Raw genomic sequence first — 62,505 nt, 5'->3', positions numbered from 1 at the left:
TTCTCCTGTGTTCCTCTCCCTGGTTCAGACATTATCTGCTACAACTCTGGAATTCTGCTGTGCTGGTCAGATCTATGCTGCAGTTTCAAAGGAAAACCCCTACTTATGCATCTTCGGCTTGGATTTTTGCTTTAATATTAGAGCATAAATATTACCTGCTAAGCCTTTTTTGTTTCAACCTGAGCAATTTATATGCACAGATCAACACAAATTCCAAGTATTCTTAATATGTCAGGAGTTGCAGTAGAGTTGCTTGTTTAGGGCTGAACTGAGGTTCCTAAATGCAAAATGTCATTTTGTGGGCAATTTGTGTGTCGAGGACTTCGTGGTGTACCATGATTCACAGGCATACAGCAGGATGGACTTTACATGTGAATTGAAGATTCTCAGCTTTGTTTCGACAGAGACGTTGTGTGATCTCCATACTGGTCACAGAGTTTGAAATGCTGCTGTGGCTTTGCCAATCCTGAATTTGATATTTAGGTCAGTACCACCATCTTTATTCACAACACTACCTAAAAATATCTCCCCATTAGACTCTGACAAAGGCTTACATCCCCCTGTCTGATCTAACTTGTTTTTTCCTCTTTTGGTAAGTACTGTTGACACTGGGCCACTTCCACCTTGCTGAATAGACCTTGTCAGCTCTGGCCTTCCCTTTTACTGGGACCCCACTCTTTAAATACCCCTCTGAAACCACCCCCCCCACTCATGCATCTGATGAAGCGGGTCTTTGCCCACTAAAGCTTATGCTCCAAAATATCTGTTAGTCCATAAGGTGCCACAAGATTTCTTGTTCTCGAATTCATAGGAGCACTTTTGTATTGCCAAACAGCCACACCTTTGCTGTTCCTACACAGACTACAGACAATCTGAGACCATATCACGCTGCAGGTCAGTCCCAGTGTATCTGCCAGGCAATGTCTACATCTCTGTGGCCACATGGCAGTAGCAATCTCTGTTGTGCCCCTTGCATGCCTCCTGATGAGCCCAATGTGGCCTGGTTCAGAGCCATGTTCAGGCCCCATATCTATCCTCTTATCAAAACACTGAGTCTCCCAGCTATAGTCAAAGACTCTCTCAGCTGATGGACACAATCACAGAACATATGCAAGGGGTTCCCTTCCAGAGACCCTCTCCAACTATCATGATTACGATGGATGCTTCCCTACTAGTTTGGGGTGCCCACCTAATGGACCAAGTGGTTCAGGGCAGATGGTCAACAGACGAATGGCTTGAGCACATCAATCTCCTAAAGCTGCGAGCAGTTCAGTATGCGTGCATGCACTTTTCTGTGCAGATCTCCAACAACACAGTCTGAATGATGGACACTGCAACAATACACTACATCAGGAAACAGGGCTTGAGACAACTCTACAGAGAAGCAGTGCAACTTTGGGAGTGGTGTCACATCTACATGGTGGCAGCCTATATACCAGGCAAGAACAATCTACTTGCGGACGACTTCAGCCGCAATTTCCCTCTCAATCACAAGTGGTGAATCAATAGATCCACCATCTGCCATGCCACAAATGGGAGTTCCCAACCATGGATCTATTTGCTACAACTGCCAATGCATTCTGCCCCCACTGTTGCTCCAGATATGGATTAGGCTGCAATTCACTGAGGGGATGCATTGAATTTCACATGGAATGTACCTTTAGCATATGGATTCTCACCAATTCCTCTCATTCAGAGGGTCGTGGTCAAGATAAAGCAGGACAAGGCTCAGGTTATACTACTGCCACCCAGATGGTCCAGAGAAACCTGGTTCTCTGAATGTCTACAGCTGTCCAGACATCACCCATATCATCTTCCTCCCATCTCCTCGCTCTTAACCCAGCAGAACAGGTCCATTCACCACCCAGCCATCAACTACCTTCACCTCCATGCATGATTCCTGTTTGGCTGATAGATTCAGAGCTGCATTTTCCACCTCAGGTCCAAACAGTCCCTGAAAACAGGAGGTGACCTGCAACAAGGAAGATCTTCTCACAAAAATGGCAACACATCATAGCTTGGTGCCTCTCCAGACCATGTGATCCCATGCATATAGAGATCTCACATATACTCACTTGCCTACTTCACCTGCAGCAAACAAATTGATGAACACAGTTAGGGTCCACCTGCCAGGCGTATCAGCTTTCCATCTACCTATCCAAGACCACTTGGCCTTCACCCACCCCATCCATCAAGTGATTCCTTAAGGGCTTCCACAACACCTTTCCACCAATCAAAGAGCTGACACCTGCATGGGACCTCAATTTGGTCCTCAGGGCCCAAACCAGCAAACCCTCTGAGTTGGTAGCCACCTGCTCTTTGCTGCACTTGTCCATGAAAGTAGCTTTCTGCTTTGAGTGGTCCCTGAGGGTGCTCTACAATAGGTGTTGGGCTCACCCCAGCTCTGCAGATCAGAGATTTCCAAGCCGTATCTTGTAGGATCGCGCATGTGCCGAAGAGCACCAGTCCTTTGCGCACTTTTGGTCACGTGCGCAATCTGATCCACACCAGTTCCTCTCAACCGCCAGTGGCTGCAGACGGACTTCACTTCGGCTCCAACACCTAAGAAAGATAAAATGTTATTTGTTACTATTGCTAGTTCCCTTTTGTTTAAAACCGTTCTCTTAGAAACGTCATAAAAATTGTTCCTGTGTATAGTTTACAAAAAAAAAAAAAAGGAGAGTAGTAGAGAGGGGGAAGAGGGGCCAGCTTGTCTCTACAATAGACTGTGGTTGAATCTTATTTGTTGTTTAGTAGCTGTTAAGTACCCTCCTTAAAGTTACATGTTGTTAAGTACTTTTAACAAGAAGATGTCTCCGGCGGGATTCAAAAAAAGGGAGTCCTGCCGTGAAGCTACACATGCCTCCAAGGGCTATGGCAAATGCATTCATTGTCTGGGTGAGACCCATGTCCTGCAGAAATGTCCTCACTGCTGTAAACTGATGGCTAGAGCAAGGAAGGACAGGGAAATGAAATTGAAAATGATTTTATTTGACAAGGCTCTTCCGCCTGAGCCATCTGAGATACCCCAGGTGGAAGGGCCCTCGGGACCACACAAGTGGAAGGCAACCTCTTTGACCTCCTCGGCTCATAAGAGGAAGAAAATATCCCCTACTCAATCCTTGCCGGTACTACCTACAAGCAGGACGAGTGAGGCACAGAACCAGGAAGTGCTTGCTAAGGGCAGTGCGAAAACCGGAGAACACAAGACAGTGCCCAGGGCTCAAACTGTTAAAGAGGCGGCACCAAAGATCCTGCAGGTGCCAAAACAACAGGCAGCAGAGACTGCGGCACCAAGATTCCCTGCACCGACAGCATCGTAACTGGGCACGCCGGCATGGGGCCTGACGGTGCCAGAGACCACTGGGCATGTGGAACTGCAGGCAGAGGCACCAGGCGCGGCACCGCTGGCACCGATACCTGCACTGAGATCTCAGGCACCGGACATAACACCTGCATCAGCACCAACTAAGCAATTTCACGAACCAGGAAAGGCGAGGTGTAAGACTCGACACCGAAGTCCATCGCTGGATCTTCTCATCGCTCCTCTCTCTCCCAGTTCTCCTGAAATGTGTATGCCAGAACAGCCGTTAACACCACCTTCACCCTTTCTGAGACCACCATCTCTACTTCTACGGACTCCTTCTCCCTGGCTTAGGCATCCTTCACCTGTTGCCTCACATCAGCTGCATAGATATCCCTACAGAGCCTCTCCACCTATGTCCACATTATCCAGGAGATCACACTCCTCTCATCATTACAGATACAGACAACACTCACATTCTAGATCCTCATCACCAGCTCCATGTCCTTGCTATTACAGTCATCCATATCATCACAAAGACTATTGGCACCGCGGCTACTCAAGGTTGAGGGATAGATCCCTGCACCAGTGTTCGTCATACAGTTTTCACCCCCTTCTACGAAGGGGGGGCATGTCTCCCCACTGAGGGTGGGTCCAGAGTCGATTATTGGCCTTCCCTGGAATCTTTAGGGGAACGGGCACAGGAAGTGTCTGAGGAACAGACAGAGGTATATCAGACTGATGCCTCTTAGTCCTCTCCAGACAAGGCAGTCGTCCCAGGAGATATATCTCCCCAAGATGATCTTAAACAATTTCAGGAACTCTTCAAAAGGGTGGCACAGTCCCAGGACATACAGGTGGCAGAGGTACAGGAGAAGCAGCATAAGCTCCTCAAGAATCTGAGACCTCCCACATCATCAAAGATTGCCATCCCTCTAGATGAGGCCATCATGGAGGCTGCCACAAACATCTGGCAGACCCCCAGCTTCTATCCCACCTACTGATAAATGGGCGGACAAAAAGTACTTTGTCCCATCAAGGGGAATGGAATTTTTATTTAACCACCCCCAACCGAACTCCCTTGTGGTGGAGTCCTCTCAACAGAGATCGAAGACTCTGCAATACAAATCCACGGGGTCTGACAAGGACGCAAAGAAACTGGACTTATTCGGGAGGAAGGTATATTAACCTCCACTCTACGCATGGCCAACTATGCTGCACATCTATCCAACCATAATTTCGACAACTATACAAGACTTAACTTCACTCATGGACTTTCTTCCAGATGACAAGGAGCCTGTTCTGAAGGCAATAGTTCAAGAAGTGTACGTGGCTTCACGTACAGGCATCCAAATTGCATTAGACATGGTGGACACAGCAGCACACTCTACAGCCACCGCAGTAGTGATGCGGTGAGTGTTGTGGCTCCTGACATCCAGCATCCCTAAAGATCTGCAAACGAAAGTTGAAGACCTTCCCTTTGATAGGGCGAAGCTGTTCGCCGAATCCACAGACTCGGTCCTCCACTCTGGCAGGGACTCGAGAACTACACTGAGAACGTTGGGCATGTACACCCCTTCTTACAGGAGGAAGAGAATCTACTTATACCGGCAATGTTATACCTATCAATTTCAGCGCCCACAATACCAGTGAAGCTATGATCAAGGATGCCACCACCACCACCACCAACAAAGACCACCTAGGTGACATTCCCCGCAAGGCTGTACCTCTGCAGCCAGGCAGCAAGTTTGACTGTTGTGTTGAGGACTGCGACATCACAACCATCATTCAGTGTCTCCTACAACATACATTCCACCATCGCCTCATACCATTCTACCATCAGTGGAAAAGCCTCACTGCGGACAAATGGGTACTGGAAATTATTGCTGTGGGGTACGCCATCCCATTCCACTCCATGCCTCCACCAAAACCCCCTACCCAGTCCCTCCTCAGGGACCCCTCTGACGAGATGCTGTTGAAACAAGAGGTGGACTGCCTCATATCTATAGGAGTGGTTGAGAGAGTCCTGGACGAGTTTCAGGGGAAGGGTTTTTACTCCTGATACTTCCTCCCGGAAAAGAAAACAGGAGGCTGGAGACCAATCCTAGACTTATGGGCTCTCAATTGTTATCTCCGCAAGCAGTGTTTCAAGATGACCACAATTGCTTCCATAGTCACAGCACTGGATGACGGAGACAGGTTCGCAGCCCTCGACTTGCAAGACACACATTTTCACATAACCATCCACCCTGCATGCAGACACTTCCTCCGCTTCACCGTGGGTACAGAACATTTCCAGTACAGAGTCCTGCCCTTCAGCCTATCATCAGTGCCCACGGTTTTTACAAAGACACTCTCCGTAGTGTCAGCTTACCTGCACCGACAGGACGTATTCATCTTCCCGTATCTGGAAGATTGTCTCTTGAAGGGTGCCTCATGGGCAGATGTATTATGCATGATAGACATTACTACGAAGACATTCCTCTCGCTGGGCCTAGTCATCAACTTCCAAAAATCGACGATGGAGCCCACACGGGACATAGAATTCATAGGACCATGCCTAGACTCTATCATGGCGATGATGTATCTGCCCACCACACATTTTTATGCCATCCAGTCTCTGATCCAGATGCTGATGTACAGCCCACAGTATGAGTATTAACTTGCTTGCAGCTCCTGGGACACATGGCTGCCACCACATTTGTGGTGCAGAATGCCAGATTGCATCTTCGCTGCCTTCAGCACTGGTTGGCCACTGTGTATGTGCCAACAATACATGCCACTCACAGAAAGGTATCGCCCCTAGCAGAGGTGCAAAAGTCTCTGACATGGTGGATGGACCCCAAGAATTTGCTGTCAGGGGTGCCCTTTCACCAACTGCAAATCACGGTTTTCCTCACAATAGATGCTTCCCACATAGGCTGCGGGCACACATGGGAAGCAGATCAGTGCAAGGGCATTGGTCCCTTACAGAGATGGCAATGCACATAAACATACTGGAGATACGAGCAGTGTTCAATGCATGCAAGCACTTCTGCTAATACCTGCAACACAAGGTAGTTGGAGTCAATACCGACAATGTTGCTGCAAGGTGTTATATCAACCGTCAGGGTGGGGCCAGATCCCACGCATTATGCGCAGAGGCAGTCCGCCTGGCTAATTGGTGCATTGCAAACAACATAACCTTAAAAGCCTCTTACTTGCAAGGTGTCAGCAATGCAAGGGCAGATCAGCTGAGTAGGCACTTTGCTCTTACATGCAAATGGGAGATCTGCTCCGATCTGCTCCACAGTATATTCAACACATGGGGGTTCCCTCAGATTGACTTGTTTGCCACCTACATCAACAAGAAATGCCCTCAATACTGTTCCAGAGTGGGCATCAGCCTAGGCTCATTAGGGGACACCTTCCTGCTTTCACGGAAGGGCCCCTTGCTGAATGCATTCCCCCCTACGGTACTTATCCACAAGGTCCTGGAGAAGGCAAGGAGGGAGAAGGCACACTTTATACTTATAGCCCCAGCTTGGGACCGCCAGAACTGGTTTCCTCTGCTGCAACGGATGTCTTGCTGCCAACCACTCCCCCTCCCGATCGTACCAGACCTCCTCACACAGAACCGGGGGATCGTGAGACATCCTCAGCCTCAAACACTTCACCTCAAGGCATGGCTAATCCCTGGCTCAGCGCCCTAGAGGGAGTATTGTTCAGAAGGAGTGAAAGAAGTCTTGGAATGCAGTCTCTGGGCCTCTACCAGGAAAGCTTTCCTGTACAAGTGGAAGCACTTTATGTCCTGGTGTTTGTCCAAACAAGTGATCCCCCTGGAGACCCCGGTCCCCACAATTTTGGATTATCTATTGCACCTAAAACAAGGGGACTCTCTTTATCATCACTAAAGGTCCACCTTGCAGCTATATCGGCATTCCGCCACACAGTGGATGGGTCAACTGTCTTTGCCTATCCCATTACAGCACGGTTTCTGAAGGGCCTTGAGAATTTATAACCCACGCGGAAACTGTTATCACCTTCATGGAACTTAGATCTGGCCCTTGACACGCTGTCTAAACCACCCTTCGAAACTCTAGCCACCATCTCCCTCCGTCTGCTTGCCATGAAAACAGCCTTTCTTCTCACGATCACATCTGCTCGTAGGGTGAGCGAGCTGGCAGCAATAATGGCGGTTCCGCCCTATACAACCTTATCCAAAGAAGTGGTGATTCTACACCTACACTTGGCGTTCCTTCCAAAGATCTCTTCAGAGTTCCATACCAACGAGCCGATAATTCTACCATCCTTCTACCCAAGACCGCACACCTCGAGTAGGGTGGTATGGCTGCATTCACTCGATGTGAGAAGGGCACTGGCCCTCTATATAGACAGAAGACTCTTGGTGTCTCTTGCACTCAGATCAAAAGGGGAAGGACTATCATCACAAAGAATTTCAAATAACATTGTATCCTGCATAAAGATGTGCTATGCACTACATAAGACCCCTCCGCCAGTTCCGCCCAGGGCTCACTCCACCAGAAAGATGGCGGACTCGACAGCCTCCTTTAAAGGAGTCTCCCTAAAGGACATCTGCAGAACAGCGACATGGTCATCCTATGACACCTTCGCCAGACACTACGCAATTCACCGGGTGTTGGAAGGAGATACATGCCTATCGATAGCAGTCCTTTCAAGGGCAAGCTGCACATAATCTGGTACCCACCCTCCATTTTTCTGGGGCCACTGCTGGGTAGTCACCTACTGTGGAGCCACCCACAAGGACCACTCAAAGAAGAAAGAGAAGTTACTCACTTGTGTAGTAACGATGGTTCTTCGAGATGTCCCCATGGGTGCTCCACTACCCACCCGTTCCTCCCCGCTTCAGAGTTCTGCTTTATATTTTTCAGGAGCACCTGGGGCAGTTGGTTGAGGAACTGGCGTGGACCAGATTGCGCATGTGACTGAAAGAACATGAAGGACCGGCGTGCTTCGGCGCATGCGTGATCCGACGAGATATGGCTTGGAAATCTCCGATCTGCGGTGCCAGGGCGAGCCCGACACCTACTGTGGAGCACCCATGGGGACACATCTCAAAGAACCATTGTTACTACACAAGTGAGTAACTTTGCTTTCCTTTTGGCTGTCACCTTGGCATGAAAGGTAGGGTAGATCAGTGCACTGATGTTGCAACCACCATGTACAACCTTTCACAAGGACAAAATGGTCCTCCACACTCACCCTAAATTCCTTCCTAAAGTCCTTACCTATTTCCGTTGCAACAAACCAGCGTACTTATTTGTCTTCTTCCCTAAATTGCATACCTATGATAGAGACAGAGCCATGTATACCCTTGCCATCTGCAGGGCCTAGGCCTTCTACCTGCAGAGTATGTAGCCATTCTGGAAGACAACATGACTCTTTGTCTCCTCAGCCAAATAGTCCTGTGACATGCCTATTTCCGAACAGAGGCTGTCTAAATGGATCTTGCGTTGTATAAGACTCACCTACAGTAAGTTTAACAAAGAACCTCTGGTGGGTATTCATGCCCATTCCACACATGCAGTGGCCACCTTTACAGCCTTCTTCCAAGACATGCCCATGTAGCCGCTCTACAGTGGACATCTGCTCACACATTCACTCAACATACCATACAAACCGATGCGGATTCACAGACTGATCTGTTTTGTTATCAGGTGATGTACACTATCCGAAGGACCCACCCCCAAGCAATAACACTCCTTCGTTGTCACCCAAAAGTGGAGCATCCATGGGGACCCTCGAAGAAAGAGAGGTTACTCACCCTGTGCAGTAACTGGAATTCTTCAAGATGTTGTCCCCATGTGGGCTCCACCACTCACTCTCCTCCCCTCTGCTTTGGATTCCTTTGTTGGCTTCTAGATCAGAGAAGAACTGCGGAGCTGGCTGCCCATGCATGTGCAGTAAGTGCCACAGGCTTCTCATGCCTGTGTCCTGAGTGTGCAGGCAGCTGCAGGGGGACCACTGCTACCCACAAATCTTTGCCAATAGGCACAGCAGTGTTGACACACCTAAAGGTGGAGCACCCACAAGGACAACATCTCAAAGTACTCCAGTTACTGCACAGGGTGAGTAAACTCTCCATCCACGGCAGCACTCCCATGCATGCCAGACACACCCCTTCTTGGCCAGTCAGTGCTACTTGTTCACTAGTTCCTGTCCTCCAGCACTACAGCTGGGTAATACATGGAATCGTGGAACTTTTCTGTATTATTTGCTGCCTTAGGACAGTCACACGGGGGCAGCCGTAATCTGGAGTTCAGAACAGGACAATCAGACTTTCCAAGGTGCCTTTAGAAGGAATGGGAAAAGCTCCCCAGCATAATCCTCAGGAGGAATGAAGAGTTCAAACTTTACAGCAAGCATCAAATTAATTCCCCTGCCACACAGCAAACCAATTAACCAGAGTAACCTTGAACAGGGGAATAAGTTAGATGGAAATACTGACCATAATTCTTCCTAAGGCACAGCACAGACACTTCTAAAAATGTTTTATATAGAATACACTGACAGTACTAAACCTGCCCCTTTAGATCAGTTTTCTTTAATTCTGAATTGTTACTAACTGCAGGCTCCTGACAGGTTGCAAAGATGTGCATGGATACTGTTTCCAGTTCCTATTCTGTTGATGACCTGTTGAATCTGCAACATGCTTTGATTCCCACAGCAATCAGACATTGACTAGTGTGGATAGATGTCCAGACTGCACTGCATTTATTATGTGTATTATGACAGCATCTAGGAATACCAACCAAGATGAGGATGCTACTCTGGTAGGCACTGTACAGAGTAAGAGTCCATATCCCAAACAGCTTACCATCTAAAATGACAAGACAGAGAGCTTACCATCTAAAATGACAAGACAGAGAGTTGGGCAAATAGGACAACACCATACAAGCAGAGTGAATGATGTGATGGTTGCAAATGCACCATAATTTTTGTTGGTTTCTCTTTAAAAAATGGGAAAAGGTTTTTGAAAGGAAATTAGTTATAGAGGAATAGGACTCTTTAATGCACAGTGTTATGTCTGGGGTAACACTATCTGGGTCTCAGCTTCCTTCTTTCCTGTGTGGTATGTCATCACATAGTTTCCCCAAGGGTATTCAGTCTTCAAGCATCAAAAAGTGGGAGAGTGCTCCAAGTGAGTGCAACATTCAGTCCTTAATTCTTCCTCACTGTGCTATTTTCAGTCATCAAACAGGCCCTGAAAGTGATGTGAAGTTCTTCAAGATCTTAATCACACTTAAGTGCCCCCTCTTGGAAAACCAGGTGTGGTAATAAAAACTACCCCAGAACTGCAGGGTTTTTAGGCTGCCTTCCACCTGCTCTCTGAATGCCTTCTTTGTATAACTGATATCAATAGCGTAGTTCCTAATGAACTTCATATAGTCTCTTGTGCTTCACTCAAATATTTTTTCCGAGAGAGGAGTTTTTCCTCGTGCCATCTTATCCAGATGAATAAACTGTGGAACAGAGGAGTGAAAATACTTTAAAACTCTTTCTTGTTTTGATGGTGAAAACTACTGAAAAGATGGCACCTCTTAAATCGCCAGCTGGTTGTAATTTACCATACAGCAGAACTTTGCTTCAATTTGCCATATTCTTGCAGACAGGAATTTATCAATACTTTGCAGAGAGATCTATACATTTGTGACAGCACATTTATTCATATTTCACTGGAGGGAGCTAGATGATTGGGATTTAACTGACAAACAGCTACTGTTGCATAGCCTCTGCTCGCCAGCTTCAAGAAGATTGATCTCCCAAACATTTTTTGCAACCAAGACTCCCCTTTTTGAATATGGCTACATTTCTGCTAAAATACTGCACAGCACCACAGCATGCCATATGATACAGTACTGTATTGCACACCGGCCTAGCAGTGGGTGGCATGATATATGTAATATTGCATGGCTGTGTGGTGATATGAAACAATACCATGGTACACCTACACAACATATTACAAAAGAATACATGGCAGCATCTCTATTATCTGGCAGAATGCATGGCTGGGTAAACTGTATCATAACAATGTGGTGTCGCACAATTTGCATCCTGTAACGTTGCATGGCTGAATAATATGCGATACAATACCAAGCAAAGCTGCTCCACAGCAGATACCATGAAATATTCTTCTGTTGCACAGCACACTAGACGTTTGCACCATTTCACGACTATTTCCCAATATAAGGTAACCTACCGCCTGCCGTGCACGGCATATAACACACTACTGCCAAACTTCACAATATACCTTTATGACTCCAGTCTTCATGGTGATGATTTTTGCATCTGCTATTGGTCGGTTGCTGAGGGGGAGGGGAACTGAATAAACTTCCCATCTCCTTATTGGTGTCTTCAGCTGTCAGAAAAAGAAAAAAACAGTCCTACTCTTATTCTTTATGTTTGTCCTCGCAAGGACCCGCCCTTCTGCGATCCCTATTGGAGGAACGGCCTCTCCTTTGTGCATGAACAAACGCCAGGATAGGTTACCCAGGGATATCAGGAAGCTGATGTGTTTCCTCCCCCTTGCTCCAGCTCAACCAGGAAGTAAAGTTTCTATTTTCTCTAGCTCAGAAGTTTAGTACCGGGCAAAGCAGAGGGGAAGAAGCGGTTGACGAGGCCTCCCAGGAGACGAGATCAGAGTCACAGGTAAGGCTGGGAAAATCCCCAACAACCTTAAATTCTTAGGCGCTAACATTACTTGTAGGGGAAATCACTGATGATTTTCACAGTGCGCTCATTTAATGTATAGATTTCAGAGGGGAAGTTTTAATAACGCAATTGCTATTTTTCCTGCTGGTGTTTAAGATTGCCTGGCAGAGCTACTGGGGCTGGGGGCCCTGTGTCTCTTCCCTGCCACCCAACCCACACCATGGGGAGGAGCTATTGGAAACATTTCTGCCTTTGCCTCGTTTCCTTTAAATTCATTCCAAACTGAGCCATGCAGTCCCATCAGCCATGGGAAACAAAAGCTCCTTTCTATAAAAGGGAGTGTGTGGGGGCCTTCTGGCCCTAGAAACTGTAGAGCTGAGAAGCAGGGGTTGGGGTGCTGGCAAGGTTAGACCAGGATGAACAGCCCCAGACTACCTCTCTTTCCCTGTCTCCTGTAGGATATTACTCACTACGTTTATCCCCTCCCAAAAGAAATGGCGGGGGGGGGGGCCTCTGGCAAAAGCCATAATAGCCTAGATCCATGAAGCCAGAAAGGTTGAAAACCCCATGTCTCCATATGGGTAGTGTAGGGCGTCTGCCTGGTATTTCAAGTGCTGTGCAAATACCATGCCATCAGTGGGTGTAGTGAGGCAAGCTCCCAGCCTCTTCCCATTACAGATGGGACAGGTCTTGTCTGTTTGCCAGACTTTCTGTTCCCGATATGCAGATTTTGTTCCTGCATGATCCGGGGTGATCTGGCCTTCTAAACACACACAGTCAGTGCAGTGCAGCCACTCCTGCTTTGTGCTTGCTGCCCCAGCAGCGCTGGACTAAGAATATCAGCTCTGTAAAGGGAGAAGGCTGTCCTGTTCAAGATAGTCAAGACAAAGGCAGACTGTGAAGAACTTCAGAAAGATCTCATCAAACTGAGTGATTGGGCAACAAAGTGGCAAATGAAATTTAATATGGATAGGTGTAAAGTAATGCACATTGGAAAAAATAACCCCAACTATACTAACAATCTGATGGGGGCTAATTTAGCTGTAACTAATCAGGAAAGAGATCTTGGACTTATCGTGGATAGTTCCTTGAAAACATCCACACAGTGTGTAGAGGCAGTCAAAAAGGCAAATAGGATGTTAGGTATTATTAAAAAAGGGATAGAAAATAAGACAAGAATTATCTTACTGCCCCTATATAAATCTATGGTACGCCCACATCTTGAATACTGTGTACAGATGTGGTCTCCTCACCTAAAAAGATATCCTGGCACTGGAAAAGTTTCAGAAAAGGGCAACTAGAATGATTAGGGGCTTGGAACAAGTCCGATAAGAGGAGAGGCTAAAAAGAATCATACAATCATAGAACACTAGGACTGGATGGGACCTCAAGAGGCCATCAAGTCCAGCCCCCTGCCCCAATGGCAGGACCAAGTACTATCTAAACCATCCCTGATAGACATCTATCTAACCTGTTCTTAAATATCTCCAGCAATGGAGATTCCACAACCTCCCTTGGTAATTTATTCCACTGTTTGACCGCCCTGACAGTTAGGAACTTTTTCCTAATGTCCAACCTAAACCTCCCTTGCTGCAGTTTAAGCCCGTTGCTTCTTGTTCTATCCTCAGAGGGCAAGAAGAACAAGTTTTCTCCTTCCTCCTTATGACTCCCTTTTAGATACCTGAAAACCGCTATCATGTCTCCCCTCAATCTTCTCTTTTCCAAACTAAAGATTGGGACTTTTCAGGTTAGAAAAGAGGAGGCTGAGGGGGCACATGATAGAGGTATATAAAATTATGATAGGTGTGGAGAGGGTGAATAAAGAGAAGTTATTTACTTGTGCCCATAATACAAGAACTAGGGGACACCAAATGAAATTAATGGGTAGCAGGTTTAAAACTAAAAAAAGATAGTTCTTCACTCAGCATGTAGTTAACCTGTGGAACTCATTGCCAGAGGAGACTGTGAAAACTAGGACTGTAACAGAATTTAAGAAAGAGCTGGATAAATTCATGGAGGTTAGGTCCATAAAAGTCTATTAGCTTAGGGTAGGAATGGTGTCCCTGGGCTCTGATTGTCAGAGGCTGGAGATGAATGGCAGGAGACAAATAGCTTGATCATTGTCTTTGGTCCACTCCCTCTGGGGCACCTGGCACTGGCCACTGTTGGCAGACAGGCTACTGGGCTGGATGGCCCTTTGATCTGACCCAGTATGGCCATTCTTATGTTTTATGTTCTTATGCCCCTACTGGGATTCCAGCCTTTGGTAAGTTTAGTGCCTTATGCCCTCTCTCTCTAGAGCCGGTGCACCCCATCGACACTGTGTGGTTGCCCTTGCTAGCTCCTGGTCGTGGGAGAGGATGACAACGCTAATTCACAGAGGGCGGCGTGCTGATGGGGGCAAAAATGCCGACAAGAAGCTGGAGGGTGAGGAGAACTCCCTGAAAGACAGAAACCCAGATGAGGAGGACTCCGGGGACTCCAAAGATATCCGCCTAACCCTCATGGAGGAGGTGCTGCTCCTGGGACTGAAGGATAAGGAGGTAACCTGGTCTCTGGCAGCCAGCATTGTTATTGCACTGAGGGCAGTGCTGTGGATGGAATTAACTGCTCTGCTTTTATTTGTGTGGAAGTGCTGCATGAAGCAGTTCCTGCCCCCTTCTCTGGGGAGCCAGAGACCCACCTTCTGCAGCAGAGCCAGTGCAGTTCCTCTGTGTAAAGGGGCACTTCAGCATCTGTGGGACGGCTTCAAGCTCAGCACCAGGGGCGTGATAACAAGGCTGGTGGATCTTTCCCTCCAGCCTGAGATGCTGGCTGGTTTGTTCTCCAAAGGGCAGACTCACCACTGCTGTAGCGCCTTGCAGTGGGCGGCTCTTGTGGGATTTTGACATTGTGATTGGTTCTTTGCCTGCTTCCTGCCTGATCCTCTTGGGTCCAGGTGCAAGAAACTTGTGAGCCCTTTGGAGGGAGCTAAGCTGGGCTGGGCTCCCACTACAAGGTGCAGAGTCATTCTTGTGCACACGCAGAGAGGAGAGGTAATTTACATCTCATCTATTCAGGGGCTAGTTCAGCCTCCAGTGAAGGCTGGGGCTGCCTGAATGGCACATAGATTTGCTAACTATCAGTCCATCTTAGCTGGGCCCCCTCCTGTCTCTGGTCTGCTCATGCCCTGCAGCAGGACAACTCACCCTGGGTTGCTGCAGGGGCACATCTGGCTGTACACCTTCCTGCTCTCTGCACCACAGCTTCCTGCACAGTAGCTTCCTGCACCATAGCTGTTCTCGGTGGTTTATACCAGCTTGCAGACCCTCTGTGCCTACTGCGTTTGTGCAAACAGCCCTTACACAATAGTAAATAGGACCCATGAATTCTCGGCTCCCCCTAATGGCCTCCGAAAAGTGAACTCCTTGACCCAGTGTGCAAGAGTTCTTTCCAGTTGCACTATAATGTCAGGAACACATCCCATATCTATATCGCGCAGTATCACAACAGCTGCTAGACATGCCAAAGTACTTCCAAAGAACAGACGCACTCATCCATTGTGGCAGATGCGAAATCAAATCTATATTGCAGGTGAAATTGTGTAGGGTACAGGATTTTCTTAGGCTTGGGGGAATGCAAAACCTGATCCCAGTGGGAGAAAGGGCTGCAAGTTCTGGCCCTACAGAGGGGTTAAAATATCCATATACCTGCAGGAAATAAATGTTTCCATTATCTGATTGAAAAGCCCTTCTGAGGTGGAACTCAGCAGGTGTTTAGCAGCACACAGCAATAGTGCTCACAGTTTGCTTGTTTTTAGCGCATGAGAGAGTTAAAAATACAGCTATATTGAAACTTCAGGGTGGGGGGAAGTGTGCTGTTTGTTTTGGTGGAATTAGGTAGCTCTGTCTCCCTGAAAGTTTCCTTCCATCATTTTGTCTGTAATCTTAGCAATACTAGAAAGTCAGAAAGGAAATTCTGTCTTGGGTTAAACCACTGGGCTGGGACTTGGCAGCCCATCCAGCAGTGGCTCTGCCACACATTTCTCTCTGTGACCTTGGGGAAATCACTTAGTCTTTGTGCCACATTTTTCCATCTGTAAAACTGATATAATAGCAGTTTCTCCCACCCTTTGCTTGTCTTATCTTTTGGTACACAGAAGATCTGGCCTCTAAATACTATCACAGTTCAAATAATTATTTTTTGTTTATAATCTTTTTCTCAAGAAGGGACTGTCCGTCACTGGACAACTCTACCGTACCGGCACAGCAAGGCTGCTTGATCCTATCATAATATGACCAAGGCCCTACTTAATTTACAGTATTGCAGCTCCTGTAATATTTGGGTTCCACAGTGGTTTTGATTTCAATCTGCTTAGTTTGTACCCACCCACGATTTTGCATACATGTTGAGGTTTGCGATGCACACAACCCCTCGCACACCTCCCACGCCATTAGTACGGTAGAACTCCATGTATCCGAGGTAGTAGTGACTGGGGCTTATTAATAACTGTAATATAGCTACAGCACAATGCCTGGTTGTCAAAAATAATTTGCAGGAATAACATAATGTTTGAAGGTTTATTTTGCTCCAGCAGAAATTTCTTAAACGTATAGGGTTTCTCTGGCTTTTCCAAATCACCTCAATAAATATAGGTCCATTATCACTTTTCACTGATCTTCCATGTCTTGTCCCCAACTCAGCTGCCGATTATTTGACAGTCATCCCATGAGCAAGTAGGGCCTTAAATATAACTAAATCATGATGAGGAGAGCCAGATAGCTGCTCCTCAGCCGAAAGAGCTATTGGTCAAGTTGACCCTTCTTGCACGCCTTAAACTGGATCTGGAGGGATCAGAGCATGAGGCATTCAGTGCTTTACTAATGGCTATTCCAATCTCTCCTGCCTGCAACTGTCCTGCAGTCCGGTGCCATTTAGACCATACCTTTTTGTTGCTATGGAATGGGGCGGTGCTCAGTCATTAGAAGGAATGCTTTAGAACTTCTGCCTGCAAGGCTCCTGAAAACGCCTGCCTGTGTTTGTGGCTGCTAACGTGGTAACCAGCTATCAGAGGCTGTTTGGGCAGGGTCAGTGGTTCAACTGTGGTAGCCCTTAACTTACAAAATTTGCAAAGGGGTTATGGCAGGAAACTGTAGGTCAGGACTCCTGAGTTCTGGTTCCAGCTCTGCCAACCAAAATCAGGTCCCTGTTGTGCTAGGTTCTGTACAAACACCAAATTAGGTACAGTACCTGAACTGTGGGGCTTAGAATCTGGGTCTTAAATGCCTTAAACTTGCATTTGAAATCACCAGGATTATTCATGCATATAAGTTTGAGAGTGTGCATTTTACCACCCTTAAGTGTTCTAACATCATGAGTTGCACCCTCTACAACGGAGATTGTGTTTTAAAAATCTTCTGATGCAGCATTTAGAAGGCATGGTCTCAGGTGTCATTCTGCAGTCCACAGGAGCTGGAACTAGTTCTTTTCTCTATTATATGAAATAAGCCTTTTTATTTTATTTTTAAAGCACCAAATACATGTCACCTCTTGTGATTTTATGAGTCTCAGTCAATGTTCCCTGAAAGCTGAGTGCCAGGTAGCCACCAAGGAGAAATTCAGGTGCTGCCCAGCTGATTAGCAGAGCGCCCACGGCCGGCAGCATGTGTTTCTACTGGTGGTACACATCCACATATGCCGTGGTGCACATAACAAAATTTATTCCACACATAAGTTAACTAATGGCTGAATGTGGAGTGACATGCATATATATCTGCCCTAGATATTCACTAGGGACACAGGACAGGAAGGGAATCCCTAGTAATTCCCTTCCATAGGCACTGACTTTCTAATGTGTGAAAGGGTGGTCCCCATGACCCTGCCCCAGCTCTTTCTACCCCACTCCACCCCTTCCCCCAGCCATTCAGCAACTTTGCTCTCCCCCCCACCTTCGGTTCTTGGCTCCTCTGCGGAGATGGCCAGTTGCGAAGGTGGTTTTATGTGATGTGGACAACAGGGCCACCAAGGACTAAACCAAGACAGAGCTAGCTTGGTTCCAAACGCTGTTACGCTGGATTGCCTGCTTCCTTAGATCCATGCTTCATGTGTCAGTTACTTTTCTGGGCCCCGCACCATATAATAGCTGAGCGCCTCGCAATCTTTAATGTTATTTATTATCAAACACCCTGCACATGCAGGGCAGGGTTGTTATCCAGCTGGGGAAAGCAAGGCACCAGAGTGGCTAAGGGACTTGACCAGTGTCACATAGGGAGTCTGTGGCAGAACAGGAAATTGAAACCATGTCACTTGCATTTCAGACTGGTGCTTTCACCATTAGGCAATCCTTCCTCTGAGCCTGAAGAGAGTATGGCTGTGTCTACACGTGCCCCAAACTTCGAAATGGCCATTTCGAAGTTTGGGGCACGTGTAGACACAGCCTATATGTTCAGTGTTTGTGGCTTTAGTTGGGTATAATGCGTTGCATTGCATATAGCATTGAAATAATAATAAAAATTAGCTCCTAGATCTTCTATAGTGCTTCTGATCCCTAAATCTCCAAGGAGATCAGGATCATTCTCCCTGTTGTATGGAGGGGGAAACAGGCACAGGGGCAGGCCAGTGGCGGAGCCAGTACCAAAACCCAGGTCTCCTGAGTCCTACTGCACTAAGTCACGCTGCCTCCGTGGTCCTCCAGACTGAAACCCTGTAAAACAAGGGGGCTGATTTTTCAGGCATTTTGGGCATCCTGGTAACTTTAGTGGCAGCCAGCACCTCTGGAAAACTAGTTTCAAGGCTTGGTTTTGCAACATTCCAGGTACATACGGGTCATTGACCTAGGTGTACGTCCTGTATGTGTAAGCAGGCCCTGCAGGTACCAGACGTTGCTTAATCACTCCATGGCAGGACCTCTGATTCAGTAAGTAGTACCAGTAAAATCTCAGGATTGCTAATTTAAATAGGAAGTTATAGGCAAGCAGCGGTATAGTCTGGATGCTGGGGTTAACCCCAGAGAGCAAATATGTGAGAGCTGCTCAGGTGCAAATGTCATTGGAGCAGCGCTGTGAGCTTTCATCCCCTTAACGCTTGTTGTGCTGAGCTCCTCCACTTTAGCCCAACATCAGTTGTTTTAAACCTGGGGGATGTTCAACCTTTTTTAGAATTGTGAACCCCTAGCCCTGCCCGCTTTTTGTATGGTGACCACTCTCCCCTCCTCCCCCTTATCAAATGACACTTTCCTAGGTTAATCTAGATGGATCTGGAGCCAGTAATATGTGGATTCCAGCAAAGGGTATTCTGCTTTAAATAAATCAGTCTTCTGACCCTGCTGTCCATGTGTGTGTCGTCTGGGAAATGATGTCCAAGCACATGCTTCAATACCCACCCCATTTTCAGGGCAGACTCGGTTTCAGCACTGGTGAGTGCTCATGCGTGTTGTGATCCTGTGCACCAGGTGGCAATGCCACTCGTGCAGATTTGGCGTGGCCACCACCTCATCTGGCACACTGGAGGGGCAGCCAGACCAAATCTAAATAGCATTGTGATTCTGTGTGCCAGACCACGCTGGCCTCTGAGGAAGTTTGATGCACCCTGGTGGTTGAGAACTTCTGCTTCAGACCACATGTCCTATGGACTTTCAGACCATCTCTAAGACTCACATACAGAGCAGGCAGAGGTCTCTCACCTGACCATGGCTAGAGGCAGAAGGTCAGAAGATGTAAAGGAGATACTGGGAGGCCTGCAGACAGGCTGCAAAAATTAGGTAGCTTAAGTGAGCTGCAGGCGTAGGCTTGTTCAGAACTGCCTGGGGATGGCAAAGAGAGAACTTGAAGTTCAATGATATCAAAGGGCTGAGTCACCTGGCTGCTTGGGGAGAATCTCTGTTTGCAGTGAAAAGGTTATGACACACACACTGCACTCTGAAAGTGGCAAGTCCCAGGCCTGGATGAACCGAGAGTAGAAGTGAATTTCACAGTTGAAGTGAAAATGCTCTGTACCATCTCTAGTATAGAGACTGCCAGGACAAGCAGCCCCTAATTGTCTCTTGTCTTTGGCTTGAATTGTAGCTTCTTGGGGCAGGGATTTGTTTGTTTTAGATTTGTACAGCACCTAGCACCACAGCATCTAGTGTGACTGGGGATCCTAGGTGCTACCATAATATCCTTAATGTCGTGCACCTAGCACCATAGGGTCCTGATCTATGTCCTAAGTGCTACAGTAATACCTCTGATATAGAGCACCTTCCACCACAGGCTCTTGATCCATGTCTGGCTCCTAAATACTATGATAATGCAAATAAATAATTATAATACCCTCTCACATTTGTGATTCATAATCTGAGGACAGGATGGGGTCTCTTAGGCGATGTCTACATGGCGAATGCTATTTCAGGATACAAATATATCCTGAAATAGCAATGCCGTGGCATTTCCCCATGCCTGAAATAGTGCTGCCATTCTGAGCATGATATTCCCATTCCAGTATTCCTCATTGTATAAGTGGTAATAGAACTTTTGGAATAGCCACTCATTCTGAAATCTGATGCCATTTGGGCAGCACCAACTTCAGTATAAGGAATTTTGAAATAATTTACGCAATTTGTATAGCACAAATTGAATAAATTATTTCGAAAGCAACTCTCCGTGTAGACATGGCCTCAGATAATCAGTTCGGGCTCTACGGAGATCAGTCAATTTCTTAAATTGCAACCAGAAACAAAATGACAGCCAATGCAGAGAATTTCTGTCTTCTTTCTCTCCATTATGCTCAAGCTGAAGGTGCCCTTGTGAGGGGGCTAATTTTATGTGGGGAAACGGAAGCACAGAGAGCAAGCAATTCAAGATTGCAGAGCTTGCTAGTGGAGTCCTGACGGGCTATTCCTTGCTCTAACCACTTGACCACACTTCTTCTCAGGTGTGGAACTAGAATTCAGGAGTCCTGACTCCCAGTTGTTCTTCTCTAACCCTAGATGCACATTGCCTGTCCCGTGGCTTTTTAGACCATGTAGGCTTGGCCTTGACTGCAGAGGAGCAACTGGGGAGGATTTTCCCTAGGCACTTAGTGTTCAAAAGCAAAATGATGATTCCTTTCTGACAAAGGAGCTGGCCTCGTGTCCCTGGGGCTGCTCGGAGTGGCTCAGAGGGAGGGTGTCCTGTGATTACTGTCCAGGAAGGTGTGTGCTGTTCTGTTTGCAGATTGCAGCAGCACGTTCCTTCAGTGAGTTTATCCATGCTACAGAGACCATTGCACCAGCATAGCTCCATTTCCATGGCTATGCCAGTGTATACCCCACGGGGTAGAATGCATCCTGTCCCAGCGGAAGGAGTTCTCCCATCAGGTTAGGAACACGCACACGAATGACATGCTTCTGTCAGCATCACTGTGCCCACACAGGCATGGCTGTGGAGCACTCCTCCAAATTGACGTAGTTGTGTTCTATGCATAGAACAGGCCTGAGGCTATGTCTGCACTTCAACTGCTTGGCAGTCGCTCCACAACAAGTTCGCCATCTTCATGTCACCCTCTTATTCGTGAGTCCGTTGATGGCTGACCAGCCTGATTCTGGAGCCACAGGTCTTATCACAGCAGGGGCAGGTGTAGGTAGTTGTTGGAGGGTCACAGAACAGTTTTTGCTGCTCTTTTCTCCTCCGCCTCTCCTTGTCTGCACTGCAGCGCGACCTCTCAAATTGTGCCACTCCCTCACAGATCACCACTCTACGCTGGGGATGGTCCTGGGCGAAGTTCTCTCAAGTGTCGATACTGATGCCATGCTTTCTCATGTGTGTCTTCAGCACATCCTTCTATCGCTTCCGCTGGCCTCCAACGCTCCTCTGTCCTTCTCAAACTCGGAAAGCAGAATCTGTTTTGGGAGGTGCTGATCAGACGTCCAGACCACGTGACCAGTCCAGCGAAGTTGTTGGTAAATGATAAGAGCTTCAATGCTGGTCATGTTCAGCTCTTCCAGGATGCTAGTGTTCATGCACTTGTCCTCCCAAGAGATGTTTAGGAAATGATCCAAAGACAGGAGGGGTTTTCCCATCATGAATCTTTCTCCCCAGGAGGCAGTAATGAGGTTGACAGGAAAATTCTTTCATTGATCTACTGCTGTCTACTCAGGGACTTTAAATGGTTTAACTTAATGGCTCAAGGGTGTTGACTTTTCACAGTGACAGTTCCTGGGTTAAGCTCATTTTCTAGTATACACCCAGCCCTGAGAAACTCTGTTATCCTCTCCTCTGAGGTCAGGGCTGAAAAATGTAGCCGTCTTTCCTAATTAATGGCTCATTCAAACCGATTCTTGCAACACTGCTCTTCTGTAGGGAAGTGGCATTCATTGTCTGTTGAGTTAATGAATCGGAAAGGGACCAAGTCTGGGGGGAGTGGGGGGATTGAGATCCTTATAAATGGCCCCATCACTCTCTGAATTTCTTCCTCTTTCCCAATTTTAAATTGGCTGGTGGCTCTCAAAAGTCCTTTCTCTTACTCACTTCATGCAACAGATATTCCTGGAATCCATGTGCTACTGGGATGGGCTGAGTGTAGGTCTGATACTGAGACGCTCTGGTGAGCAGTTTTCTGTAATGTGACAAAAAGGGAGCTCCTGATGTAGGATCGTGCCAAAGCCCTAACGTTCTATGTTATGTATGTTCCTACTCGATTGTCTTCTCTTTCTAGAGATTGTGTCCTCCACCCACCACGGCACCAGTCTAAGATCCATGACGTCTGTTTTCTGTGCCCAGGTCTTCCACTAAGTCATTGGGCCAGCCGTTTTCCCCAGGTTGCACCTCACTTTTCCTCTTGGTACTCGGTGGAGAATAAATATCACCTGTTTTTCATTACTACGCTCCAAGTGGAGCCAGTTGGGAGCTTTTCACCCCAAAGGCGCTTGTCACAAAAGGCCCATTTGTGGCAACTGAACTTCACAGAAACTTCATGGTTTAAACCAGCGGTGCTCAACTTTTAGCATCCTGGGAACCCCCATTTTGAATTAAATTTTGGGGACCCCTTGTCCCACCCCTTCATGGAGGCCATGCCCCTGGCCTGCCTCTTCTCTAAGGCCCCACTCCCTCCATTCACCCCAATCTCTCACCAGGCTGGGGTGTGTTGGGAGGATGATGAGGACTGGGGCAGGAGACAGGATCTTGAGGAGTCTGGGCTCCATGAGGGAGTTTGGGCGTGGGAGTGGCTTCCTGGTGGCACTCACCACTTCTCCCAGAAAAGTAGCTGCTACCTCGCTATGGCCCCTAGGCACATGGGTAGCCAGGGGGGCTTGGTGTGCTTCCCATGTGCCCATAGGCACCACCCCTGCAACTCCTGTTGGTTGTGGTTGTCAGCCAATGGGCGCTGTGGGGGCAGCACGTAGAGCCTCCCTGGCCGCAGATGTACCTCAGGGCTCTGGCGGCTATTTCTGGGAGCCATGTGGAACACCCAGGGAAGGAGCTTGCCTTAGCCCCAGCAGGGGGAGTGAGGAAGGGGGAAGAGTTAATCAGTGGGGCCCATTCCCTGGAGTTCCGTCAAGTCCACGGACCACCCTGTAAGAAAAGATACAGTTTACATGAAACTTGTCAGGGGGTTTCTGAGATCCAGAAAGGAAGATAGGCAGCGGCGGGAGTTTGTGCGCGCGCACACACACACAAGTGCATGAAGGAGAGAGACTCTAGAATGGCTGCTAGCCTGGAGGATAGGGGCGGCATTGTGGATGTGGGTCACTCAGCTTTAAATTCCTTCTCTGCTTAATTTGGACCAGCGACTTGAACCTGGGTTCCCCATACCCTAAGTGAGTGCCATGGTCACTAGGCAGTTGTCTAGTCAGCTGCCATCTGTCTCTCTATGTTCTTTCCCCACCACCTCTAAAATAAAATGGCAAAATCTTGGGATTTTCCCCTCCTCAGAATGGAAACAAATGTTAAAATCTCAAAATGTTTCCTGCCGTGGCATTCTTGTTGGTTGGCCAGCCCTTGTTTGGAGATGGGTTCAGCACACAGAATACTCTGTATGGTGGGTCTAGGGTGTCTTGTGCTAGGTTCAACTGCAGAGGGTCCACTTGGACCAAAGTTGAAAGAAAACCACTTGACTTTAAGATCCCTGGCAACTCTGATGTGCCAGCCGTAAGAACAACCATCTCTCAGCCTGTGAGCTGCCCAGGCTTCCTTTGGAGTCATGCGGAGGTGATAATAATGGAGTCTAAAGTTTAGTGGAAAGTTTTGACCAAACAAGAAATGGCAGCGGGTGAGGGATGGGAGAAAGAAAATATTGCCCCTTTTCTGTGTGGAAGCCCCACGACACTCTATCAGTTTTCTCCAGTTTCACTAGCTCTCTGTCTCACATCCAAGCCATCTGGGCGGTGGGCAGTCAGTCTGGTATTTATATCCTGAAGCCAAACGTGGAGAGAATTGCAAAGATTGCACATACCCTGCTTTGAAAATAAAGGGGTGAACTTGAAACCCTTCTCAGGGTAGCAAAAAGCTGTGCTTAAAGGGAGAGTTTCTTGGATAGAAAAGACGCAGCAAATCCTGTGAACTCTGATTCCTGCACTGCTTGATCTCCTACCAGGAGGAAATGAAGAAAACAAACACAAGTTAACTTTCTGTTATATCATTTTATGGTTCCTTACTGCCAAATACACCCAGTGCCTGTGTCAAGGTTTACTATTTAAATATCTTTTTTGGGCTATAAATCAAGCCATTGTAGGCTGCAGAACATTACATTTTAAAAAAATGCAGACTTGTAAAAATTATTATTCCATTTAGAATCCTCATAATTTGGCCTCAGCAAATTCATCTTTCCTTAACGATCCATTTGGAGCTCAAAGTCCTGAAAGCTGTTTCAGGCTTTACCCTTCCTGCCCCTGGTTCTGCAAATGCTTTTATTATGTGCTTTTTCAACTAACTTTAGGGCCTGGTGCAAGCGCTGTTTAAGTCTATGGCAAAGCTTCTGTTGACATCAATGTGACTGAAAAGGCTGGGAATCGCTGCACTGGCAGGCACATGGAACCTTGTGCTGAGAAGGGGTGAATCTTGCATGATCGGAATGGCTGTGTCTCATAGCTATAATGTAAGGAGGGCTGGTAATGGAGTGCATTAGAAACCTGGGCATGTGACTATGAACTGATATACGGAACCTGATCCCCAGCTAGTGTAAACCGGTGTAGCTCTGCCGCCTTCCCCAGACCTGTATTTCTTTTTGAGTGCAGGATCTGGTCTTTGGAGGTCTTCTAGCAATTGCCCCAGGGGCCTGGTGTTCCAGCCATGGCCACAATAGAGCCCTGGGCCCTTTAAATTGCCACCAGAATGCTGCACTAGCATGCCAGGCTCTGCACTATGAGCAATGCTAAGGGCTGGGGTTTGGGTGGGGGGGGGCACACCATACTCCAGGCAGTGCAGAGGCCTGTTCTTTCTGCCCTTAGGCCTGCCCCATCTGCCCCAGCCTCACCCCTTTCCAGGGATGCAGAGCTGGGGCTCTCCCCCACGTTACCTTGTATCCACAGAGGCTGTCAGCTATGCTGCCACCCACAAGTGAAATGCAGCCACTTCTAGGGTGGAAGGCGGCAGCTGTGTAACAGCACGCAGCTGTGCTACACAACAGATTAAGACAGGGGTTGGCAACCAAAATAGCTGGAGCCATTTTTTTCCAAATTTGGTAAAAATCTCAGTAATTCAAGAGCCGCCATACAAGTGAATACGAGACAGTCCTTAATAATATCAAACCATTCTTTTTGTAACCCTTCTTTTAAGAATAGTGCGCACACAACAATTTGTAATGCGATCCATGGTTTACTGCCAGATATTCAGACTTTTTACATCTTCTATTTCCTCACAATTTACAGCTAGGGCTACACTGAGCCGTAGTGCTGGCAGCTTGATGCAAACGAGCAGTCTCAGAAATGCAAATGGATGCTCATGTTGCATATTTGTGGAGCTAAGTTGCATGTGCACGAAAGATCGCCCTGCTGGCAGAGGCTGCTGCCACCAGAAAACAAGCAGCGTAGCCATGGTTCTGCTGGAAAAACCTCCTTCATCGGCAGCTTCTTATCACTGATGTTTTCCAGACCGCTCGTTTGTATCAAGATGCCATCACTATGGCTCAGTTCTACATGTGTGTGTTTGTGCCACTGTCTTCCTGACTTTCACTCCAAAAACCTGTTTTAATTATGCCAATTTTACTTCATGTTTAATTTCAGTTTTCTTTCTTAAAATGCGTGTTGCCCTTCAGAGCAGGAATGCTGCAAGCTTCTTTTCCTTTTCAAAATCAAGACTTTATTAGCAACATGATCAAAACACAGACACTGTACCATATCCCACAATGCACTGCTCATATTAAAAGCAGAGTTATCCAACATTTCGAGATCACGTATTGTTTGCTCTTTAGATAGGAGTTGTTCATTTGTTGGACTTTTAGATGCTCACCATTTACCAGAAATAATCAGGAGGGTGTTTTTTTTTTTTTGTTTTTTTTTTTGCACTTTGCAATTATAGCATTGGAAACCACAAAGGAGTCCTTAAAGAGCCGCATGTGGCTCTGGAACTCTGGAACTGCAGGTAGCGACTCCTGGTTTAGGACATTCCTATTCCAAGCAAGCAAGTAATACCATCGCTAGCTGGAAATTGACTTGGTGGATTTAAGTAGACAGAATGTAATTAGTCAGAGTGCAATCTGAACAGGACACTGGGGAGCGCTGTTATCTAAGCCTTAATGGAAGCCTGTTCAGAGATGTACACCTTGGGCTTAAAGATAAAGCGGTGGACAGCCAGGAGTGCTCTCACGACAGGGCTTACAAGCAATTTCTGATTGCAGCTAATTGTTGGGCATGGGAGTCTGAAGTTGTCAGGGCTTTAGTGTTTTCCTAAGCGGCCTCGTTATTCAGACCACGTAGAAATCTCGTAAGCTCTGGGAAAGTGGGTGTGATGGAAAATGGTTATGGCTTCTTAGGTCATTCTCAAAGCCACCACTTACCCAGTTCTGGTTCCTTGAAAAAAAAGATGCTTCATGTCTTTCTGGCTTGTTCCACACCACACACACATCCCTCCCAACCCCCTGGTTTAGTGCTGATGTGGAAAAATTCATCCTGTGGCGAGCAGACAAGAGCAGAACAAAGGACAAGAATGTGATTACTATAATCTGGTATTAACAGCCACCCCTTACACCCTTCTCCTGCACCAAGCAGGGATACTGTTACAGTCTAATACTCAATCTCCCCTCCCTACCCCTGTCCCGAGAGCAAGAGCCTTTATGGAAAAGCTCCTGTAGAATTTTATAGACATTCCAACTCTTTAAACCTATAGAATATCACTGAAACTTGTGCTCTGTGATGGGTTTAGTTGATTCCCCACCTCCCCCCAGCCCATTGTGGGAATAAAATTCTCTATCAAGTCACACCCAGAGTCTATACAAACCTTAACAATTTCCTGTCAAATCTTTTCCATGTTGGGGTGTTTGCTCCCAAACCTCTCTCTCTCTCGCTCACTCACTCACTCTCTCTCTCAAATGTGGAATAGTCCCAGAATTGCAGAACTGTGGGAAACTTATTTACACTACAGTAGCTCCTCTGAGAGCAAGGCCTTGTTTGCATAGTAGGGGACCATCCTAGGTATGTATAGGCCAGATAGGAGTGAGGAACGGAGGCAAAGTGAGTTGACCAATGTAATGTAACAACTCAGTGGCACAGTGTGACTAGACCCCAGGAGTCCTGAGTCGTAGTCCAGCACTCTGGCTTGTGTGGCAGGGCTCTGCTCTGAAGCAGTTTGGCAAGTCTTCTGGGCTGCAGTTAGATTAGTTTTCAAAACTCTTACTCAGTTGTTAGGCTAGGTTTAGGATGCTTTGTTTGCTCTGCAAACAAACAATAAATTCCTGGACATGCTAGAAAAAAGCCTCATTGTAGCAGGCATATGCTCTGTTGAGCAGGAAGTAGGTTCTGATGTAACCTGAGCAAGTGCATGACAAGTGTGTGACGCGCTGGTCAGTGTTGATATAGGAAGGATCGGCTCTAGGAGGCAAACTACAGGTTGCTGGCTCAGCCTTTTAACGCTCTTTCATGGAGCAGATCTGGCCTTGGATAGGCTGTATGCACACGCATGCACACACACAGTAAGTTATGCTGAGCTAAGTGCCCATGTGTGGACAGCACTGCATTGGCAGGGGCTGGCATAGTTAAGTCAATGGAAGAGCTCCTTCCTGCCGGCTTAGAGAGCGTTTGCACTAGCCGTGCCGCTGAATTGGCCCCAGCACCTGGTCCACTGAGTCTGTGCCAGGCTGAGCCCTACAACTTCTACCTTACCTGCTTGACAGCTCCATCATCTGGCCTCTATGCCACGAGGGTTCCAGTGTCTCTAATGCTGGTGGTGTTCCTCTCACTCCAGGGCTACACGTCCTTCTGGAACGACTGCATCTCCTCGGGCCTGCGCGGCGGCATTCTCATCGAGCTGGCGCTGCGAGGACGGATCCAGCTGGAGCCACTCACCATGCGGAAGAAGAGGCTGCTGGACCGAAAGGTACATTGTGCCAGGCCTGTTGGGCCAGCAAGGAGGGCGTCTTAGCTTAGGGCAGTCTTCCCGCACCTTTTCAGAGGCATGGGAGAGATTCCCCTTGCCTGAGTCTCTGATTCCCCTTTGTCCTGCAGTTGCGTAGCCCAGTGTGACATGGATGCAGAACGTGGCCATCCGGACTAGTGCGCGTCCTGAGCCCTCATAACAACAGCCCAGGGTGATGGGGAATTGAGCCCATTCGCACTGGTTCTGACCAGTGTTCCCCCGTAAGCAGAGCGCTTGGGCGGCCACCCAGGAGAGATTCTGCTGATTAGCAGAGTGTCTGCAGCCTCCCTCAGTGGGCAGCATGTGTTTATATGGGTGGTGCACAGTCACACAAGCCTGGTTGCACAGAAAACAAAATTTATTCTGTTCACCGATGGAAAGAACTGGGGAGAACCCTGGTTCTGACCAGTCACCTGGGGTAAATCTGGTATCGCTCCTTGGAAATCGACAGAGCGCCTCCGGATGTGCAGCGCAGGGCACAGAGTGGGGATCTGGCCTTGTGTCTGGGCTGAGAGCTTGGAGGCAGAACGTGATAGGCTGGGGCCAGGAGGCCACTGGGGTCAGGTGTGAGCCAGGCATGCAGCTGTCTGGAGGGAGTGCAGCGGTACCTCTCTCCTTCCCATGCCTCTGGAATATCGGCGCTTCATGTGGATGATGGCAGCTTACGTCCAGAGGCAATGTGTCTGTCTCAGGCAATCCTGCGGCCTCCATTGCTACAGCACACAAGCACTCAGTTACCAATGCATTTACCTTCCTGTGCCCCTGGGAGGCAGGGCAGGGCAGGGCAGACCTGTCGTCTCCGTTGCAGAGGTGGGGAAACTGAGGCACCGAGTGGTCAAATGACTGGCCGGAGGAGTTGTGGCAAAGCAGGGAATGTACTGCAGGTTGAACCTCTCTAGATCAGCTACTTCAGGACCTGACCAGTGCCAAACCAGAGAATTTGCTGCAACACAGGTGGTCAGCGTTGTCTAACAGCATTACCAACACTTCCACTGCTTAGTGGGCTCTTAGAAGACATTTAGGGGTGAATTACAGCTACATAACAGTACAGAACGCTGAGAGTCAAGACTCGGGCCTGGAAACAAACTTTATGGGATCAGAGAAACTTGGCCAGACCCATGATAAGTGGACATCCGGTTAAGTAAAACCATGCTGGATTATGGATGTTCCTGGACCAGAGTGTCCTGGACCAGAGAGGTTCAACCTGTAGCTTCAGAAAGCTGGGTCCTCTGACCATTGGGCCATCCTTCCAGTGCATAGGCCTGATGTTCCTTTCACTCGCGTGATTGTACCTCCAGAAATCTGGCATAACTCTGGTGTCTCTTGACTTTGAGCCCTTGCCTGCATTCAGAGCTGCACTTGGTGTAACTGAATTCACACAAGGATATTCCACAGCTGGGAGCAGAATCCAGATGTCCTGGATCTGTCCGGGAGCTCTGTCCACTGGACAATACCTCCTTCCTTCAGTGCAGAGGTTGGAAAAGTACCCCAAAAGTTACTTGAGTAAAAGTGCAACTGTTGGGGTGTGCACTTAAGTACAAGTTACCATTGTCCGTCTGGAAAACTACTTGAGTAAAAGTGCACATGCACGCATCACATCATCTTTGTAGTCAAGTATCCAGAAGTGAAATCAGCTGCACTTTTACTCAAGTAACTTTTTGTGTACTTTTTCTGCCTCTGCTTAAGTGGCTTTAAGAGTACCCTGCTGCACCACACAGGCTGTGGCAGTGTTGTAGCCTCTCTGGGTCAGGCCCAGTGTGGGGCATGCAGCACAGAGTTTTACACATGCCCTGTCCCCTCTCTCTCTCAGTTTGGTCAAAGAGGCTGCCTGAGTCTCTACTGGTAAAACCAATGGCCAGGCTCCCAGCCGAGCAGGGCCAAGCCATGTTTGGCTGGTGATTTCTTGCGTGTCATCCCAAGACAGAGCAGCTAGTCCGTCATCCCACAGCAAGCTGCATGTCTTGCTTTCTCCTCCCAGGTGCTCTTGAAGTCCGACACCCCAACCGGCGACGTCCTTCTTGACGAGACCCTCAAGCACATCAAAGCCACCGAGCCTCCAGAGACTGTCCAGTCGTGGATAGAGCTGCTCACAGGTATCACAGCCAGGTCTCAATGGAGCCTCCATTGCTTGCCGGGGGCCTGCTCTGCCATAGCCACATTTTGCAAAGGACAACAAAAATGAGGGGTTTGGAATGGCTGCCATATGAACGGAGATTAAAAAGATGGGGCCTTTTCAGCTTACAATAGAGGAGACTAAGGGGGGATATAACAGAGATCTATAAAATCATGACTGCTGTGGAAAAAGTGATTAAGGAAGTTATTTACTTGTTCCCGTAACACAAGAACTGGGGGTCACCCAACGAAATTACTAGGGTAGCAGGTTTAAAACAAAATAAAGGAAGTATTTCTTCATGTAACGCACAGTCAGCCTGTGGAACTCCTCACCGGAGGAGGTTGTGAACATCAGGGCTTTGACAGGCTTCAAAAAAGAACTAGATCAATTCATGGAGGTTGGGTCCATCAATGGCTGTTAGCCAGGATGAGTAGGAACGGTGTCGCTGGCCCCTGTTTGTCAGAGGCTGGAAGTGGATGACAGGAGAGGGCTAACTTTTGTGATTACCTGCTCTGTTCTGTCCCTCTGGGGCTCCTGGCATTGGTCTCTGTTGGACGACAGGACACTGGGCAAGATGGGCCTTTGGTCTGACCCAGTGTGACCGTTGTTGTGTTCTTTTGTCTCTCCCCAGGGGTCTTTCCTGCTTGATCACCTAAGGGCTAAACCAGTGAGGGCGGGGCAGCATGCTGGAGGGGCAGAGTGCTCAGCCTATCACAGGGCAGTACCTCAGGGCACACTCCAGTCTCACCAGAGGCCAGGGCAACGTGTGTGGGGTATGAAGGGGGTCACATCCCCCACACCGTCAGTGCTGCAGGGGAGGAACAGGGTAGAACAAGGTTTGGGAGGGGCTTGGGGTGGAGGGAGGCACATGTCTGGTGCCCCCCTTGAGGGTTCCCCTCACCAGATTGCCTGGGGCTGACGTGAACTCTGACCAGACTGGATTGCAGCCCAGCAGGTTGCACATATGGGTTCACGCTCATCTTCTTTGCTGCCAGCTCCACACTGGATGAAGTGCAGTTCCCCCTGCGGCTCTGCTTCCTAAACACTCCGCCTCACCTTGGCCTGATCCCCACACTTCACATTAGCTCCCTCAAGGTGTGCAGCTCCGGGCTGGGGGAACTCTTGTGCTCAGAGTGCTTCAATTAGATCTTAACCCCTCAGCGAGACCGATTAGCGCCATAGGCAGAAAAACCCCTTCTACCGAGGCAGGGAGCATCTACACTAGAGCTGTGCAGGTGCAGGGTAGATGTGCCCTTAGCCTTGATGGGTAAGTCCACACCACATCTGGGAGGGGCGTGTCCCAACCCAGGCAGACAGACTTGCCCCGCAGGACTCCAGTGTGTTAAAAAGTCAAGCATTGGTGGCATGCGTTAGGCAGAGACTGGGGCTCCACACACCAAGGCCTTGCCTACTGCAGTGGGGGTATTGGGGTTCTATGTGTGGCCTGCAAGAGCTTTTATTTACCATTGCCCATGCACAAGGTGGCTAGAATCTGCTGGTTTCCAATGGGGGAGTTTTTTCGTACTGGTGTGACTGAAGTGACGTGCACATAAAGCCAGGGCATGTGAAGTGAGGGGTGTGCTGGTTGCATGTAACACTGTGCTCCCTCTGCAGCCAGTCAGAGCGCTGCTGTGGCCCAGTCAGCGCAGCCCACAGATTATAAGTAGGCGAGTGCAGTGAGCAGAACGACCCTACCCAACGAGACTGTTTTGGTTACAACAATCTTGCAGCCCACCGAGATGAAGGAGGGGCACTTAGGCTGCCCTCTCACTAGCCGAGGTTGCCCGTCCCTAGCCCAGTGGCTCTCAGGACTGTGGATTCCTGGTTCACAGGCTTTCCGAGGGGACTCTGGCTAAAGTGCACAGGAGCCATAAGAACTCTGAGTTCTGGGGCTTACATGAGACCTCCCCATGCTCTCACCCTCTGCTTCGTGTCTGGACCTACTGGGCAATTAAATCCTCCTGCTCCGATGCATGATTCTCTCCCTGGGACTGGGGCAGCTGGGCAGCTTCTGAGGCTGAGGGTCAGGATTGAGGGGCCTTGACTGATCAGAGAGGGGAACAGGGTTCCCCCTAATTTTTTCCATCCATGTGTGGAATAAATTTTATGTGCACAGGGGCATGTGTGGACATGCACCTCCAATAGGTACACCTGCTGCCCACTGTGTGTGCTGTGGGCGCTCTGCTAATCAGCTGGGCTGCACCTGAATCTCTCCTGGACAGCCATGCAGGTGCTTAGGTTACAGGGAACCCTGGTGGGGAGCCCAGAGATGGAATAAAAGGAGGGGTTGGGGCTGCATGTCAGGATTGAGGGCTATTGGGGCAGGGCTGAGTGGGGAGCCTGGAGCTGCCACAGCAGAGGGTCCTGTGGGTCAGTATTGGGGAGCATCGACTCGGCTGTGGGCAGCTGGGATCTGGAATGGCAGAGGGGCCAGCTACTGGATCCTGTAGAAGTTGTCTTGGGGGAACTGGGCAGCAGAAGAGATGCTGTAGCCCAGGACAGACGTACACGAGCGGAGAGCTGTGGACTGTTCCATGGGTAGGAGTGGGACTGGTGGTTGCCTTGATTTGGCCACTAAGGAGCAAACCTGGACTCCCTCCTCTGCAGGTGAGACCTGGAACCCCTTCAAGCTGCAGTACCAGCTGCGCAACGTGCGGGAGCGCCTGGCCAAGAACCTGGTAGAGAAGGGCATCCTGACCACAGAGAAGCAGAACTTCCTGCTCTTTGACATGACCACCCACCCCGTCACCAACCTCACTGAGAAGCAGCGCCTACTCAAGAAGCTGCAGGAGAGCGTCCTGGACCGGTGGGTGAACGACCCCCATCGCATGGACCGGAGGACCTTGGCCCTTCTGGTCCTGGCCCACTCCTCGGACGTGCTGGAAAACGTTTTCACCACGCTGGCAGATGACAAGTACGACATGGCCATGAACAGGTCCAAGGACCTCATGGACTTGGACCCCGACGTGGAGGCCACCAAAGCCAGCGCTACGGAGATGATCTGGGCTGTCCTGGCAGCCTTTAACAAGTCTTAACTCCAGGCCCCTTTTGGCATAGGACAGGAACTTTGGGTGGGAGCTTCCCTGGGCTGGGCCAGCGGGACTTCTGCTCTTTGTGGCCCGTGGGCTTGACTGATATCCACCCACCCCCGCACCCTACCTCTCCTGGCTGGGGGTTGTGCCGGAAGGATGAACATGTGTATGGAAGCATGCATCCCCTCTTCTCATCAACACTTGGCTGGATGAAGGTCTTTGTTGTGGGGGTTGACTGGGAACCAATTGGCTCAAGGCTCAGTTAGCGGTCTCTTTTCCCATGGAGATGTAGAATTGCTGTGGGGCCCTATTCTGCACCTCCTTCCTCTCCATTGATTTCAATGGGTGGGGTAGCTCATGTGGATGGGGCCTGCTCTGTTCCTGCACTTGGGGCTCCGATGGAGAAGGGGGGTGGGGTTTGAGCCATCTCCACATTCTCTGTGTCCTGAGGCTTGCCTGGGCCCCAGTGTCAGTTAGAGCAGCCTGGAAGCTGTTCTACTTTACGCTCTGCTCCCCATGGCCACCAGGAGGATCTGAGAAGCAGAAAATAGCCATCTTTTAGGGTACCACAGATGCACTCCGGTTCTCCAGCATAGGGGGTAAAGCTATTACAGAGCTGGGACGCCAGCTCCATTCTAGCCTGGGAAGAGGGGGTGCTTCCACCATTGTCAGGACCTCTTGTGCTGTCAGAGCACGGCGAAAGGGCCCTGGTGTCACTTAGGGTCAGGCTGACCACATCACTGAGAGTGAAGTTGGACCTGGTGTGACACTCCCACTGCTGTGTACTTGCAGACTGTGGGTATGCAGCTCTTGGGTCCCGCTGGAGTAGGAGAGATTGGTATTCTGACTTCTCAAGTCCATGTGGCTGCAGCTACCCCTTTACGTAGCATGGCAGCATCACAACCTTTCCCGTACACAGGCAGGGCCTGAGTCACGGCTGCGAGACTTCTGGTGGAACTCCACTGAGCTCAGTAGAGTCACCCCCGGCAAAGCTGGTGGGGACATGGGCAACTGGGTACCAACCCGATGGGATCTTCCAGTGCAGCGTGGGAGGGCGAGAGCTTGGTGGCTGAGCCAGGATAGAAATAACAGAGATGTCTGTACACAGAGCCCAGTCCCCCTGACCCTGCAGGCCTTTCTGGGGTAGGAGAAGGGAGGCAGTTACACCTCTGGGTTTGACTGCTGGCATACGGAGTGGGCGTGCACTGTTCAAGGCAGAAGTTGATGAATTTGAAAGGGTTCAGAGAAGAGATATGAGGATGGTTAAAAGGGTTTGGGCCTGCCGGTGGGGCAGGAGTTTGGTAAGGGTGGCAATAGCACCGAGGCCTGGAGGTTCAAAGGGGCCCAGAGCTCCCAGCCAATGCAGCCAGAGCCACTGGTCCCTTTGAATTGCTGCTCCGCGTGGTTCTGAGGGTAGGGGGAGCCCCTAGAGTCTGGGCAGCAGTAAGGGCTGACTGCCTAAGGCTCCTCCCCTTCTGCCCAAGGCTCCGCCTCTTCTGGAGGCAAAGAGCTGCCCCCACCCCTACACGCGCACACACATCTTCTCCTGGGTCCCACAGTGGTTGTCGGTGCTGCTGAAAGGGTTGTAAAACCTGCCTGGTGTGACAGACTCCAGAGCTCAGTCTAGTCGGCGTAGCAAAGAGGAGAGTAAGGGCTGACTTGATTGCACTGTAAGCAGCTGCAGGGGGACCAGATAAGTAACCACAGGCTCTCCCCTCTGGCTGAGAGCGGTCCAACACAATCCAGTGGCTGCCAGGCGCCGTCATGTGCATTCCAATGGACAATGAGGGGTGATCCTCTGAATGGTGGGAGCAACGAGCCCCTGGCCTGATTTCCCAAGGTGGTGGGCTCCTCATCACTGGCCCTTTTGAAATCGAGTTGGTCATTTTCCTAAGTGATCCACTCTGGGAACATCTTTAGGGCCTGTCTTCAGCCTGCATTGCACAGGTCAGACTACATGATCCCAGGGGTCCCCTCTGGCTTTAGAATCCATAAATATAGGAATGGTAATAATAATTCCCTCAGCACTGACCCAGTGGGGTGGCTGGGAGGCTGTATCCATTATCAATTATGCGCTTTGCTATTGTAATACCACCCTGCTGCGTGGCTTAGCAGCAGCCTGGGACCTCCAGGTCTGAAAGCAGGAGCTGCACTCGAAGACACTGCTCTCTGAGCCTGCCTCAGAGTAGGCTTGATAATATCTAAGGCCCATCAGGTGTTAGAGAAAACTCTATGCTGGGGGTGTGTAACTTACAGTCTTGGGTGGCAGGTTCTGGAGAATGGCTGAATATTGTCATCGTCCTACAAGGTGCTAATTCTATCACTGATTAACCGCAGCTCATGCAGAGGCTAGATTCAGGTCTGCATTCCCGTCCCACAGGCTCGGTCATGGACCTGCAGAACGCCTGCTCGTGTTTGTGTTTATCCTCTGAAAGAGCCTCCTCAGCTCTGCTTTGCGTTTCACCCCCAGGGTTTTTCGGTAAGAACTTGAGTGACTTCCTTTAGGTTTTTAATGGACCCCAGGGACTCGGTGTGTAGTTCCGAAGGGCTATAGTCAGCCGACAATGGGATGTGCCTCTGCAGTTGAAGAGGATCTGCAGAGTTGGGGGCTATTTGGGATTAGGTCCTTCTGGGCTGTACGGTGATGGGTGAGGATGTCATTTCAGTCCATCTCTTTCTAGCCCTTTGGCTGACAGGCGTTTCAACAAGTTCCAACAAAGACTTTGAAGCAGGGCTGTCGGCAACTTGCGGGTGCTCCCCTGAAGGCTTGAGCTCTAGAGCTGGCCAGGACTTTTTTGAACGTGTTGTTTTTTGGTTGGAAGAAAGGCCAATTTTGTGAAAATCCCATTTTTTCATAAGAACCTTGCTCTGTTTCTCCTCGAGGGGGAGGGATTCATAGGTTTGGCCTACGCTAGGCAGGTAAGTTGATAGCTAGAATTGACTCATCTGCAATTGACTTACCTGGCCATCTTCACAGAGGGAGGTCGATCTCCCTTACTCCTGGTGATATCGAGGAGTACAGGGGTTGACTGCTGACCAGAGTTCAATTTCACACATTGCTACTAAGCATAGGTAATTGAACTCCTGAAGATCAACTCTGACCTGGTCGATCTTCGCCATGGTGTAGATGTACCCGTTGATTCCAAGGCCAGAGTGGAGTATTAGGTTGCCTGGTCTGACCTGCATAGCATGGGCCAGAGAACATCCCTGAACCAATTCCTAGTGCAGATCTGTTAGGGAACCCTCCAGTCGGGCCATGATCCTGCAGTGAAATCCACCCCAGGAGCTGGGGGGGAGTCTCCAGCTGATGAGTGGGTGGCCAATGCAGGGCAATGACTGTAAAACCTGGTTTGCGTTCCTCCAAACGTGTCCTACAAAGGCCTCCAAACTGCAATGGGAACCATTCAGAGGGACCTTTGCATCTCCTGAAGTCACTGAGGCAGCGTGGCCTAGGGGGTTGAGCACCAGACTGGAAGTTGGTTCTATTCCTGGGTCTGCCACCAGCCTCTGCAACCTCAAGCATATATAACAGGGGAGACTGATACTGACCTTCTTTAATGCTTTGAGACCTAGGGTGAAACGGGAGCATTAATTGCACTGGGATAGTGCCTAGATAAGGGGCTGCAGTCATGGACAAGGTGCTAGAAGCTGTACAAACAGAAGGAATGGCTGGTCCCTGTCCAAAGAGCCAATTGCAAGCTCTGGGTCTGAAGGTGAAATTTGCAGGTGTGGCTGGCATGACCAAGCTCCTGCACTGACTCTCCTTGCTTGAAACCCGTGCCGATCAGACCTCCCTCTCATCGCAGGTGTAGGGGTCGGGGTTCTTAAAGTTCAACCGGGGCCTAGATAACCTTCCTTCTTGGCTGAGCATTCATCTTTGAAACACGGTAGCTGTAGGTTAATTGCCCTGGGAGGTTCCTGATTCTGCTCTGGTGTAAAGGAGACTTTAACATCCGCATACACTTATTGCTTTTTGGGGCATGTCTGGGCCCCCCCACATCTGGACAAGGGCGGCTCTGGGTGACCCTATTCTTCCGCCGCTGCAATATTTTATCATTTCCTATGTGGTAGATTTCCTCCAAAGGGGTAGTAGAATTTGAATCTTTACAGGACAAGCCAAACTTCTGATTTTTCTCCTCGCTGATTCTTTGTTTCTCCTGTTATTTAGTGGCCCTGAACTGATTTCTTTGCAGGGTTTGGGGGTTAGTTCAGATGTAGCTGTTAGCTGCTGTGGATTAAATGGCTCCTGAAGAATAAAAGCATTTTAAATTTTTGGTGTTGTGCTGGTTGTCAGGTGCCCACCCTTTTAACAGAGCGGGACAGGTGCTCGTTTGTCGTCGTAATGAAGGGTTATGTTTACTGGCACATTGTGCAATGAGTTGGCTGGTCTCAGCCCAGATCCTGACTTTCTCCTGGTGGTACACCCAGCTAGGTTTCCAACTAGTCTTAGCAGAGAGGTCAAGGATGGGCTGTGGAGACTGAACTCCGGTCTAAGCCCTAGAAATGGGCTCCTCTTGCATCAAAGGGAAAGTGCAGAAGATGATGCTGCCCAGGCTGTATCTGTGTTCGATGCTAGGCTGAGAGGTAGGCCAGCAGAGCTGCCTGGCCTTCGTGACACTGGCAGAAGGAAGAGAAGCAATGAACCTAGCAGTCTTTATTATTTATTTCTCCTCGGAACACCAGCCGGGCACTGGTACACTAGGTGTAGTACGAACACAGACCCAAACAATGGTCCCGGATTCCAGAGGTTCTAACCAGCAATTTCAGCTTGTTCTTCAGGAGTCTGACTGGCTGATCACCCTGAACTCAATCTTGCATCAAATGCTGCTAATCTGGGCTAGTCACTTATGGACTCACCTTGGTCACCCCCAGGTACAATTAACTGTAGTGGGAATGGTGGCTACTCAGCCCCATGTCTCATTCCCCTGCCCTGTAAAATGGGGTTTGTAGTGGTGAGGAAGTGGGTAATATCCCTTAAAATATTTGGAAAGCCCTTGAAGAGATCTTGTCATCTTTCACTGCTGGAGCTACTAGAACCCTGTCACTGTGGCCAGGTTGCCTAGAGAGTTAGGGGCTTGTCTACACATGCTGGAAAATTAATCCTCATTAACAGAAGGTGTGACTGTGCATTGGTTTAAATCCCATGAACTCCCCCATGTGAATGCTGTTGTTCAGAATGAAAGCAGCTAAAAGTCAGGTTAGTTTAATTCACTTTGCACGTGAAGTGTGCTAAATCGAATTAGGGCCACTTTAATTCTTAGAGAGGAGGGTTGCACACAGCAGCGTGAGTATGTATGAGCAGTACTGCACAAGTGCCACAAGACTTCTTGTTGTTCTCGAAGCTACAGCCTAACATGGCTCCCTCTCTGATACACAGCAGTGTAAACCCACTTCAAATTCACCCTTTTGTTAATCCAGGTTCACAACCCCGGATGGCCTCTGGGAGCCAGGCCCTGGGTCTGGTCTATTTGTACATACTTAATAGACAGGTTGATGTGGAGTCGGGCTCTGCCACTGAGGTTTCTTTGTATTCTTGTGTGTAAAGAGCAGGGCCACAACCAAATGAATCCCTAGTTAAAGCAGCTGCCTCACCTGCATGGACAGCCTGTCTGTCCTCCCAGGCTGACCCAACTATTGACTTTCAGTGGAGTCACAGCTGCTTTAGACCAGTGTGGCTGAGAGCAGAATCAGGCCTGCAAAGTGCTAGGTATTTAATAATCCCCTTGCTCTTATCTAGTGCCTCACTTCTGTAGATCTCAAAGGAAGGTGGGATCATTATTGCCTGTTTACAGGTGCTGAAACTGAGGCATGGGGCTAGGGAGGGCATGACTTGCCCACGGTCATCCAGCAAGTTGGGGCAGAGGCGGGACTAGATCATTTATCGCTCAAGATCTGGGCCAGTGATCTGTGCTGCTCCCTTAGGAATCTAGGCCCTAGTTTTTCAGCTTGGGTATTTTCATAAGTGTTACCTGAATTTTGGAGCTGTAATATGGAAGGCAGGTGGGTTGAGGTGTAACGTTTGGCCCTTGATATTGACATAACCCTGAGCGATAGCTCCTGGTTGCTGCAAACGCTCCTTGGCTGCTGTGAAGGGGTCCTGCTCCCTGGATGGGAGTGCTGCTTCGTCGGCATGTGGCTGCTGAGAGTTTGCGCCTGTGTTTTTTAAATTACATGTTAATCCCGCACGCTTGCTGCCTGAGCAGAGGGAACAGCCGGCAGCCACAGGGCCCTTAGGTGGCTACCGCTTGGCTTGCCAGGGGGAGGCACACATGGCCTTTCAAAACCAAGCCAAAGGGAGACGGGGGCTCTAAGACCCATAGATCCAAGGGGTAGTTTGGGTGGGAGAGCATGAAAGGCATGCCGGCCAATGGGCTGAAGGGCAGACCACCTTCTGTGGGAGGCCTGTACGGAGTCATTGGCTGCAGGGCTGGAGAGTTCTCACTCACACGCAATGCAGGGAAAGCATCTGCCTTGTGACCAGGACAGAGAAGAAGAAGCTTTTAGGGCACTCAGCTGGGAGGGTGGGGGGAGATCACGCTTCAGTTCCTTGGTCTGTCACCCTGTGGCTCAGTTTCCCCATCTATGCAGTGGGGACAAGAGCCTAGGCCTGCCTGACGGGAGCTGGTGGAAGGATAAATATGTTGAGGACACTGAGATGCTGGGGTGAGGAGGGTCAGAGGGTACCTTCGACAGAGGTGAAACGAGTCGTCCAAGCTCCCACCCTGATCCATTGTGGAACAGGACCCCGGGGGCCTGATCTTAGGCTCAGATGAGCGCCTAGCAGCCTCATGCTCTGATAGTTGCATCTGCAGCTATGTTCTGTGGCTCACTGCACAATGAATTTGTTGGGGCTCAGCCTGGGTCCTTATAGCCTCATCCCCAGTGACCAGCTATGGGGCTGGAGGCGGGAGTTGAAAGCTGCCCTGCTGTAAGTGCCCCCGGCCATGTTAATTCATGTACTGTCCCTGTTAACACTGAGGTCCGGCCAAGACAGCCATTAAGAATCTGTAACATTGTACCCCGAATGTGAGGGGCAGGGGGAATCTCTGTGCATCCAGCTGTTAGGTCGGCATTACAGATGTTTAAATGCATGACTTGACTAAAACACCTGTTTGGCGCTGAGAGCGGCGGCGGCAGCGGCTGGAATGGGATTTTGTTATAATCATTCAGACTTTAAAAATCACGTTCCTTTTCCCCTGGACCCAGCAGCCAGGGGAGAGTCCGAGCTCAGTTCTGGTGGTGTAAAGCAGTGACTGGACTCCCATGGACCACTGCAGATTCACACCAGCTGGGGGATCTGGCCCACTGACTCCAACAAAGCAATGGCCAGTTCACAATAGCTGGAGACATGATCCCTGGGACCGAAATCTTGGAGCGAAAAGCCAGCTGGCTCCCAGTTACACCTACGGGGAGACCTGTTCTTTCTCTGTGTAAGTGATCTAGCTGCCACTCCATGGGACAGCGAGCCACATCCCTACTTACATTAGCAAGAAGAAAAGCTGCTCTGAAACCCTTTTACTGGTGCTTGAGTCAGAAGCCTCTTCCCACCTTTCTTTGAACCAAGCACTGCCCTGAGGCTGTTCCCACCGGAGGGTTCTTCTCACACACTGCCAGCAGTTGGGAGCGTCCTGTAGGACCCAATGGCGCAGAGAGAATCCAGGCTGAGAACCGCTAAGGTTAGGCCTTGGGCTACTTGACAAATAACAGCAGGCGGTCAATTACCCCTGCCTCCCTCCATTGGCTCTTGCAGTCAGCTGGCAGTCCAACAGTGATGAATGGCCCCAAACTTCCCAGCTGACCTATTTCCACTAATTGCATGTTCCTTCCAGCGTGGGACAAAAAGTGGGGCTCTCCCAAGCGCTAGAGACAGAGTTTGGCTGCCTGTCTCGGGGACTGACTAGTTCAAGGGTGAGAGAGGGTCTGGGGTCTGGCATGAAGAGGGCAGCATATAAATCCGCAGAGGTCCCTTGGTTTCGCTGTAGCTGCACTGGTTTATCGTGGGTGGTGAGCTGGCCCCACCGAGTCCAGTAGGGGGATGCCAGAGATGGGCAACCAAAAATTGGCAGTGGGCCGCATGAGTGGCCCTCTTTCATCTCACTGGGCCACAGCAATCGGCTGCCCCCAGGCGTTCCACCCACGGCCCATGAACCCCCCCGTCTGCCCCATCCCCCAGGCACCTCTCACAGCAGGGCACCAGAACTCTGCATTTACTAAACAGATACCTACCTCACAGAGCTGGAAGGGACCTTGTGAGGTCATCGAGTCCAGCCCCCTGCCCTCACCGCAGGACCGAGCACCATCCCTGACATATTTTGTTTTTTTTTTTAAATCTATTTGCCCCAGGTCTGTAAATGGCCCCCTCAAGGACTGAGCTCACGACCCTGGGTTTAGCAGACCATGGGCTGTGTGGACGTTACCCTGGCTAATGTGCTTGTTCAGCTTATTTCACCTTGTTCCCTGTCCATCCTCTGCCAGCAAGAGTCGTAGACTTCTCCTGGAGTCAGAATCGTCCATCAACTGCCTGGGAGCAATCTTGGGGCAGCACCTGGGGGCCCCCAACTGAGATGAGGACCCACTGTGCCTGGTTCTGCACAGACACAAGGTGAGAGACTGTCCCTGCCCTAAAGTGCTCACCATCTGAAGTGAAAAGACAAAAGATAAGAAGGGAAACTGAGGCACTGAACAGGGAAGAGATTTGTCCAAGGTCACCCAGCGGGACAGCAGCAGAGATGGAAACAGAGGACAGGTCTCCCAGATCACAATCCAGTGCCTGATCCTAATCACACTGCCTGTCTTCTGAGCACCTTCTCCCATGGGCCCCACAGGGCTACGCTGATCCTGATTACATTGCACATGCTATGATGGGGCAGTGATCTCATCTAGGGGGTCAAAGTCCCCATGCATTGTTAGTAGTAATGATCTGGCACCTAACGTCCCCAGCTGAGATCAAACCTTAGGGCTTTTAAGTTGCTACCATAATTCACAGAATAATCCCTATACCCCAAGATGGACACATCTGGTGCCCATTTCACAGAGAGGCAAGCTGAGGCATAGCTAGGCAAAGTGACTTGCCCAAGGCCAGACCCCTGAGCCCACAACAAATCAAAGGAATACAAGCCACAAACTCACTCCCTCGCCATCCCATTTCCAGCCACGTGCGCCACTCAACCCCGATTGCAGGAGGAAACGCTAATTGCAACTTAGTCCAGGTTGAAAGGCTAGTGAGTGATTTCAGCTTGTGCTGCTCCTGCCTGGGCCTTTCTGCTTTGATTGGCAGCATGCGTGAGAACCGGGCACTGAGAGCTCCCATCAGCCAGGCCAGCCTGTGCAGCCACCTACATCGGTGTCAGGAGCAGGGGAAACCTGAGTATGTCTTCCCAGATCCAACCCCCTGACAAAGAACAGCATCCTTTGTTGTGGCAGCTGAGCTCTTCCTGGGTGTGAGCTGCCCTCCGCTGCTCGCTGGGCCTGGGCTTCATCTTAATCTTAATCTTCATCTTAAACTGACCGAGAGGTCAGCTTAATGGAGAGTCACTGCCTGCTCTCACCCTATGTGCTCAGCAAGACAAGAACCAGCAACTTCCTCCTCCAAGACAGGTGGTACCCAGCTGAAAGTTAGAGGAGTGTTGCTTTCCGGGACTGGGTCTTCCCCAGATGGGTTTGTATGTGGCAGGAATGCGACCTAATGGTTACTGACCCGGCCAAGGCATCAGCATGTTAGGGCTAGAGGGTGGTTAGACCAAAGGGACTGGGGCACCACGGTACTCGGGTTTTGCTCCCCCTGATGTATGAGGAGAAAGTGGTCTAGATCATGGGGGAGGCTGAGTCAGGCCTCCTGGGTTCTTTTGGCCGCTCTGTTGCAGGAGGAGAAGGGAAGAGGAATGGCTGGAGAAGGGGAACTGGCTGTCTGGACACAGGTGCTATCCCCCGCTCCGGGAAGGGAACAGGGTCTAGTGGTTAGAGCAGTGCCCCAGGAGTTGGGGTTCCTAGGATCCCCTTTCAGCTCTGCTGTGTGACCCAGAAGAAGTCACTTCACCTCTCTCTGTGCATCGTCTGCCCCTGTACTGGGGCGGGCGGGGGGCACGATTATACAGACGCTGGAGGCAGGAGAGAGGGCTGGAAGTGCCCTGAGAATTTCGGCTGGAAGGGGCTATAGCCGTGGTCTTCATCCTTACACTCAGCATGTGCACAGGCAGCATTGCAATGGGGCAGGCAAAGCAAGTATCTAAACCAAGCTAGAAGGGGGTGTGACCCCCCCCACCCTGCGGAGCTCCAACTGGGGAGAACAGTGGTAATAAGTCCCCTACAACCCAAGCGCTTGCTTGTCCCGCGTCCCCACAGCCAGGAGGCTGTGATGATCTTCTAACAAAGCTCTTTCCTGCTTTGTGGGCGCTCTGGCCGACGGTGAAGTAGTTAACAGACTGAGCGCTATATGTCAGATTGTTCTTTCAGGTCCAACAAGTGAGTGGGGCCAGGCTGGACCCCCCACAGGCATGAGCAGCAGCTGCCCCCCCTGAAGTCAGCACCTTGCTGAAGACGGTCAGCCTCCTGTGTGATGTCACCTCTGCCTGCCGCTTGAGGGCCAGTTGTCCTGGACAGGGGGGCTCAGGACAGGGCCCTGGGCTATGAGTCAGGAGGCCTGAGGGAGGGACTATTGTCTGTGAGCCAGAGACCAGGTCCCTTAGTGGCCATGCTAGATGCAGCACAAGCTGCATAAGAGTTGTTCCCTGCACACCAAGCTCACAGTCTAACCAGGCATTAAACATTAAAAAGGTCGTAGAGCAGTTTTTAAACTAAGAGGTGGGGGAAAGCCGATTGGTGCGGGGGAGCACCTGGATCGGACGGAGACTTCTCTTACACGAGGCTCCATAGATAGGGATTCCCTAGAAGTTAGTCAGATAGGGAACGTGGGAAATAATATATGGGCAAGATCAGATGTGAAACAATCTCATATAAAAAAATCCAACGCGTCTGTGAAAGGCGGACATATAAATAGTGGTAGTTTTTTAACGTGCTTTTACACTAATGCTAGGAGTTCGTCTAATAAGATGGGTGAACTGGAGTACCTCATATCAAAGGAGGAAGTTGACATAATAGGCATCTCAGAAACATGGTGGAATGAGGACAATCAGTGGGATACTATCATACCGGGATATTAATTATATCGGAAAGACAGAACAGGTCGTGCGGGTGGCGGAGTGGTACTATATGTGAAGGATAATATAGAATCAAATGAAGTAAAAATCCTAAAGGAATCAAAATGTTCCATAGAATCATTATGGATAACAATTCATTCCTCTAATATGAATATGGCATTAGGAATATATTACCGACCACCTAACCAGGACAGTGATAGTGATACTGAAATGTTAAGGGAGATTAGAGAGGCTATCAAAATAAAAAACACAGTAATAATAGGAGATTTCAATTATCCCCATATTGATTGGGTGCATGTCACCTCAGGACGGGATTCAGAGATTAAATTTCTTGATGCCTTAAATGACTGCTTCTTGGAGCAGCTAGTACAGGAACCCACAAGGGGAGAGTCAATTCTCGATCTAGTCTTGACTGGAACGCAGGATCTGGTCCAAGAGGTAACTGTTACTGGACCGCTTGGAAATAGTGACCACAATATAATAACTTTTAATATTCCTGTGTTGGGAAGAACACCGCAGCGGTCAAACACTCTGGCATTTAATTTCAAAAAGGGGAATTACACTAAAATGAGGAAGCTAGTTAAACAGAAACTAAAAGGTAGAGTAATTAAACTAAAATCCCTGGAAGTTGCATGGAAACTGTTTAAAGACACCATATTAGAGGCCCAACTTAAATGTATACCCCAAATAAAAAAACACAGTAAGAGACCTAACAAAGAACCACCATGGCTAAACAGCCATGTTAAAAAGGCAGTGAGAGAGAAAAGGGCAGCTTTTAAAAAGTGGAAGTCAAATCCTAGTGAGGAAAATAGAAAGGAACATAAACACTCCCAAATTAAGTGTCATAATGTAGTAAGAAAAGCCAAAAAAGATTTTGAGGAACAGCTAGCCAAAAATTCAAAAAACGATAGTAAAATGTTTTTTAAATACATTAGAAGCAGGAAGCCCGCTAAAAAAGCAGTGGGGCCCTTGGACGATAAAGATATAAAAGGAGCGATCAAGGAAGACAGTGCCATTGCGGAGTGATTAAATGATTTCTTTGCTTCAGTCTTCACGGCTGAGGATGTTACAGAGGTTCCTAAATTTGAGCCAGCCTTTTTAGGTGACAAATCTGAGGAACTCAGTCAGATTGAAGTGACATTAGAGGAGGTTTTGGAGTTAATTGATAAGCTGAATAGTAACAAGTCTCCAGGACCAGACGGCATTCACCCAAGGGTTCTGAAAGAACTCAAATGTGAAATTGCGGAGTTATTAACAGTGGTTTGTAACCTATCCTTTAAATCCACTTTGGTACCAAATGACTGGAAGACGGCCAATATAACACCAATATTTAAAAAAGGCTCTAGAGGAGACCCTGGCAATTATAGACCGATAAGTTTAACATCAGTACCAGGCAAATTAGTAGAAACACTAGTAAAGAATAAAATTGCAAGGCACGTAGAAGAGTACGAATTGTTGGGCAAAAGTCAGCATGGCTTCTGCAGAGGGAAGTCGTGTCTAACTAATCTATTAGAATTCTTTGAAGGGGTTAATAAACATGCGGACAAGGGGCACCCAGTGGACATAATATACCTAGATTTCCAGAAAGCCTTTGACACGGTCCCACACCAAAGGCTTTTATGTAAATTAGGTGGTCATGGGATAGGAGGAAAGATCCTTTCATGGATCGGGAATTGGTTAAAAGACAGAAAACAAAGGGTGGGAATAAATGGTAAATTTTCACAATGGAGGAGGGTAACTAGTGGTGTTCCCCAGGGGTCAGTCCTGGGACCGATCCTGTTCAACTTGTTCATCAATGATCTAGAAAATGAGGTAAGCAGTGAGGTGGCCAAGTTTGCAGATGACACCAAGTTGTTCAGGACAGTCAAAACCAAAAGGGATTGTGAAGAACTACAAAAAGCTCTCAGCAAACTGAGTGATTGGGCAGCAAAATGGCAAATGAAATTTAATGTGGGTAAGTGTAAGGTAATGCATGTTGGAAAAAATAACCCAAATTACACGTACTACATGATGGGGTCAAATTTAGCTACGACAGATCAGGAAAGGGATCTTGGAGTTATAGTGGATAGTTCTCTGAAGACATCCACGCAGTGTGCAGCGGCAGTTAGTAAGGCAAATAGGATGTTAGGAATTATTAAAAAAGGGATCGATAATAAGACAAAATATATCATACTTCCCCTATATAAAACTATGGTACGCCCACATCTTGAGTACTGCGTGCAGATGTGGTCTCCTCACCTCAAAAAAGATATATTGGCATTAGAAAAGGTTCAGAAAAGGGCGACTAAGATGATTAGGGGCTTGGAACGGGTCCCATATGGGGAGAGGCTAGAGAGACTGGGACTTTTCAGTTTGGAAAAGAGGCGATTGAGGGGCGATATGATAGAGGTATATAAAATCATGAATGGTGTGGAGAAAGTGAATATAGAAAAATTATTTACCTTTTCCCATAATACAAGAACTAGGGGACACCAAATGAAATTGATGGGTAGTAGGTTCAAAACTAATAAAAGGAAATTTTTCTTCACACAGCGCACAGTCAACCTGTGGAACTCCTTGCCCGAGGAGGCTGTGAAGGCCAGGACTCTATTAGGGTTTAAAAAAGAGCTTGATAAATTTTTGCAGGTTAGGTCTATAAATGGCTATTAGCCAGGGGTAAAGTATGGTGCCCTGGCCTTCAGAACAAGGGCAAGAGATGGATGGCAGGAGATAAATCACTTGATCATTGTCTTCTGTTCTCCTTCTCTGGGGCACCTGGCATTGGCCACCGTCGGCAGATGGGATGCTGGGCTGGATGGACCTTTGGTCTGACCCAGTATGGCCATTCTTATGTTCTTAGGTAAAGGGAGAGGGGAAACTGAGGCACACAGGAATGGGACTTGTTCACACAAAGCCAGGGCTATACCTCAGGGCTCCTGAGTCCTGTTTCAGTCTCCACAGGACCCTTTCAAGCCCTGACTCCACCACTGCCCAGCTGCATGATCTTCAGACAGTCACATCGCTGCTTTGTGCCTCAGGTTCCCCACCTGTGAGGCTCTTTGAGATCTGGGAAGGCACATGGCCCATATAGCAGCTATGTCTTACATAGACCCAGTTCCTCTGGTAGCTAATCCTGCCAGTGTGGGTGCCAGAGGAGAACAAAGCAGCCACTGCATGTCCCACCCCAGAAACAGCAACAGGGATGTGGCCTGGGGTTTGCAAAAGGACCTGTGGGAAATATGCCCCTGGGATTTGAGCACTTCACCCTTTGGGAAGTTCACAGCCTAACCTGCAGGGCAGGGGCCGGCTGAGTGGATAGTGTTGCCCTAATGAGGAAGTAACAGCCCTGTCCCTCAGCTCCGAAGCCAGGCTGCCCATTGAAATGATGCAATGTGGAAGTCAAATCCTTGGGCCTGAGTCTCATGTGCGCTCCGGTGGCTGGATACAGCTGGCAGTGCAAAGAGGCCTGGGTGTAAATGAGAATCAGGCACCAGTGGGTGTGAATCTGGTTTGAGTGGGGGACAAAACGGGCCTGGTGGAGCGCTGCCAGTGTAACTCCGCAGTGACAGGCTGCCCAGTCCGGCCCCAAATGCTCAGCCAGGGGCATGGTGCAGTGGCAGGGAGAGATGGAGCATGGAGAGGCAGGATGGGGATCAAAGTGGTAGAACTATAAACTAAAGAAAAATAACTTCTTCTCCCTGCGGTGGCGGTTGGATCTGGGCTGCGCTGGCTCAGCTGTAAAGCAAAATGGGTCAGGACAAAACCCGAAGGGCTGCTCACCAGAGGACGCGCCACGCTGAGGGTGAGAGTCGCCACTGCAGTAAATCGTTCACTTCCAGCTGCTGAGGAACTGGCTTGAATGGTTGCAGAGAGGACTTCAGTACTGCAGCCCTGACAGGCTCCGGCCACAATCAGAGCCCCATCAGGCCGGGTGCTGCCCAGACACACAAGGACCAAGATGAGGACCCCATTGTGCTGGACCATGCACAGGTACAGGCTAACCGAGACCATGGCCCTGTGACACCAGGCGCTGGGCAGACAAATGGTCTCTACTCCCAGAGCCTCACAGTCTGATTAAATAACCATGTTATCCTCATCTGACGGATGGGAACCTGAAATCCAGAGAGATGAAGTGACTCACCCCGGCTCACCCAAGAGCTGTGTAGCAGAGCAAGGAACTGACCCTGGTCTCCTTAGTCTGGGGCCTTCCCTCAGGGCCATTTTTCCTAAGGGACCCCTCAGAACAGGAAAGCTGCTACAAAAGCAGCTGGTCCTTTTTGGTTTATGGGGATTTTATTTAATTTTATTTTAGCGGGTACAGCACCCCCAGATTCTTTGGGCAACGTTTCGCTGCTCTGCGTCCCTCAACTAGGCCACGGCCAGCAATTAGGCCACGACTTTTTAACTCTTCCCTTCATGAGGAAATGGGGACAAAGCGTCCCCTCCAGGGCTGCTCCACGCAAATGGACTAGGCCAAAAGGACGCTGGATGCCGAAAGGACGCCAGCTGGACTGTGCCTCAGAAACCCACAGCCAAAGGATATGGCTAAACTACAGAATTGTTCCAGAATAGCTTTTTCCAGAGTTGTTGTTCTAAAATAAGCTATTCTGGAATAACATGTGTCTACTAGGAGGCAGACGCCATTGTAAAGACATCAGTTCACTGGATGCCTGAAAGACGACGGAAAAGTGGGAGGCCCAGGACAACATGGCGGCGTCCTGTTGAGGCAGACACGAAGAGAATGAACTCCAACTGGGACACTCTGGAGAAAACAGCCGAAGTGAGACAGAAGTGGCAGACCTTCCTTGCTGCCCTACACGCGGGCGGGCGCAAGAGGCTTTAGCTAACTACAGGGAAGCCCCAAAACAAGCAAACTTATTCCGAAATAATGTGTCCACACACAGTAGAGCCTATTTCAGCATGGCTGCCGGGGGCTCTAATCCAAAATGCAATGTCTGCACAGCAGCTTCATTTCGGAACAAATTTATTCTGGAATAGCTGATTTCGAAATAGTCCCTACTCCCTGTCTGCACAGCCCCTGTTCTGAAATGTCTTGTTCAAAATAGGCACAATTCCTTATAGAATTATGTTTACAGAATTTGCTATAAGCCGTTTGTTTAATAATTTTGAAACAGCACTTGCGTTGTGTAGACTCTCGTAAAGTTATTTCAGAATAGCGGCCTTTATTCCAAAATAATGTTGCTGTGTAGACACACCCAAAGGGTTAAACGTCCCCTATCTCCTCTTATGGGGACTCTTATTTTCAGATCTCCCGGGAGCAGGTAGGAGTGGTACATTTCCACCCATCCAGGCCAGTTATCACCCTCTTCAACTGCCCCCAGCATAGGTTGATGGAGAGGGAAGGAGTAAAAGCAGATGGAGGTGGAAAAAAGAAGAAGAAATTATGTAAGGAACAGAAAAATATCAGGCGCCCCAAAGCAAAGCCTCTCGCATTAGCCATGCAGGGGGAAGGGAGAGAAGCCAGCCTGGTATTGATTGGTGTCTGTCAAGCCCTGAAGAACAATGGCCGGGCCGCCTGTCTCGGCACTGCACCACAGCACGGATCAATGAGGACTGTCAATACAACAGGAATTGCAAGGCAGCCATGGCAACTGGGAAGATGGGAATTGAAAGCGGTTGCTAGACGGCTCCTCACTTCTCAGCTGCTCCAGCTCGCGGGGTGGATTTCAGGGGCGCTGAGGGAGAGAGCTGGGACAAAGAAAAACAGCCCTTTGGCTGTCGGTTGGGTTTAAGATTTTGGGGATATGTGGGGATGGAGGGACGGTGGATTTGAATGAAGCTTTGGGGCCCAAATGTTTCCCAGTTGATTGGGGGTGAACTTGTTTTTTATAAGGGGATGCCCTGCGTGGGCTCTGGTTTCCAGCTTGGGCCTCTGATTATACACCTTATCCTACCTCTCTGCCCTCTGCAAATCAAGCCCCCTTTTAAGGCAGCTGAGGCTCCCCAAAAGTGGAGGTCCCACATCCTCAGAACTGACAGCAAAAGAAGGCTGTATTTGGCCAGGAAGTCCAGTGTTCCCTGTAAGCTGAGCTCTGGGGTGGCCACCCAGGAGCTGTTCAGGTACCACCCAGCTGATTAGTTGAGCGCCCACAGCCAGCAGCATGTGTTTGTATGGTGGTGCACATCCACACATGCCTTGGTGCACATAACAAAATTTATTCTGCACAGGGATGGAAAAAATGAGAGGGAACCCTGATGGGGACTGTCTCTTTGTTCTGTGTTTGTACACTCTCTAGCACCTTGAAGTGTCCAACTCCAGCGACCAGCTGGAGCGCTTAGGCAAGCCCATAATACAGCTAGTTAATTGGATCCCTACGAATAATTCCAACCCACTGTTTGGAACTGGAGCACGTGGCTGGGAATGGATAAATAAAAATGAAAAAGCATCTCCGTGGCTATTGCGAGCCGACCAGCAGAATGTCTGGGAGCTGGAGCCTGCGCAAAATGACTTTTTTAAATAAATCAACCTGATTTAATTTCAAAGGAGCCCTGGCTGTCCTCTGCCCCCCTTCTCTGTAAGACAAGGCTGCAGGCACGCTCAGTTCTAGAGGAGCCTTTGAGGACCCGGGCCACAGACATCTCAGGTTGCGTGTTGCTCAGGCTCTGGCCCTCCAAGGGGTTTAGGGACTTAACGCCTATCAATTTCAGAGGGAATTAGGAGCCAAAGTATCTAGCACTGAGATATTGTAGTAATGCGAGTGCTACTGGGCAGCCTGACCCTGCACAATTAGCCCTGCTATAATTAGCAGCCTCCCAGCCTGCCAGGGTGGGACTAATGGGATCAGACGGCTGCACCTGGGCCTTATGGAAGGGCTGAGCCGGCCAGCTGCATGAAATTTCCCCATCTGCGAAATGAGGCTGACAAGACTGACCCAGTCTGCAAAGTGCTTTGAGAGCTATGGCTGGAAAAGCAGTTTGTGCAGCCGTGTGCCATGCTGCCAGCTGGTCACTTCGGGCCTGTGGTGTATTCGGGGCACAGCCTGGGCTTAGAATTCCTCAGCACATGCCATGTAACCCAACGCGTCTCACTTGGTCCTACCCCAGCACTACAGAGCTGCATGGGTGTGTGTGTGTGTGTGTGTGCGCGCACACGCCAGATGGGTGAATCTCCCACACCGAGTATTGATTGGGGCTGCATTGATCCGTAGGAGAGAAGGGGGTGGGGGTGGTGGAAATCAATAACACTTGTTTCTGGGTCTTGAGGATTCACTCCGATGGGAAACAGGAGCTGTTTTAATGGGGGGGGGGGGTGGAATGTGCTAGGTGCGAGCTGCCACCAGCTGACATGAAAAAGCCTGGGGATCTCCTGTTTATATCCCACCAAGCAGTATTGTTCTCTGGCTCAGACATCTGCATGTCATCGTCCCATCCTCAGCCAGGCCAGCAGGCAGTAAGACACCGGCCTCCTAGCAATATGGTGAGTGATTTATTTCGGGGGGGGAGGCGCGTGGGGGTGCATGTGAGATGGAGGGGGGGGGCTGGCTGACAGGGGATTATGCAGAGGTGGGGGGGGCACCTGCGATTCAGCGTTCAGAGTCCCACATGCAAAAGAGCCTCATTAGGATCAAGCCAGTTACTGGGCCCAGGTGCTAAAGGATGTTATGCCAGTTGACTGCAGTAGAGGGCGCTCATCCCTCTGAGATGATGCCTAAACTGAGCGCTCTGCCTGGTGCAAGGGGGAGTTGTGACACTGAACTGCTTGGGCTGATTGGAAACCTCGTCCCTGCACCTTCCTGTAGGGAAGGGGTTTGAGCTCAGTTGGTGGGGGGGCAGTGTTCTCTGTAAGCTGAGCGCTTGGGCAGCCACCCAGGAGAGCTTCAGGTGATGCCCAGCTGATTAGCAGAACGCCCCCACCCCCGTGGGCAGTGTGTGTTTCTATTGGTGGTGCACATCCAGCCATACTTTGGTGCACATAATAAAATTTATTCCACCCCATGGACAGAAAAAAAAAATTAGAGGGAACACTTGGGAAGGGGATCATTCCAGTTTGTGTTGCGCTAATTCACCCTGCCTTATCAATTGCCTGCAGTATTCTACATAAATAGTTCTTTGCTGTGTGGCTGTGAAGCTGCTGTAGCATTTTGCCCCAGAGGTAGCTGCATTTAGTTGCTAGATGAATGTCCCCCTCTAGCACTGGAGTGCTCTGTAAAGCAGCTATTTCATCTCATCCCAAACGTGGCTGCATTTCAGTGCTGGGAAACTACGCTCTCTGTAATGTTGCTGTGAAGTTCCACACCAGAGGTGGCTGCGTCCCTGCACTGGGCCAAGGGATCTTTACATGCGCAGCATTTGTGTTGTTCTAACATGTGGCAGCTTTGTTCTTTATTCCTTGGCTCTGCCAGGGACCACTCCCCCGTTGTTTTACTACTGAGGTTCAACACACTTATTTCATAACACATCCTGGGAATTATCACCTTTCCCCATTGCACAGTGGCATCTAGACAAGGCATAGGAGCAACAGGACAAGGCAGCTGGGCTCCAAACAGTCACTTTATCTTTGGTGTAGCCACTGCAGAAGAAAAGCAGCAATCGGAGGTATGGGGAGAGGGCCAGCCAGGGAAGAATAGTCATCCAGAATAAACAGTGTCTGACATTGATTTAGGCCTGTGGTTAGAAAGAAGAATGTGCCAGCACAGCAGAACCCTGAGTGGACAGAATATGTCGGCTTGCCTGATCAATAGCCCAATACATCAGGAGTAACCATGGAAACGTGGGCGGGAGACGAAGGGGGAAAACAATCAGCCGATCTTTAAGAAACACTTGTTGGTTATCAGGGCTGTGGATTTCTAATGAAGCTCAGGCAGGTGATGGAGAGAGATGGAGGAAAGCAGAAGATATATGATGGAATGAAATAGCATACAGGTTTCATCTCCTGGGGCTTGAGATCTTCGCTTTACTTATGAGAGGAGGTGTTTTATTCATGTCACTCTGTGTTGGGAATCCCAGAGCTCCTTAGCAGGAGGTGCTTATTAAAGAAAAGAACTATAGAGTACGGGTGCACGTGGATGTGACATACATATGAATTCAGGTTTCCACCCTGCTTGCATTCCAACTTTGTTTCCTTTGTTTACCAGGGACTACACTATATAGCACATGGAGCCATCTAGTGATTGAATAATATACTGCATGTAAACAAATCATTACAATTTTGACTGCATGGTGATAAAACTTTCAATCTGGCACCATGGATTTGCCATGTATTTTTCAGAAAGGCGGTTAAAGATTTCTTTTAAGTGGCTCTCAGCAGTATTTTTCCCCTCATCTTTCCACCTGTAAAAAACACTAAGTTTCTTGAGCACTATGAGTCAGATATGGCCGGGTCCCTTGGCACTTCCATTGGGAAACTGGACCTTCCCCTACAATATAACATTCCTGTTTCAGTGCTGTGCCTCATAAGAACGGCTATACTGGGTCAGACCAAAGGTCCATCTAGCGCAGTATCCTGTCTGCCGACAGTAGCCAATGCCAGGTGTCCCAGAGGAGCTGAACTGAAGACAATGATCAAGTGATTTGCCTCCCGCCATCCATCTCCTGCCTTCGACAAAAGGCTAGGCACCATACCTTACCCCTTGCTAACAGCCATCTATGGACCTAACCTCCAAATATTTATCAAGCTCTGGTAAGGAGTTCCACAGGTTGACTGTGTGCTGTATGAAGAAAAACTTTCTTTTATTAGTTTTGAACCTGCTACCCATTAATTTCATTTGGTGTCCTCCAGTTCTTGTATTATGGGAACAAGTAAATAACTTTTCTGTATTCACTTTCTCCACACCCTTCATGATTTTATATACCTCTATCATATCGCCCCTCAGTCTCCTCTTTTCTAGGCTGAAAAGTCCCAGTCTCTCTAGCCTCTCCTCATATGGGACCCGTTCCAAACCCTTAATAATTTTAGTTGCCCTTTTCTGAACCTTTTCTAACACCAATATATCTTTTTTGAGATGGGGAGACCACATCTGCATGCAGTACTCAAGATGCGGCGTACCATAGTTTTATATAGGGGAAGTAAGATATTCTTCGTCTTATTTTCTATCCCTTATGTTAGAATCTGACCCATCTGCAGACAGGATAATTTTGAGAAGAATTTCCATGTTTTTGTGGAAAAAGGGAAATATTTTTCTCTGGTAGGGGACTTTTTAAATGGCTGCTCTGGAAGCTGCTGTGAGATTTGCAATTGTTAAAAGCACAGATGCAGTGGCCAAGGAGTTAAAGATGCACAATTTATACCTGCAGAACCATGTGCTGAAAGTTACTGTACAGCTGTCACCTGCAATGAGGCATCTAACTCAGAGGTGCCAGAGGTGGACAACACCTGTTGGATCATCCAGTCCCACATCCCTGCCAGGATGCACTGAGCAGGTGCTGTGTCTGGCTGGAAGTCTGTGTAACATGTACATAAGGCTCACAGAGGACCATGAGTGAAATATGAGTCAGAAGTGTGACACTCTTGCAAAAAAAAAACAACCCCAAACATCATTCTGGGCTGTATTAGCAGGAGTGTTGTGAGCAAGACACCAGAAGTCATTCTTCCTCTCTACTCTGTACTGGTAGGCCTCAGCTGGAGTATTGTGTCCCCTTCTGGGTGCTGCATTACATGAAAGGTGTGGGCCAACTGGGAGAAGCTCAGGGATCAGCAACAAAAGCAATTAAAGGTCTAGAAAACTTTGACCCATGAGGGACGATTGAAAGAAGAACTGGGGTTGTTTAGTTTGGAAAAGAGAAGACTGAGAGGGGATGTGATAATAGCTTTCAAGTACCTACAAGGGTGTTACAAGGAGGAAGAAGAAAAATGATTCTCCTTAGCCTGTGATAAGATAACAAGCAATGGGCTTAAATTGCAGGAATGGAGGTTTAGATTGGAAATTATCATAACTGTCGGGGCAGTTAAGCACTGAAGTACACTGCCTAGGGAGACTGTGGAAGCTCAATTGTTGGAGATATTTAAGACCAGGTTAGACAAACTCCAGTTAGGAATGATCTATCTAGTGCACGTGGGTCAGACGTCGGATCAGCACTTCCCAAAACAGATTCTGCTTTCCGAGTTGGAAAAGGACAGAGGAGCGTTGGGGCCGGCGGAAGCGATAGAAGGACGTGCTGAAGACACACATGAAAAAATGCAGCATTTGAAACCCAACCTGATGTACAGGGAAAAAATCTGGTCCATACTGTGCCAAAGCATCATTGAATTCTACAACTGGAAGGGACGCCCCAGGGGAGCATGGTAATCTGTGAGAAGGTGGCACAATTTGAGAGGTCCCGCCACAGTGCAGATGGGGAGAGGTAGGGAAGATGAAAAGAGCAGCAAAAACTGCCCCTTGCAGCACCTTCCCCTTCTGTGATCAGACCTGTGGCTCCGGAATCGGGCTGGTCAGTCATCAACGGACTCACAAATGGGATGGTGACAGGAAGACGTCCTTCTCGTTATCGAGTGACCGCTGAGTGAGAGATAGGAAACGAGCTGTTACAAAGATTCAGCCACCGATTTCTTTTTCCTACACGCACACACAGCGCCTGGCATGGTGAGGCCCTCAGGAATTGACTGCATCAGCTGCTGCAGCTTGAGCTCACCTTTCCCAGCTGCACCAGTGATAAACTCTGCTTCTCTGCATGTTGGCCCAGAGAAGTACAAATCCTGCACGCTCCCCAGTGTCCTTCCTCGGGATGCTCTGGCTCTAGAGCAGGACTCGTGCACGAGGGAGCCTTGAAAGCTTGCTGGGGTGATGTAAACTGAGTCGCTGTCATGAAGTGTGGGGGTCCCCAGGCCCTGCACCGCATCTGCAGGCAGACGCGACTCACTCAGCAGTAAGAACAGAAGGTTCATTAGTCAACAGGGACACGGTGTAGAACAGCATGTCCGCAGAAACCAGAAGCCCAGAGGGGGTCCCTGAGCCGGGGCCTGGTCCTTCTTCCTCTCTCCCCAGTCAAACGAGGCTGCCCCACTCAACAGCCCAGTTCCAATTCCTCCTCCTGCTTTTGTCCTGTTTCCTGGGGAAGAAAGGTGTCACCTGGTTGCCTAGGTTACAAAGGTCATGGAGGCCCATTGTGTATGTGGGAGAAGTCATCACACTCAAACTCTCCTCGCCAACTCCGCACTGAGGCTGTGCCTGGGGAAACTGAGGCACCCACCCTGGGCTGCTACAGGAGAGTAGGAAACATTCAACATAACTAACATAACACACCCTGCTTTGTCACAGTCTCCTGTTCCACTCTGGCTTGGTTCTTTGGCACTCGGAGAGCTAATGTTTATCATCTGTGTGAGTCTCATGCCCCCGAGCCACTCAGGGCCCCATCATGCTGGATGCTGCACAGATGCCACAAGAAATGGTCCCTGCCCCAGAGAGCTCCTGGTCTAAATGGAGCAGGCAAATGCAGGGGGAGTGTTTCTATCAGTGGTGCACACTCACACATGCCTTGGCGCACAGCAAAATTTTATTCTGCCCCAGATGGAAAATATTAGAGGGACTGCTGGTGAGGAGTATTGAAGCACCTGTGTACCAGGGCTAAGGTCGACGGACTGTTGATTGTGGGCTGACTCTGGAGCAGCTGTGACCTCATGCAACCCGGTCAGATGGCAGAGCGGCAAGAAGAAGCAGATGACCAGAGGATCCTCAAGGCTGCCAGCCAGCAGTGCCCCAGGACCAAAACCTGCTATGCCTCACCCGCCCACAGAGGGGCATGCCAGTCCACACGTCTCACGCTTACACTCCTGCAGGCTTCCAAACCGGGTGACCCCCAGGAGAGTTTGCGATGAGCACACCAGGAAAACTGCATGCCTGGCACAGTCTGGTGGGGAAGTCAAGCCATTGAACACATTGCATTACATCTTTGTCACCTCCCAGTGCAGATCGGAAAGGATTAACGCTTAGCAAACCACGTGGCTGCTCCAGGACGTCTGCCGTGTGCATCAGCTCCTCTGGAGAAAGGGAGTCACCTCCATTTTCCTGGTCACACAAGGATGGCTGTGGGAGCCTGCCCTCACCAGGTGGGACAGAAGGGCATTCATTCAAGGCAAGAATGACCTGTGGGGAAGGGGCTACACTGAGTGACTCAGGCAGTGACCTCATTCTGGTGATAGCCTGGCTCTGATGTAGTCTAAGGAAGTTTTACCACAGGGCCAGGAATTGCAGCAAACAGGAGCCCAACGCTGTGTCTGAGGTCCCCCGGCCCAGACTTCCACCACCCACTGCCAGGCCCAGAGGCTTGGGAACGCTCTGGGAGCGGAGAACTTTGGAAAGTCCCAATCTGTGGGCGCTGGGTGCTTGAAAACCTGCCTCTCTGTGTCCCACATGCGCTGGGGGCATCTCCGCCGGCTCCCCCTGCTGGTGGGATGGGGCATCAGCACTGACCGTTGCCCACCTCTAACAGGATGTGCAACTGGAATGCACCCCCACTTTTATACGCTGTCTGCCCTGGGGGAGCAAACCTTGTGGGGGTGCTCCATGTAATCCCTACAGCCCCATTCGTCTCCCCCACACACACGCACACCCTCCCCACGCTCCTCCACCGCCTTGTCCCCAGCCTCTTCCACACAAGCTCAGGCAGCAGAAGGGATTGCTGACCTTTAACCCCTGTGGCTGGATGCAGGTCACGGGCCTCAGCTGCAGATCGATTCAAGGGCTTCCACTTTGGGGGGCGTCTTAAAGGGGCCCCGTCCCCACTGAGCATCATCAAGGGCACCTCCCTGCTCAGCGCGGTTGTGGGTTGCATTCTCTGCCTGGTTACAAGGGTGGCTGTGTCTCCTGGGGAGGCCTCCACCAGCGGGAATAGAAAGAGGTTGCGTGCACTGGTGCATGTGTCTGACTGTTCACAGCCTTGGTCCTCTGAGACAGCCGAGTCAGCTCTCGGGTAGGAAGGGGCAGCCGCCCTCCCGGGTGATGGGAGAGCTGACAGGTGACTTGGTTTTGTTTAGATTCCAGTGCAGCCCTGATCTGAAGCCAGGGGTGGTTTTAAACTGTATAGCAATGGTCACATGGGGTGTCAGCTGTGCGGGTTGTGAGTCACCTGGTGCCTGTGTAACTGCCAACAGGTGGAACTGAACCTGGGACCTCAGTGCATGAGCCTCTTCTGCTTGAGCTAAAATCACCTGCTGAGAGGAGACTCACTCATTCTCTCTGTGAGTGGTCTAAGTGCTGCTACAGGGGATAGTGAACTGCGCCCAGTAGGCGGACGGCTTATACGTGGTTTCTTCAAAATAGCTCAGACACATCCAACAGCCGTTTTGGAGAAGGATAATGTCAAGGGCTGGGAGGAGAATGAGTGGCAGGGCAGGATGTCTGGGTTCTATTGCTAGCTCTGGGAAAGTATCTCCTCTGGTGGCTAAGGCCAGGATGTCTGGGTTCCTCTATTCCTGCCGTGCTGTGTGACTTTTGTCAAGTTGCTTTTCCGCTCCATAGCATTTTCCTGCCCACAAAAGGGGATAAACAGCAGTGTCTTAATTACTGGGTGTTTACAAAGTGCATCGAGATCCATGGCTGAAAAGTCCCTAGGGCCAGGTGAGTTTTTTGTAATGAACTAGCTAGAGGAGTGGGTGCCCTCCGCTGGAGGAAATTGGTGCTCTTCCACTGTGTGTCGTTGGCCCTCTTCTGGTCACAGAGATTCTCATAGCTCAAAAACAATGAGAAGTTCTGTGGCAACTTAGAGACTTACCCATTTATTGGAGCATAAACTTCTATGGGCAAAGACCCATTTTGTCAGATGCATCTTGTTTTTGCGGATACAGAGTAACACGCCTACCCCTCTGATATGTACCTTTCATAGCTCAGGGCTCTGACAGCAGGAAGACCTGAGTTAACGCCTTGCCCAGGATGCCCCTACCTTCCCAGGTGTGGAGCAGAGATCACAAGGGAATGTCCAGCTATAGTTGCTTCATCTTAACCAGCTTGCCCTGACTGCAAGACTGCAGCCTTTCAATCGCTTCTGGAGCACCACACACTGCGCTCCAGGCAGTGCTTGTAGGGGTGCTGCCACAGGCTGAGCAGTTCTGAGTGCAGACTGTCCATTCCCCCTTCTGTGGCCATGGACCAGGGTGCCCCCACCCCTGCCTTGCCTATGGGTCTGGCAAGGCTGTTGACCCCACTGGAATCGTAGAACAGGAAGGAACCTCAAGAGGTCATCAAGTTCAGCCCCCTACACTCATGGCAGGACCAAGCACTGTCTAGACCATCCCTGATGGAGTTGTCCAACCTGCTGTTAAAAGTCTCCAATTGAAGGCTGTCAGGGTAATATTGTTCCAAGGCAAGATAATGGAGCAGCTGATATGGAACTTGATTGATAATGACTTAAAGACGGTAATATAATTAATGCCAATCAACATGGATTTATGGAAAATAGATCCTGTCAGACAACATTCATGTCTTTTTGGCAAGATGACAGACGTGAGTGATGGAGGTAATTGTGTCCCTGTCATGGATTGAGACCTGTGTAAGGCATTTGACTTTTGCTGCACAACATTTTGATTAGAAAAGTTAGAATGCTCTAAAATTAACATTCTCCATTAAATAGATGAAAACGTGGCTCACTGGTGGGTCTCGAAATGTAAACAGGGGATCATTATCGACCGGGTACTTTTCTACTGGGGTCCCACAGGGCTCAGTTCATGGGCTTCTGTTGTTTAACATTTTTATTAATGGCCTGGAAGACAACATAAAATCATCACGGATAAAGTTTGCAGATGCAAAACTGGGGGAGTGATGAGAGATGGGAGAACAGCTCACTGGTACAGAGCTATTTGGATTACTTGCTGAGCTGTATGTGAGCAAACAGACATTGTAGTGCAGCTAAATGAAAATATACATCTCGGCACAATGAATGCAGCCATGTTTATACAGGGGCACTCTGTCCTGGGAAGCAGGGACTCTGAGAAAGGGTAGGGTGTTGCGATGGGTCGCTGAAGAGGAGCTGCCAGTGCAGCTCTGTGGCCAAAGGGCTAGTGTGACCTTGAGATCCATAAGCAGGGGAAGCAGGGAGTGATTTTTACCTCTGTATTTCACACTGGGCTGAGCACTGCTGGAATCGTGTGTCCCATTCCAGTGCCCACAATTTAAGAGGAATGTTGGTACATTGGAGAGGGTTCAGAGAAGAGTCCTGAGAATGATTAAAGGATGAGTGAGAGACCCACAGAGTTCAGTCTGTTTAGCTTAATAAAGAAAAGGCCAATGGTTGACTTGATTACAATCTCTCAGTACCTACATAGGGAACAAATATTTAAGAATGGGCTTTTCAGTCCGGCAGAGAGAGAACTAACGCAAACCGATGGCTGGAAGTTAAAGCTGCAAGTTCAAAAGGGAAACAAGAGGTGACTTTTTAACGATAAGGGAAACTAACCATTGGAACAACTTAACCAGGGTCAGGAAGATTCTCCATCAGTGACAATCACAGATGGGGGCAACTAGAGGTACGGGGGGGAAGTAGGTGAAGCACCCCTGGGCTGGAGGGGCCTGGCTGCTGCGCTGCACTCCAGGGGCTCTGATGCTGGCTTTGTGTGTGGGGGGCGCTCTGATTCAGCCACATGGCTGCCAGCTTCAGCCCCAGCTTTGCTCCCAGCCTCAGCTAGTGTGGAAAGGACAGGGTGGGTATTAAGCATCCTACTCTTAAAACTGCTCCCTTGCCACTGGTGACGTGACAATTTTAAACTCCATATTAGTTTTGAGGGAAAAAAAAATCCCTGCTCTGGGAATTATATACCGGGCAGCTCTCTGAGCTGTGCCAGACAGGAGTCAGACAAGATAATCCCAGGTGTCTTTTTTGGCCTCGGATGCAACAAATCCTGCAAGGTGTGGGGTCTGGATGGGAGTTGGCAGAGGGCAAAGGTCACTGAAGTATCCGGCTGTAGCTCGGGAGTGGGGAGAGGTGGTCTGGAGACAGTGAGAGAGATGGGCAGGACTGGCTGCTGTCATCTGCAAAAGGCACTTCAGCAAAGAGTGCCTCTGATCCAGAGTGAAAAGCTCCTTGCGATCCTCCTGTTCCTGCCACGCCGGCCCCTCTCTCCCGGGCCACGCTGGAGTGGTTCTGAAGGGCCCTACAGGCAGATCTGTGTCATCTCCATCACTTTCAACAGCAGCCCTTCAAACCTTGTTCTGCACAGCGCTGGAGCCATTAGCTCCGCTAACCAGGGCCCTCTCTGTAATCTCCAGAGCAGCGTCGCTGAGCTTCACTCGGGCGATTTGCTCCTAATGATGTGCTCTTCCCACCCCCTGCGAGCACCAATGTATCAAGTGACCGGCCCAGGGAGCTCCCTCTGTGACCCAGGCCAGTGCTTAAGTGCTGAACAACAGGCCTGGAATGGATCTTACCAGCGGCTTTTGTCAGGTGGGAGTCGTGCTGCAGAGAGCTGGGTGACAGCTTTGGCTCGTAGCCTTTCCCTGGGTGTGTTTTAATGAAGTCATCAGGAGCCAGTTGTTCTTTACACGTTTCTATGTGCAGAGTGCGTGGGTGAGCCCATGGGGTGTGTGTGTGTGTGTGTGTGTGTGTGTGTACACTGTAACAGACCACAGGCAGCATGCTACAAGAGCCTGGTGGTGCTTGGCACCCGCAGCTGGAGAGCACCCCATCTCCCCCTCTCCCCAGTGCCCTGGATTTGGCATAGGGAAATATGGTCACCCTGCCCACCCCCTTCCCCTGGAGAGCTGCCCTAGTGGAAGGAGAAATACAGCTGCTCTGGGGGAAAATTTTCAGTTCCTGTGCCTGCCCTGGCTGTAGCTAGCAGGCAGAGGTGGAGGAACAAACG

General features: G+C 49.4%; 1 protein-coding gene and 1 long non-coding RNA gene across 3 annotated transcripts; one reads left to right on the top strand and one right to left on the bottom strand.

The window, feature by feature from the left end:
- Positions 1-1,877: 1,877 nt before the first annotated feature.
- LOC142003672 (uncharacterized) lies at positions 1,878-3,567 on the bottom strand. Its single transcript, XR_012642870.1, has 3 exons — positions 3,487-3,567; positions 2,398-2,562; positions 1,878-1,972 (listed from the first exon to the last, which is right to left on the bottom strand). It is a non-coding gene; the product is annotated as an uncharacterized LOC142003672 (long non-coding RNA).
- Positions 3,568-11,941: 8,374 nt separating this feature from the next.
- GOLPH3L (golgi phosphoprotein 3 like) lies at positions 11,942-38,047 on the top strand. Of its 2 annotated transcripts, none has more exons than XM_074981214.1 (5): positions 11,942-11,974; positions 14,279-14,520; positions 28,309-28,440; positions 30,458-30,572; positions 33,200-38,047. In XM_074981214.1, exons 2-5 carry the CDS (start codon positions 14,338-14,340, stop codon positions 33,625-33,627), a joined length of 858 nt encoding a protein of 285 aa, XP_074837315.1. In that variant the 5' UTR covers positions 11,942-11,974; positions 14,279-14,337; the 3' UTR covers positions 33,628-38,047. The 2 variants fall into 2 exon arrangements, with proteins under 2 accessions (XP_074837315.1, XP_074837316.1); XM_074981215.1 differs by having other exon boundaries at positions 11,967-11,974; positions 14,319-14,520.
- The last annotated feature ends 24,458 nt before the right edge of the window (positions 38,048-62,505 follow it).

The sequence above is a fragment of the Carettochelys insculpta genome, chromosome 30 (assembly GCF_033958435.1).
Source record: "Carettochelys insculpta isolate YL-2023 chromosome 30, ASM3395843v1, whole genome shotgun sequence".
Classification (NCBI taxonomy): Eukaryota; Metazoa; Chordata; order Testudines; family Carettochelyidae; genus Carettochelys; species Carettochelys insculpta.
This window is presented reverse-complemented; position numbering and strand designations above follow the sequence as displayed.

Coding starts and splice junctions, on each gene's coding strand:
- GOLPH3L (XM_074981214.1), top strand. CDS start 14,338: ATGACAACGCTAATTCACAGAGGGCGGCGTGCTGATGGGGGCAAAAAT. Junction 14,521..28,308: donor TGGGACTGAAGGATAAGGAG/GTAACCTGGTCT, acceptor CTCTCACTCCAG/GGCTACACGTCCTTCTGGAA. Junction 30,573..33,199: donor GTGGATAGAGCTGCTCACAG/GTATCACAGCCA, acceptor CCTCCTCTGCAG/GTGAGACCTGGAACCCCTTC.